The sequence below is a fragment of the Triturus cristatus genome, chromosome 6 (assembly GCF_964204655.1).
Source record: "Triturus cristatus chromosome 6, aTriCri1.1, whole genome shotgun sequence".
Taxonomy (NCBI): Eukaryota; Metazoa; Chordata; class Amphibia; order Caudata; family Salamandridae; genus Triturus; species Triturus cristatus.
The window spans coordinates 948,665,210-948,737,298 of record NC_140589.1 but is presented as its reverse complement, the minus strand read 5'-3'; positions in this window follow the sequence as shown (position 1 = coordinate 948,737,298).

Here is a 72,089-nt window from a genome sequence, read left to right as displayed (position 1 = left end):
ATTACTAGTACAATGGACATAATACACTTGTAATAGGGCGGACAGGACATCTGCCACATTTCGATGTAGTATCCCAGCCACCAGACTCTCAATAAGGCCCTTAGTAATCCTGAGTGCAGGAACAGACTTATTACCCCTCACTTGTAAACACAATGGCAAGAGTGGGAATTTCTAGTGAAGTTGAATAGAATGTAGACGGGTGGGCAAGAGACACAGGGCATGATTTAGATTTCCGCAGACAGGTTACTCCACCACAATGGTGGCGGATATCCCGTCCGCCAAAATATAAACCCCATAGGATATTATGGGATTTATATTTTGGCGGACAGGTTATCTGGCACGAATGTGACAGAGTAACCTGTCCGCTGAAATCTAAATCAGGGCCACAGAAATTGTGAGTTAACCTTGCCATGCCCTATCATTCTTTCCTGCTCACAGATTTACATTTACCACAATACTGGCACAAAAAAGAAAGTATTTTTGCAACCCAGAAGGGATTTTTTTCATTCAGGGACTGATAGAGCTCGATTGAGCTCTTTTATTTGTAGGGTGTATTATAATCATGAGTAGTTTGCACCTGCATTCATTCTTTTTATGTATTAACATGTGGTAGTAGAATGTGTACTATAATAATGTTAAGGGTGACGTGTTGAGGATATTTTCCACATAAAACATGGAGAAATTAATGTTGCAATACATGCATGTTTAAAGGAAAGCATTATCATGTAGAACTCTTGTATGAAGCTTACGATTATTCATGTCTTTGATGTGCTCATGTAACGTGTTGATTGAGAAATGATTAGTAAAATATTCATTTATCTTTGGTTTCATAAGGTCTATGTGCTATTTCCTTATGTTGGCCAATTTCTGCAGGCCTGAAATGCATTTTTCGTGGCAGCTCTAACAATAGACTCAGTAGCTGAATTTCATTTGCATGTTGAATTCGTTCTTTCTCACGTTTCCTTTGCAGGTGGAGAATCATCTTTGTTAGTTAGAATAACACTTTTGCTTTAGGAGTTAGGCTCAGGGAGGAGAAGATACATTTGTACAACGAGTGCTGATAGTGTGAGACGGTGTTCTTTCTCACTGCAGAAGGCCTGGGAATCAAGGTCATCGAGCCAAAGTCAGGGAGTATTGAAAGTGAGCGACAACTCATCTATGAGGAGGTGTCCAGCTGGATTAGGCGATCGGACGATGTGAAATGGGTGTGTTTTATGATCTCGGTGTTGGAATTAGGGACAGTGCCCTGAGGGTTGAGTCAGGAGAGAAGAGGAGATCGATGGGGAGAGAAGGAGCATCTTAGAATGAGCTCTGTAGCTTTAGGTTACTTGACCCATACAACGTGAGTGCACTTCTTAGGACGTCTTCACCCGCAGACATCTTTGCCTGAACTTGCCTGGGGAATGCTAAGTAGGGATGTAACATTAGTAGTAGTGTAGGGACAGACTAATGTTTTTTACCCAAGAACCTCACATGAAGTCTGAGCTTGAAGTGGGAGCACTTATTGCATGCGTTCTGATCTTGGAATTTGTCATTCTATTCATGCTTCAAAGATGTAATGTTGCACCCTGGTTCGGCTTTGTATTAGTTCAGATGTACTTCTATAACCTCGTTTGGAGGTTCCTGTATGTCCAGTTATTTTTGGCTTTGTAACCTGGAGTCTGTGATTCTTCGGAGTCATGCTTCTTTGAACTTGTTAATCTGATCTAATGAGCTATTTCTCCCCTCCACACTTCTAAAGCAGGTATAAACGGTGCATTGACCGGGGGTTCCAGAGAGTACATTGACAAAAGGGAACTGTCGGATGGCTGTCTCTTGGACTAAGAGGAGAATCCAGAAAATTAGGGAAGGTTTAGCCATAGAGCCCCAAGGAGCCCAAAGGATGAGAGGTTAAAGGATTGAGATCGGAAAACGACGATACTTGGAAGAGACCAACGAAGAGTGACGGGGCGGCGGGAACAGCGGTTCACAGTGGAGTGAGTATGAATAGGGATGTGCGTGTGATTTTGCGGTGATGATTTGATTGTGTGATGTCTTGTGGAGTTGGGATGAGAGTCGAGTGATTGTGGTTTCGGGCCGAAGGCCCGCAGTACATGTGATGTAATTTGATTTTGATGTCAGGCTCAAGGAGTAGCCTGAGATCCCGGGATAGATTTGAGGTGTAGAAGACACAGAGTGATGTAAGTGTCTGACCAGTGATTGTGGGCGTCGTGAAGCGCTATCGACGACTTGTTTGGAGAAAGGGTACGTGTGTGAGTGAGCTTGTTAGAATCGTGTGGGAAGCTTGGTGCACAAGGGTGGACCACAGCGATTCGATTGGCCAGCGCAGGTCATGGGTCAGGTTGTGTGAACGGTTTTGAAGGATTGGATCCTATTGATTTTATTTATATGTCTTTCGGGTCGTTTTGCGGACAGACAGTTGCTTGTGGAGGGGTAGACAATTACTCAAGACTGTACGATCGGTTCGTGGACAGACAGTCGAATATGTAACTGTCCGGTCGTTTGGTGGACAGACAGTTACTAGATTCTATGAGTGAAGTGCGTGACTGCGAAAAGTGCGATTATGAACGGGGTTAACTGCTGTGTGAGGAGCAGGAGTGACGCTAGAGTGTGCCGCGCTGCGATAGGTCGGTTGGTGTAAAACCATCCTGAGATTGATGAATTGTCATTAGAAAGTTGAAACAAAAACATCTTGTGGGTAAAAGAATTTGATTAAATCATGCAATGCTTTAGAGTGATTCGAGGTCTTTGTAGGGGATATAGAGAAGTATTGACTCAAGTGGGTGAGGAAGCACCACCAAGGATACCCCAGCACATTATATGGCCACAAATGTAGGACTTCATACCATAGTTTGCTCCAAAAGTGGCATAAGATTACTGAAAAGGAGGGAGATTTGGCTTTTCCATATGATGGTTCATGTAGGTTAGAGGTGCGGTACCAGTTGAGGGGGTTGATGACTTAATTGCGACCTCTGCCTAGAACAACACAGTTTGAGAAATTAGATGCATGGATGAGAGCAGCACATGACGCATGGTATTAAATGTAGTCTATTGCTTAGTATGTTTTACAGTAAGGGTCACTATGAATATTATTTCTTGAACTACGATGTGGTGCTTTCATAAGTTCTTGCTTATAAGCACCTGAATAAGTATGATTATTACAAGCAGGAAGAGAGAACAGGGAGGTATTCGATACCTACTGTTACACTACATACAGCCTATGCTCATCATCATAATTTGACATGAATACTAACTGACGTAAAGTAGAAGATCATGTATGAAGTGGAAGATAGACATAGGCAACTAGAAGTTAAGCTTCATAGTAGGGAACGCAAATTTATGTGTACCCAGGAGGAGTTAGTACATAAGGCGAAAGGGAGTTACGGTTCAATAGCTGCGAGGAAAACAGCGATGAAAACTTTACATGCAACAGCTACAGACCTATTATCATAAGATCTTTGTAGGACAGAGTGTGTGTGATCACATTTTCACAATAGAAGCCACTGCAAAGAAGTTTTTGCAGGAAGCGGTGCAAGTCGTACCCAATGTGCATTTTGTGTGTCGGAAAAATGCGTATGTGTGGTTGCCTCTGAATTGGTATGGCACATGTTATGTGGCAGTAGTGTTTCCTAAGATTTACCATGTTGAAGATCTGGGACCATTGGAAGGCGGACTACACCATATGGAGAAGTGAGGTGCAAGTGCAGGAGAAATTGTTGGAGATGTATTTGGAACAATGATACCAAGTTTGGGAGTGGTTTTGAACAATATAAAGATTAGAAGGTTATCAACTATTGCGGATACGTTTTCAGCGAATATAGCCCAGTCTTTTTTTCTTGTAAATGGAGAGATGGTGCCGATAAGAGCTATGGTGATGCAGAACCGCCTTGCTTTAGATGTACTACTAGCAAAAGAGGGCAGAGGCTGTAAACTTTTGAGGGTCCAACTGCGTTGTACTTATATCCCAGACCATAGCAAGGATCTGAGGGACTATATAAGTAACATACCTGAGATTCATCATGAGATGCATGACTTGGCAACTGAAGGAGTTTGGGACAAGGTCGGGAAAGGATTTGGAAAGATTTGAAGTTGGTTTGCCAACCTTGGTAAGGGAATTATTTGTTATATTCTGAAGCCCATCATCATAGTAGTGGCTTGTGTGATCCACTTGATTGGAATGGTAAGGGCTTACAAATGGCAGGACAGGCTGAGAGATCTGTAAGAGAACGGGAGAAGAAGTTGGAGAGACTGCAGGACAGTCATTATGAGAATCTAAAAAGTCTAGAAAAGTTCTGACAGGGAAAACTGGCTATGACTTCTGTTTAGGTTGGTTCTTTCTACAGTGAATTGTGATTGGTTGTGATGACACTTGTCATCAGAGGGGGGACTGATAGAGCGTGATGATTGTGCTCTTTCATTAGTAGGGGTGCATTATAATCACAAGTAGTTTGCACCTGCATTCATTCTTTTGTTGTATTAACATGTGGTAGTAGAATGTGTCCTGTAATAATGTGAAAGGCGACGTGTTAGTGATATTTTCCACATAGAACGTGGAGAAATTAATGTTGCAATACATGCATGTTTAACTGAAAGCATTAACGTGTAGAATTCTTGTATGAAGCTTACAATTATTCATGTATTTGAAGTGCTCATGTAACATGTTGATTCAGAAATGCTTAGTAAAATTTTCTTTTATATGTGGTTTCAGAAGGCCTGTGTGCTATTTCCTTATGTTGACCTATTTTTGCAGGCCTGAAATGCATTTTCCCTGGAAGCTCTCACATTAGACTATGTAGCTGAATTTCATGTGCTTGTTGGATTCGTTCTCTCTCACATTTTCTTTGCAGGTGAAGAAATTCGTCTTTGTTAGTTAGAATGACGCTTTTGTTTTAGGAGTTAGGCTCAGGAAGGAGATGAAACATTTGTAGAAGGAGTGCTGAGAGTGTGAGACGGTGTTCGTTCTCACTGGAGAAGTACTGGGAACCAAGGTCACCGAACCAGAGGCTGGGAGTATTGAAACTGAGTAGACAATCACCTATGAGGAGGCATCCACCCGGATGATGCGTTTGGACGATGTGAAATGGGCGTGTTTCATGCTCTCGGTGTTGGAATTAGGGACAGTGCCCTGGGGGTTGAGTCAGGAGAGGAGATCGATGGAGAAGGAAGGAGCATCTTAGAATGACACATACACCATGAGTGCACTTCCTAGGAAGTCTTCACATGCTGACACCTTTTCCTGAACTTGCCTGGGGAATGCTAAGTAAGGATGTAACATCAGTAATAGTATAGGGACAGACTAATGCTTTTTACCCACGAACGTCAAATGAAGTTTAATCTTGATGAGGGGGCACTGATTTCCTGATCTTGGAATTTGACATTCTTTTCATGCGTTAAAGATATAATGTTGCACGTAGGTACGGGAAAGGGGTGAAGCCTGTCATCAAGCCTAGAAGGCAAACAACACACTCCGTCACTTTAGAAACTCAGGGCTGCGCCATATTTAGGAGAATATGGTGCAGCCCTGCGTTTCCCCCTGAGCTTGTGCTAAATGTAGCTGCTTAGCCAATGCAGGCCCCTTGCAAGGGTACCTGCATTGAGGGGAGTGATTGTTTATGTGCAGGAAGGTGTCCATTATTGCACAGAAACAATCTTTAAATGATGTTTTGTAACTTTTATGTGTGCTGCTTAATGTAGCACACATAGAAGTTGCAAAACGTCTTTTTAAAAAAAAATATTATTTATGTGGAGGAAGGGACACTATCCTGCACATAAGCAATCATTGGTGGTTTGCTGTTTCCATGTGTGCTGCACATGGCAAGACCAGATGTTCCCTGATCTTAATTTTGGTGCTGCCCCAAACGATCTAGGATGACCCTGCCCATCAGTTTACAAGTGCAATCAATTAATGAAATTGAGCAATAACATCTTGGGTCTGACCTGTCCCCTTTTTTAAAAATGGGAACTATAAGCAAGTGTCCCAAGATTTTGGGGGGCCCTGGGGAGATATGCAGTTTAAGATATTTGTCAGCAGAGGAAGCCAAAGGCCTAGATTGGCCAGAAACAAATTGGCAGGGATACCATCTGGGTCAGGTGCCTTGTTCTTTATAGTGTGATTTTATGCCGTTTCAACTTCATCAAGCATTGGGCGTGTCAGCTCTAAGATTGTATGACCATTTTTTGTGACCCAATGATTTGAAGTGGGACATTGCTCACCATTAATGCTATATAGGCTAGAGAAATGTTGTAACCAAGCATCGGCATAATTGTGGCAACTTGGTATTTCTTTTAATCCCCTAGTAGAATAGATACTGTAAAGCCATGTGAACACAATTTGACATATTTAATGAATCAATTCGAAAATCAATTCATACTAGCTCTAGAGGTAAGACGAGCTCACATGCTTCATAATTGTCTAACAACAAAGGGTTTGGCTCTAATCAGTAAGGCTGATCCAAATATCAAAAAAACAAGATTGCCAATACTGATATCTTTTTAGAAAACCAATTCAAAGGGTACAAGGAATTTACTCAATGTCACCCGAATCCATTTTTATCAAAATTCTTTTTTATTCAATTTCATGAAAGGGTACACATTTATCTTTCATTAAAATGTGAATCTCTTATTAACAACACATGCTTCATAAGGCAACAGAAAAGGAACATGTTTTAAAGAATATGTAGATAAAGGAGGAAGATGAGTACAAAGGAAAGATGGTGTATCAAGGTTGAAATTAGACAGACGACAGAAAGGAAAACAGTGTTTTTATAAGAAAAGGACTCAAATTAGAACTAGGCACATGGTATTAATTGGATGAGAGCAAGCATTTGAGGTTCTCAAAGACCTGTTCAAATATTAGAGGGAGAAGAACCAGTTATCCCTGGAGTGTACTTTGTATACGGACATAATGCCTATTTCCAACTGCCTGCTGATTGGGAAGTTAGTAATTTTACTTAGCTTTAGTATTCTCAAAAATGTATCACATGAATAGTTTAGAAGCATTAAAGATTAATCGATTTCACAGACCTAGATGTAGCACTAACAATGGGACACAATTAGTGTGAGATATATTTGGTGCTAATATTCCCCCAGTGGGAATAATCCTAAATGATGGGAAAATCAGACAGCTTTCTACAGTACTGGACAAATTAACCACTAGTACATAGGGTGCTTTGTTAGCAGTAGATACGGTATTAGTAGCTATTAGACCTATGGTTTTGCAAGTTCAATTAGCTTTAGATAAATTGTTAGCAGAAAAAGACAGAGTCTATAAGATGCTGAATTTGCAACACTGTTGTTCATGAAAACCTGACAAGAGCAAAGAGATAGAAGAATTTTCAAAGAACATTTCTGACTTAAAACCTGAATTAGATTATTTAGAAGCAACTAGTGTTTTAGAAACCTTAGGCACAGGAGTTTCTCTATAGGCAGCTGTCATGGAAGTATTGGTAATGGATTTGTAGGTGCTATACTAAGGCCTATTTTTATTATTGTCATTTGTTTGATTTGCTTTTTTTGCGTTATGTAAGCGATTTAGATGTTTGCTAGCAAGAAAGAGAAGGGAAGAAGGAGAAAGGCAAAGGAAAGAGCGATTAGAAATGGAAGAGAGAAAGAGCAAGGCTTAAAAAGAGATGAAGGAGTTGCAAAGCTTGAAGGGAAAGATGGATGGCTCAGAGGAAAGACAAAATGTTCCTTGGAGATTCATTTGTGTTTATTGTGATAGCTATTTAGCCATAAGGTGGGGAATTTGGGAGATTGCAAATTTACGTTTACATAATTAACACATGTATTAACCAAACATGATCTGCATTATTAAAAAGTATGTGCACATTTATCAGATAATTTGTAGTAGGTGACCACACTTAGCTATTATGAGCAACAAACAAGTTAACGTGTTGTAGTGGATTAGAGTAGCCTAATATTTGAGCAATTTTGGATGTCATATTTACACGTTTTGAGCAAACAGCCCTGTACATTTTCATTGTTGTTGTTTTGCATGTTATGTTTTCTGCCCGCTGAAGATACTGTGTTTCTCCAGAAGCCCTCTACTAGCTAGTGAATATTATGTATTAGACAACTGGTAGTGAGGTTTCCATTGGAAGGAGAAGTATATGCCAGGGTGGGAGATTTAAGGGGAAAGCTGCTTGTACCTGATAGTCTGTTCATTGTAAGAGTTCAAGGAAATAGCCATGCATGAACCATTCTAATGACAGGAGAATGAGGGGAGTTTACCTGCTCCCAGATTCCAAAAGGAGACAATTGGCTCTCGAGAGTGAAAACGAGCCGTAATGTTGCAATTAATGGTTGTGCTGAAATATAATAGTGTGTGTTCCTCAGACTAGAGAGACTCCCTTGCTCATACACTCTTGTGTGTTATTAGAAATACTTGCTGACATTAAGCTGAGAAGACCGTTCTTGCCTCTGCTGATCTCCACTGCCTGAGTGCAAAGGTTTTATGCCGAAGCATTCCGATTCTCTCATCAGAAAGCTTCATTTGGCTTTCTGATGCTGACACCTTACCTTATTTGTCTAAATCAAATGCCCTTTATGACCTATCCTTCTTTAATTTACATTAGAAGTTTCCCTTTGTGAAACACACTCTCTGGATAGTTTATATTCTTTTTGTAATTTTGGTTTCAGTCATGTTCTATCTCAGACTAAAATATCGCCTTTTTGACGATTTAAATTTGTAACGATATGTTTAAGATTCAATGATCAAATTATCAATGACTTTAACCAAATAAAATTGCTAATAAAACCCTATAAACGCACTTTAATTATGTTTTTCATTTGCTGTATTTCCATTGGTCTTCACCTTTAATGGCAATGTATGAAAATTATTGGATCTCTCTCCCTGACGATGAAAAATGGTCCATACGATTAGTGGCGGGGTTTATATGATGATTATACCTAATGTTTGAGATTCAAGAATCCATGCTCCAGCAGGTTATAGACAATAATTCTTCTTGAAGAGATGAATCTTCAGCTCCATCAGAAATGCAAGTGATGTTGCAAGTGTGAGGAGTGAAACCTTGTCTCATGTTCTGTTTACATTTCTTAATTTGAAACCTATACTGTGCTCATATTTACAATTGACCTCTATTAGTGGGATGTTTTACAGTCAAGTAGACTGTGCATGGGTTGTTAGTGTCTTGTGCCCAATGCTGGCTGCCTTGAAGATAATACAGGCTAGGATTGGGCTGGTCTGGGTGCATTTTTTCAGTACCTCTATCCTTTAATGAGTTGGGCAGTGGCACATAAGTTGCTCTTCAGTAGGACCATGGTAGAATTCGGAAAGATGACAAGTAGTATTTTTCAACAATCCTGGTGAATAAGGTCTAAAGCTTATACCATACTTCTGAAATATACTTCCTATCTTTCCTAGTCCCATGCCATTTGGGTTTTATTGGCCATGTAAGTCTTGAAGCAGAGGTACTGTTTATGATGAAGCCACAATCTAGCATATACAGCAAGGTTAAGGATTAAGCCATACAGTTTCATATGAGCAGCCATTTCTAGAGTTGGGAATGAGAAGACATTCTGTTTTCATCTGTTTTAGTTTCAGGTATAGAATTAACCACTAGCTTTGAATGAAACAGAGACATTTGTGATATAAGTTTTAATTGTTTTAATGTTAATTACCTGTAAGTTTTTTTTAGGAAAGTTTATTCATTTTGTTGGGTAATACATGTAATTATTTTTGGGATTTTATTTTAATTTTCGTAAATATCAGTTGCTGGGTTTGTGGGGCAGTAGGTCAGGAAAGTTTTTTAATATGTATTTTTCAATTAGAATAATTAGTTTTTTTATATTGCTATTGTGTAAAATTTACTGTTTTCTAGTATTATGTTGATTAAGGTTCTGTGGGTTGTTAAGTTTGTAGGGGAGTAGGATGGGAAAGTGTTTTGATTATATAATTTGTTTAGCAATAGTTTATTTATTTTATACATTTGTACATCTTAATTAAATGATTATGTTAATTCTCGAATCTGTAAATTAGTAGATTTGTTTTAAAAGTTGCAAATTTATATTTGAACTGTTAATTGGTAAAATAGCCTATTAACTATATGTATTTAAGTAATGTGTATCTGTTTTATTTTAATTTTATATGCATTCAATGTATTACATTTTAGTACTTTCATCTAACAAATACTTTTATATCATTATATACATATATATATATATATCTCTATATATATCTCTCTCTCTATATATAGCACAATCAATCCTGTGAAAATGAGGATTTTAGAACACCAAAGGGCAATAACTAGTGTAGACACTAACTATCCGGTTGCACGACATTTTGCGAAGAAGCACAATAGCAATAGATCTCTGTTGCAATTTTTCTGTCTCGATCATGTCCCGAAGAGCATCAGGGGAGGTGATAGAGAGAGGAGTCTAAGGAGATTGGAATCCCGCTATATTATAGACCTACAAACAAAATATCCGGGTGGTCTTAATAGCGGGGAGGAACTTGCAGTTCATTTGTAAGGTGACTAGAAATTGGTGGCCCACACTCTGTGTAATTTTGCATGCGACTATTGGACGGTAATAGATCTGGTCATATTACATAAGTAATGATGTTAATCAAAACCACTATAGAATGCCCATACAGGGCGATATGTTGACATCAGATGATTAAGAATTATGATTGACACTACATGCGATAGACTGATCACGGGCATTATATGTATATAAACTTATTTAAAGAGGAAGCTTGAACTTTGAATGCAAGCCCATTCAGGGCGTTAATCAGTTCTCTATAGAAAATGATTGAATCATGTATCTTCATTGTACAACTAACTAAAGTATGAGATTGATTCCATGCCATGTGTTAGATCTATCCCAATGGAAATGTTTTTGCCATCCAATTACGTACTGGTGGTTGAGGAAAATAGCGCGATTCCATCTAGGATGTAATTATGTTATTGAATTTACGCGCTATTACTCACGGCTTGTGAAGCGACTTGCTTATTAATCGTGGTTTTAAATGAATTATGATATATTTTGACCAGACCATTACATCAGGCTGTATTATTATTTTGAAGCAGTACATGTGAAGAATAACATGTTACAAGATGGCGCTCGAAACTGAGCAGTAGTCCTTTGTCCATTACATGTATTTGGTTTGAATTTAAGTTGCCACGGCAACGGCGCTCGTCGACACTGACGAAGGCTGACGCCGAAACGCGTTTGTTGTTATTTTTGAGTCTCGTGAATAAACCGTAAAAGTTTATACCCAACGTGAGTGCTGGCCCTAATTTACTGGAAAGTAAGGAGCTTGATATATATATATATATATATATATATATATATATATATATATATATATATATATATATATATATATTTATATTTATATTACCTACTATATTATCGCCAGAAGGTAGTTATATCCATAGGAAATCCGCAACATTCTATTTGGAATAACTTTGGTGGCGGTTGACGAATCTTCGCAAAATTTTCAAAACTGGTGAGGCTCTCCGGTCCGCTCCTATCCTGAAAGTCTCGGGGTGATTCGTCAAGCGGGGGCTGAGAAAAAAGAGGGTTCCAAAAACGTGTTTTGCCCATGCAATTTTACATAGGAACCTTTAATCGCAGCTACAGCCCGAACTGCTGAACGGAATTACATCAAATTTGGCAAAGAGGTAGCCCTTGGTTCACACTCGTGCCTTTTGATTAAATGGTGTAAATTCGTTCAGTAGTTCCTGAGAAAATCAAAAGTAAAATCACATATATATCTGGGCGGAGCCTAACCACACATCTCATCGTGAGATCTGATTGGCTGTCAGCACTTCATCCAAGAAGTGTTGGCAGCCATCTTGGGACCAATATACATGATAGCACCTCATTAAAAAGCATTGCAGTTAATAGAAGGTTTTAAGACTTTAGTTACATTATAAATCATTTGTTGATGGTACCATACTAATTTTAGGAATTGTGGTGTGTTCTAAGGTGATTTTACCATGTGAAAAAGCCTTATGTTGGGATATCATGAATCATGTTTGAGAGAAAACTATTTTCTCATGCTTTCCCACAGAGGTTTGGAAGGTGATCTATAAGCTAAACTGAGAGCATATTTTCTGTAAATTCACATTATCTTTCTCAGTCATGTGAGAATTAAGTTTGACATTCTCAGTAAAACATGTACATCCAACAAGGGCAGAGACTGTCAGTTGATTCCTTTGTGTTCTACTGCAGCTTCCCAGAGTATTCTGAAGACCAACTACAGCGCTAACATTCCTACTTATCACAAACGTATTACACACCTGAAGCCATCTTGATTGGAATAAGGTGGTAACTCTTAAAATATTTAATTTAAAAAGGAACAAAATGAGGGGGTTCATTTTGCCATAGAAAGTATGATTAGTGTTGTAGAAAGAAAAATTAGGGCACATTTTGAGTGACTTCTCAAATCCTCTTCTATTTCATTAAAAAATTCTGATATGCAGACTGAAACATGCACTTTCAATACCAGCAGCAGACTTCCCTGGTGAGCAGTAGCTTTACTACAGTGATCTAATGAGCAACTAGAGTGCTAGCATTCTGAATTTATGACAAATGTGTGACACATCTGAATGCCTTCTTGATGGAATCAGAGTAAAAAACTGAAAGTATTTCCTACTGAGGAGACTGTAGTAAATGAGGAAATTAGGAAACTTCATAACAAATAAGTCTCCCAAGATGACCACCAGAGACAAAAGAGCCCAAATGTAGCACACATATCACCCAGATGTAGCCCAAGTATAGCCCAATGACAGAATGTCCCAGAGTGTTCTAAAGAACAACTAGAGCGCTAACAGTCTTACTTATGACCAAAGTATGGCCCACCTGAAGCCATCTTGATTTTAATAAAGTGGTAACACTTAAAACTTTCAATTTGCAAAGGAACAAAATGAGGGGGTTCATTTTGCCATAGAAATTATGATTAGTGCTGCAGAAAGAAAAATTAGGGCACATTTTGAGTGACTTCTCAAATGCTCTTCTATTTCATGAAAAAATTCTGACATGCAGACTGAAACATGCACTTTCAATACCAGCAGCAGACTTCCCTGATGAGCAGTAGCTTTACTACAGTGATCTAATGAGCAATTAGAGTGCTAACATTCTGAATTTATGGCAAATGTGTGACACATCTGGGCACATTTTGACTTCTCAAATCCTCTTCTATTTCATTAAAAAATTCTGACATGCAGACTGAAACATGCACTTTTAATACCAGCAGCAGACTTCCGTGGTGAGCAGTAGCTTTACTACAGTGATCTAATGAGCAACTAGAGTGCTAACATTCATAATTTATGGCAAATGTGTGACATATCTGAATATCTTCTTGATCGAATCAAAGTAAAAAACTGAAAGTATTTCCTACTGAGGAGACAGCAGCAAAGGAGGAAATTAGGAAACTTCATAACAAATAAATCTCCCACGATGGCCAACCGAGACAAAAGAGCCCAAATGCAGCACAAATATCACCCAGATGTAGCCCACATGTAGCCCAATGACAGAAGTGTGCAAAACGGTCCCCAACGTTGTATATAGGCACCGGGGGATGGGATCCCCGGGGAGAATAGAAATTAGTAATAGGTACAATTTTTTTTTACGGGCAAACTAGGAGTTGCGCACCCAGTGCGGTGCTCAGCGCGGCCCCCTTGGGTGCGCGACTCCTAACGCGTCGAACACATATATGACATCATGCGCAAGCGCGCGAGCGCCGCATAAGGGAATGCGTATGTGTCGCTTATGCGCCTGGAGTCACGTAGCGGTCGTCTGGCAATCGCGCAGAAAAATACGCAACCATCGCACATCCTACGCGAATCCTACACAACAATCCAAAGATGGCAGCTAGTTTCCGCGCAGCGATCGAGAAAGGTACGCTTTGGGTGCGAGACTCCCCAAAAAATTTAGAAAAAAAGAACAATAAAGAAAATAATATAAATATATTTAAAAAAAGATATTAACAAAAAAAAATTAGTTTCAATATTTGAAAAAAAAATCAATTTATATTAAAAATATATAATGTAATTTAAAAAATAAAATATGTAAAAATAAATATTTAAAAAAATGTAGAAAATCTGTATCAAAAAATAAATATAACAATTATTACATTTAAAAATTGTCATTTAAGAAATCTTTGAAATTCACTGAAAAAACCATGGGTTTCAGACATGTTATAGTTAGGAATTAGCAATTAAAAAACCTTAGAAATTCACTGAAAAAACCATAGGTTTCAGACATTTTATAGTTAGGAATTAGCATTTTAAAAACCTTAGAAATTCACAGGAAAAAACATAGGTTTCAGGGGTGTTATAGTTAGCTGGACATTTCACTCGTACAAAACCATTGAAATTCCTCCATTATAGTTAGTTCTACTAACTGTAACTCGCGCGCTGGCAATCCACTTCTGATGACGTCATATATTGCATCTACTAGATGATGTCATCAGTGATGTCATCAGTGATATCACTGACCATGTCATGAATGATTTAATATGTGACATCATCAGCAGGGGATTGTGGGCGCACGAGTTACACTTAGTTGAAATGTCCAGCTAACTATAACACCCCTGAAACCTATGGTTTTTTTCTGTGAATTTCTAAGGTTTTTAAAATGCTAATTCCTAACTATAACATGTCTGAAACCTATGGTTTTTTCAGTGAATTTCTAAGGTTTTTTAAATGCTAATTCCTAACTATAACATGTCTGAAACCTATGGTTTTTTCAGTGAATTTCAAAGGTTTTTGAAATGCTAATTCCTAACTATAACATGTCTGAAACCTATGGTTTTTTTCAGTGAATTGCAAAGGTTTTTTAAATGCTAATTCCTAACTATAACATGTCTGAAACCTATGGTTTATTCAGTGAATATATATATATATATATATATAGCATACTGGCGGTCACCAGTAGGTAGTTATAGTTAGGACCAAGTTTCAACAGAAAAGCATTTTTTGACCTGCCTATATCTTTGGTGTTGTTTGATTAATCTTTACAAAAAAAAGGTGAACAGCTGATTCTTGGTGCACATGGAAAGTTCTGGGGCAATCCGTAATACGGGTCCGAGAAAAAGGGGGGTAAAAAATGGTTTTCCAATGTTAATTTCCATAGGGCTTTTGAACACGACTGCTGGTAGAACCGCTGGATGGAATTGCACCAAATTTGGCGGAAAGCTAGTTCTTGGTCCTGAAAGAGTGCTTTTTGTTATTTGGGGTAAATCCATTCAGTAGTTTTACAGTTATTAAAATAAATTCAAATTTGTATATCTCAGGGCGCAAATTCTTTGTAAATCCTCACAATCTCGTGCAGAGATGTGATTTGTTGCCAACACTTCAACCAGGAAGTATTGACAGCCATCTTGGGACTCAGCTTCAGCCGTGTTCCACCCAAAAAAAAAAAAAAGAAAAAGGGGAAGTGTAGGAATAAGCTGACCTCTTAGCTCTGGTCATAGGGTCACAGAGGGAACCAGACAGGGCCAAATAGCCCTTTTTTCCAAACAAAATGTGACGAAGCTGCAAATCCGTGGCTAAAATTTTTAAAAAGCAAGCAAGGTCTCCTGCGCTTGTTTTGAATACAGCACCCGGGTGGGTCAGGTCCAGGGAAATGTTTTCATAAAAGGAGGGAGGCACACGGGGCTTCGTTCCTGCGGCACATAGAGTCCCCTGGGACTACTACCCTTCCCGGGGCTTTATTTGTTAAAAAGGAGAGGGGTGTACAAAGCCCCCTTCCCGGGCTCACTAAGCCCTGGGGACCACCAACTCCCTGGGCTAATTAAACATTATTGGGGGGCTGCATGGGCCCCCTAGGCCCTGGGGACCACCACCTCCCCGGGGCTCAAAACCACCAAATGGGGGTGGGGGTCTGTGGACCCCCTGGCCCCTGGGAACACCACCTTCCTAGGGCCAAATGTGTATTAAACAAATGGAAGAGGTGCCACTCAGTTCCCCTACTCCAGCCACATAGGGCCCAGCGGACCACCACCTCCACGGGGCCGGTCCTAAAAAGTAAAGGATGGAGGGCGATGTGGCCCCCCCTCCTGGAGCCATACATGGCCCTGGGGACCACCAACCCCAGGCATAGCTCCTTCTATGTCAGAGGGTGCCCACCCTGAGACATAGCTGTTTTCTTTAGATTGGCCAGAGCTGTGACAGCTCATGCCAAGCCAAAGCAAAAACTGTGGTTCCAGTGGGTGGGAACAGTCAAAGTGCTCCCACCTGCTGGAAGAGGAGGTTTCATCTCTTTCTCTGTCCACAGACATGAAACAGGGAACGAGATGAAACGATTGCTCCTGCATGTGACTGATCTGCATTTCCTGCAGATCCCTCCATGCAGCAGCAATGCCAGCTCCTGCAGGAGGCGGGGAACTAGCTGAGACTGCGTGGGCCATGAGGCTCCCCCCTCAGTCCCAGGGAAAGCAACGAGAAGAAAGAGGTAGAATAAAAGTCACCAACAAGCAGTACGGGGTAAGATAAAGGTGAGAAATGAGCAGAAACAGGCAAAATAAAGGTCAGAAATGAGTTGAAAGAGACAGACTAAAGGTCAGAAACAAGCAGAAAGAGGCAAGATATTGCTGAGAAACAAGCATAAAGAGGCTAACTAGAGGTCAGCAATGAGCATAAAGAGGCAAGATAAAGGTGAGAAATGAGCAAAAAGAGGCAGACTAAAGGTTAGAAGTGAGCAGAAAGAGGCAAAATAAAGGTCAGAAACAAGCAGAAATGCAAAATAGAGATTAGAAACAGCCAGAAAGAGGCAAAATAATGGTCAGCAAAGAGCAAAAAGATGCAAAATTAAGGTGTGAAGCGAGCAGAAACAGTAAAACTAAAGGTTAGCAACGAGCAGAAAGAGGCAAAATAAAGGTCAGAAACAAGAAGAAAGGCAAAATAGAGATCAAAAATGTTTGAAGCAAGCAAAAATAGTAAAAGTAAAGGTCAGCAACAAGCAGAAAGAGGCAAAATTAATGTGTGAAGCAAGCAGAAACAGTACAACTAAAGGTCAGCAACGAGCAGAAAGAGGCAAAATAAAGGTCAGAAACAAGTAGAAAGGCAAAATAGAGATCAAAAATGTATGAAGCAAGCAGAAATAGTAAAACTAAAGGTCAGCAACATGCAGAAAGAGGCAAAATAGAGGTCAGAAACTAGCAGAAACAAATCAAATAAAAGTCAAATGAGCAGATATGCAGATTTGAGGTCAGAAACAGGCATAACGAGGCAAAATAAAGGTCAGCAATGAGCAGAAAGAGGCAAAATAGAGATCAGAAACTAGCAGAAAAGGCAAAAGAAAGGTCAGAAATTAGCAGAAAGGCACATTTGAGGTAAGAAATTAGAAGAAAGAGGCAAAAGAAAGGTTAACAATGAGCAGAAAGAGACAAAATAGAGATCGGAAATTGGCTGAAAGTGGCAAAATAGGGATCAGAAATGAGCAGAATGTGGCCCCAAATGACCCTCAGCAGCCAAGGGTACTTCATCCCCCAATCAGTAGTGCGCTAGGAGGTGGGTTTGCAGAGTGGTTGAGCAAGGGGGAGAGGCCTCCGACAAGGAAACAGAAATCCCCCTGTGGGGGACATACAGGTGGCAACAATAGGGGTTCTTGGCCCCCAAGGACCCTCACCAGCAAAGGGGACTTTATCTCCCAACCAGTAGAGCCCCAGAAGGCCCATTTGCAGAGGGGTTGAGAAAGGGGGTGGGTTATCCAACAAGGTCACAGCAATCCCACTGTGGGAGACTCACTGGTGGCAACAATAGGGGTGCATGGACCTCAAGGACCCTCAGCAGCCACAGGGACTTCATCCCCTTTCAACTAGTGTACCAGGAGGTACATTTGCAGAGTGGTTGAGAAAGGGTAAGGGACCTCCTACGAGGTCTCAGCAATCCCAGTGTGAGAGATTTACTAGTGGCAATAATTGGGGTTCTCGGTCACCAACAACCCTCTGCAGCCAAGGGGACTTCATCCTCCAGTAAGTAGTGCACAAGGAGGAACGTTTGTAGAGTGGTTGAGAAAGAGGGCAGGGCTTCTGACGAGGTCTTAGCAGTCCAGCTGTGTGGGACTTACTAGTGGCAGCAATAAGGGTTCTTGGCCCAAGGGGCACTCAGCAGCCAGGGGACTTTATCCCCCAACCAGTGATGCACCTGGAGGTACATTTGCATAGTGGTTGACAAAGGGATGGGCCTCCGACGAGATCTCAACAGTCGTACTGTGGGGGATTTACTGATGGTAACAGGAGGGGTTCCTGGCCCCTAACTACTCTCAGCATCCAAGGGGACTTAATTAGGGATGGTGGAGCAATAGTCTGCCCGCTCACAGAACTTCACGGAATTTGGAGATTTTCGGTTTCACACAGCGAGCTTCGACCAGGGCTAGCAGACAAAGGGAAAAATAAAGGTCAGCAGCATGCAGAAAGGGGCCAAATAAAAGTCTTAAGTGAGCGGAAAAAAACAGAAAATAAGCACAACCCACTCAGGCACTCATACACTCCCTTACAGAACAACAAAGATACTCACACACCCACTCAAACACCTACTCAGACACTAAAGCACCCACTCAAAGACCCACTGAGACACTCATGCACAAACTCACATACCCAGTGAGACACTCATGCACTCACTCACACACTCACTGAGACACCCATACACTCACTCACACACTCACTCTCAAAGGTTACAAGTTACTGGTTACTGTTAGGAAATGACATTAATAAACATAGAAATTCACTGAAAAAACCCCAAATTTACAGGGATGTTGGAGTTAGGAAACAGAATTTTTAAAAACCTAAAATTCACTCAAAAAACCAAAGGTCACAGGGATTTTATAGTTAGGAAATATAATTGAAAATCCTCAGAAAGGTTTGAGTGATGTAATAGTTAGGTTCAGATTTCATTTGTACAAAACCAGTTACATTCAGCAGTTATAGTTACCTGAGCTAGCTATAGCTTATGCCCCACGATGCACTGCTTATGACCTCACATATTACATCACTTAGGACATGGTCAGTGATATCACTGATGACATCTCAAATGACATCACTTATGATATCATCCACAGAACCATTCACATCTCCTTACATATCATACACCCACTCACACACCCACACAACCACTCACATACCCATTCACAAACCCATACAAATACTCATATACCAACTCACTCATGCATAGAGCCTCTCACATACCCACTCACTCACTCATACAGACACTCACACAACCAGTCACTCACCCATGCAGATACTCAAATCAAATCACTTACTCATACAGATAATAACACATGTACTCAGTCACCTAAACAGTCACTGAGACAACCACATAGCCTCCCATAGAGCCTCTCTCACATTCACTTACTCACCCATACAGGTACTCACACACTCACTCACTCACCCATACAGCCACTCACTCACTCACACACCCACTCACTCACTCACCCATACACCCACTTAATGCACCCATTCACGCACTCATACAGCCACTCATGTACCCTCACACTCACCTATTCAGACACTCACTCTCCTGCTCACTTACCCATTCATCCACTCATGCACCATCTCATTAATCCTTTACAGCCGCTCACACACCCGCTCGCTCACCAATATAGTCACACATGCACCCTCTCATTCACCATTTACAGCCACCATCTCATGGGTGATGTAATATGTGTGGTCATAAGCAGTGCATTGCGGAGGAGTAAGTTATAGTTAGTGCAGGGAACTATAACTGCTAAATTTCTCCGATTTTGCATGAGTGAAATCTGAGCGTAACTATAATATCTCTGTAACTTTTGTTTTTTAGTGAATATATATAAGTATATTTATTTATTTATATATAGGATGATGCTGGTGTTATCTTTCACATGTGCTACTGTGTTTCAAGTGTGTTTATTCAATGGTGAAACCAGCAACATGCAATACTTTTTGGGCTTCCTGGCCTTGATCACACATCAAGTTCGTAAAACAAAACAACACACAACTATAAGTCCATAGATGCATTGTGAGAAGTTGGCCTGGTATATGATGCTCACTAGTTAAAGTGATCACCTTGTACCATGCCAAGCAACCCTTATGGTGTGGTTGTAAGTCAACCTTTTCGGACTAGCTGCCCTAGTGGTAGTGTAGGCTAAGCAGTCTTTGAGGCTAAACTCGTGAAGCGTGTTAAGCCAGCTGTTTTACCAAATGCAACCCCCTTTTATACCAATGAAAGGACACCACACAGATATATATTCAAAATATATATGTATTTATTTCTCAGAGTAACCCCTAGTCTCTTTATGAGCACAGGAGCACAAATCGTCAAACAAGATTACAGTAGAATACACAGAAGTTGCACTTTATATGGATAGGCCCTGGTGGCCGCTCAAACCATATACTAAAATAGTGGTATAAGTACCACGAACAGAAAAGGGAAAAGGCCTAGGGCCTCTAGAATCGCTGGGCCTACAAGGAGCTAACTTCAGTTAGTGACCAGGAGGTCCACGGGTGGCGTGTGCAGAGCAAATAGTCACACGCGTGCTCCCATAGGTTTCAATGGGTGCGTAAAAAGTACAAAGTTACTGCAAAGAGGATCTTCCGGATGGACTAGGAACTCAAGATTTGGAACACAGGCACTAGAGATGTAATACTACACTTGGGCACAGGAGTGCCAGCTTTACCTCACCCACAGGAAGCGGGTGCATAGGCCTCGAAGTGCGTCGGGTTTCTTCTATCTGTTCCGTGGAGCCTGAAGACAAAGGTGCTGCAGGCGGTCGGTCCGGAAGAGTTGCAGTGGATCCAAGAGTGGATCGGAGATGTTGAAGACCTGTAAGCAGAGGGGACAGTGTTCACAGTCACTAGCCAGTGACCAGCGTGGCACCAGGTGGGTACCAGGCAATGTCGGGTGCAAACAGGAAGAAAGGTGTAGCTTGTCTCTGCAGCCACGTGGTCCCTGGAGGTCGACGACGTCCAGGAGTCGGTTCACAAGCTGTCCTACGCAGGTTCTCGCTGTCGGCGGTGTTGGTGACTTGATTGAAGCAAACAAGCCTTGGCAAGAGCAATTGTTGTAGGAGATGAAATAAGCTGATGGTTCTGACCAGCAAGGTCAGAAGGACTGCTCCTTTGGAGGGGAGCGAGGGCCAGTCTGGAGCAACCAGAACAGTGGTGTATTTTGTAAAGTTCGTCGCCAAGATGGCTACTAGCCAGCGGGCCAGCAACTGGTTAGGCGCGTCGAGTGGCAAAATGCAGAAGGGCCCCACGCAGATCGTGGAGATGCTGGAGGGCTCACCTTTGGTGCAGATGCTGCTCGAGGGTTGGGCTTCTCAGATCCCAAAGCACAACTTGGAGGGAGCCTCGGTTGTTGCACTTGTCAGCTTGTCGTGGTCGTTTCAAGATGGCTGGCTCCACGTGTCTCGGTGCCTCCACGGGTCTCCTCTTTTCAGGGACTGTGGATCGGGCGGTGAGAGGTCTGGAGGTCCAGGTCTTGTCAGTCTCTGGGCTCGGGCTCCGGCGGGAGGCGGCAGCAAAGCAGATGTTGATTCGCTGGATGGTGCTTGCGTTAGCAAGGTGGTCACTCCCTGACCACAGGGGAGATTTCCTTCAGTCTTCTGTGCAGCAGAATGTCGAAGTTCCCGTCTTCTTCTTAGTTTCAAGTTGATTCCAGGATGTCTGAAGTCTTAGGACACAGCTCCTACCTTTAAGCGGATTCTAGGGGCCGGACTACCTGCTAGGTCCCTCCCTATGGGTGGGACCAGGAAGGGGGGTGGTTACACCCCCAATCCTTTGTCCAGCTCGCCCCAGGCCCGGGACTGGTGTGCCCCAGGACCGGTTTGAACTGGCATATGCACCGAGGCTCCTTGTGAGCCACAGGCATGTCTGGTTTCTTTCAAGCCCTACCTGACCAATACACAAAATCCTGTCTGGGGTGGTGCACGCACCTCCCCTGGCAGGAAACCCTTTGTCCACACCTCCCAAGCTGGAAGGACTCCCAGCAGCAGGAGGGCAGACTTGTGTCTGTGGTGGCAGCATCCATTTTGTGGAGCTGAGGCTATGTCTGATTTTACCCGGGTTTCAGGTACTGTACATGTCGTGTCCCTCTAGAAGGGTGGAATGCTAACCCCGTCGCCAGAATTGGCGATGGGTTAGTATTCCAATTCGTATGACACCTTACTCGACATGTTTTGATAAAGCCAAACCAAAGATAGCATTTAACCGCGAGGTTCATAATGCACTTAAGAGTATATGGTATGACGATATCTGGAAACAGTAGAAGGAAGTTGTTCCGACCCCTGCAGACAGGCTCAGCTCATGCCAGAGCACCATCTCACATGGAACCAAGCACTCTGCCTTCAGGATTGTTAAGGCCTGCCATAGGAGTGACTTATAGGTTACCAGGTGTCCCATTTAAGGTTAGGTATAGGTATACTACACCTAAGTAAGAGGTGATTACACCAACTTACCCCAGCTGAGTGATCAGCCAGTTGTGTCAGATTGTTAGGCCAAGCCTGTGGTGGCATAATACATGCTGCAGCCCCTGGCAGGCCTTGGGTACACCAGTGCCCTGGGTACCTAGTGTACACTGGTACAGGGGCTGACAGGGTGATCCACTTCCAATTGGTTATGCACCTAGGGTGCATAGTTTTAATTTAGTAGAGAGAACAGCAGGCTGGGGGTCTGATTGGCAGGCCCACAGCCTCAATATGTCAAAAACCAGTGAAGCAAAAAGCAAAAATTTGGGGTGACCATAGGATAGCAGACCCTACTCTCCTACACAACCCCCCCCCAAACGCTGGGACATTAAACTAGCCTTGACCAGTCTCGTCTTCATGTCCTAAGTGGAAGTACCTGGAGAGACCATCTGCATTCCCATGGTCAGTACCTGGCCGGTGCTCCACTGTAAAGTCCATCCCCTGTAGGGAAATGGACCACCTAAGCAGTTTGGGGTTTTCACCCTTCATCTGATTTAGCCACAAGAGGGGCTTATGGTCGGTCTGCATCTTGAAGTGAGTGCCAAACAAGTATGGCCTCAGCTTCTTCAGGGCCCACACCACAGCAAAGGCCTCCCTCTCAATAGCTGACCAATTCTTCTCTCTGGGGGTCAACCTTCTGCTAATAAAAGCAATGGGTTGGTCTTGACCATCTACATTAAGTTGTGACAGCACAGCTCCCACACCCAACTCAGAAGCATCTGTTTGGACAATAAACTCTTTGGAGTAGTCAGGACTTTTCAGGATAGGTGCAGAGCACATGGCCTCCTTCAGGTCATCAAATGCCTTTTGGCAGCTTACTGTCCACTGAACCTTTTTGGGCATCTTCTTGGATGTCAGATCATTAAGAGGAGTCACAATGGACCCATAGTTCTTAACAAACTTCCTGTAGTACCCAGTCAAGCCCAAGAAAGCTCGAACTTGAGTCTGGGTGGTTGGAGGAGACCAGTCCTTGATGGATTGTATCTTACTCTCCAGTGGTTGAACTTGGCCTCCACCTACAAGGTGGCCCAAATATACAACCTTATTCTGCCCTATCTGGCACTTAGTAGCCTTGATAGTGAGGCCTGCCCTTTGCAGAGCCTCAAGAGCCTTCTTCAGGTGGATCAGGTGATCCTCCCAGGTGGAGCTAAAGACAGCAATGTCATCAAGATATGCTGCGCAAAAGTCATCCAACCCAGTAAGGACTTGGTTCACCAGCCTTTGGAAGGTGGCAGGTGCATTCTTCAGACCAAAGGGCATCACCACAAACTGGTAGTGCCCACCTGGGGTTGAGAATGCTGTTTTGGCCTTAGACTCCTCAGCTAATCTGATTTGCCAATAGCCAGCTGTCAAGTCAAATGTGCTCAAAAACTTTGCAGAAGCTAGTTTGTCTATGAGCTCATCTGCCCTTGGAATAGGGTGTGCATCTGTCCTGGTGACAGCATTGAGACCTCTGTAATCCACACAGAACCTCATCTCTCTCTTGCCATCTTTGGTGTGAGGTTTGGGGACCAGAACCACTGGGCTAGCCCAGGGGCTCTCTGAGGGTTCAATGACACCTAATTCCAGCATTTTATGTACCTCAGCCTTTATACAGTCCCTGACGTGGTCAGGTTGTCTGTAAAGCTTTTGTGGATGTCATCCCCACTTTTGTAGGGGGGCACAACCTTAGACAGGTTCCTATTATCAAAGACCCTATCTTTGTCCTTAGGGACAATGCTGCCACCAGTGGGTATAGACCCACTCTCTCTAGGTTGCCTAGCCTTGTTCAGTTTTTCTTCCATCAGGGCTACTTCTAGCACCTGCTTCCTGATCCTCAGCTGGGCTTCCTGCATTCTGGCCTCATGTTCCCTCCTCTGAGGGGTGGTCATCCTTTTCCTGTAGTGACCTTGAGAGCCTCTAGAGCCATGAGAAGCATTGGAGTCACCTGAGCGATTCCTTTGCCTCCCAAGCCCTGTGTTAAGTCCACTGGGGAGATCCAATGGGGTAAACCCACTGTCAGTCCCCAATAGCCTTAGTTTAGCTGGGCCAAGTATAACACTTGGCACTGGGCTAGTTCTCCCTTCATCATCACTACTTTCTGTATCAGCACCTTTATCACTCTCATCCTCTGTGATATTATTGCCATCTAAGGGGTGACTATTGGAACTGGGTACCTCTGTAGCATCTTCAGAAGGGGGGCCTCCTGTTCCTGACCCTAAGGGGGCTAACTGGGAAGCTTTCTTGAGCTCTCTCTGATTCTCATCATTTTGCAAGAGTTCTCTGATCTCAGCAGAGGTAGGGTTCTTGGGCTGTTTAAGGCCTCTAAGAGTTGCCAAATTCCTGAGCTCATTCTGATTAAGGGTCGCAAAGCTGGATGGTGCCCTCTGGGGGTCACTCTCAACAGAGATGGGTACAGTGGACCCCTCTGCCCCAGCCATTGCTCTTAAGTGTGGGTGGATGTGTTGCAATCTACCTACACTTGGGTTTACCTACTAAACCTATCTAGTAGTTGTAGTCAGGGTGTGCTACTCCCTTTGCTCTACAACAACTAAGTTCAGTAGAACTTATGTATATCTAATCTTGTTTTATATGTACCTACAGGTACCTATGTGATCTTTCAATTGGTAACCAAGAGATTACAATGGTAAAACACAGCAAGCTCAAATCCAACCGCTGCTCACCAATGTGAGAAGTTGGCCTGGTATATGATGCTCACTAGTTAAAGTGATCACCTTGTACCATGCCAAGCAACCCTTATGGTGTGGTTGTAAGTCAACCTTTTCGGACTAGCTGCCCTAGTGGTAGCGTAGGCTAAGCAGTCTTTGAGGCTAAACTCGTGAAGCGTGTTAAGCCAGCTGTTTTACCAAATGCAACCCCCTTTTATACCAATGAAAGGACACCACACAGATATATATTCAAAATATATATGTATTTATTTCTCGGAGTAACCCCTAGTCTCTTTATGAGCACAGGAGCACAAATCGTCAAACAAGATTACAGTAGAATACACAGAAGTTGCACTTTATATGGATAGGCCCTGGTGGCCGCTCAAACCATATACTTAAATAGTGGTATAAGTACCACGAACATAAAAGGGAAAAGGCCTAGGGCCTCTAGAATCGCTGGGCCTACAAGGAGCTAACTTCAGTTAGTGACCAGGAGGTCCACGGGTGGCGTGTGCAGAGCAAATAGTCACACGCGTGCTCCCATAGGTTTCAATGGGTGCGTAAAAAGTACAAAGTTACTGCAAAGAGGATCTTCCGGATGGACTAGGAACTCAAGATTTGGAACACAGGCACTAGAGATGTAATACTACACTTGGGCACAGGAGTGCCAGCTTTACCTCACCCACAGGAAGCGGGTGCATAGGCCTCGAAGTGCGTCGGGTTTCTTCTATCTGTTCCGTGGAGCCTGAAGACAAAGGTGCTGCAGGCGGTCGGTCCGGAAGAGTTGCAGTGGATCCAAGAGTGGATCAGAGATGTTGAAGACCTGTAAGCAGAGGGGACAGTGTTCACAGTCACTAGCCAGTGACCAGCGTGGCACCAGGTGGGTACCAGGCAATGTCGGGTGCAAACAGGAAGAAAGGTGTAGCTTGTCTCTGCAGCCACGTGGTCCCTGGAGGCCGACGACGTCCAGGAGTCGGTTCACGAGCTGTCCCATGCAGGCTCTCGCTGTCGGCGGTGTCGGCGACTTGATCGAAGCAAACAAGCCTTGGCAAAAGCAATTGTTGTAGGATATGAAATAAGCTGATGGTTCTGACCAGCAAGGTCAGAAGGACTGCTCCTTTGGAGGGGAGCGAGGGCCAGTCTGGAGCAACCAGACCAGTGGTGTATTTTGTAAAGTTCGTCGCCAAGATGGCTACTAGCCAGCGGGCCAGCAACCGGTTAGGTGCGTCAAGTGGCAAAATGCAGAAGGGCCCCACGCAGATCGTAGAGATGCTGGAGGGCTCACCTTTGGTGCAGATGCTGCTCGAGGGTTGGGCTTCTCAGATCCCAAAGCACAACTTGGAGGGAGCCTCGGTTGTTGCACTTGTCAGCTTGTCATGGTCGTTTCAAGATGGCTGGCTCCACGTGTCTCGGTGCCTCCACGGGTCTCCTCTTTTCAGGGACTGTGGATCGGGCGGTGAGAGGTCTGGAGGTCCAGGTCTTGTCAGTCTCTGGGCTCGGGCTCCGGCGGGAGGCGGCGGCAAAGCAGATGTTGATTCGCTGGATGGTGCTTGCGTTAGCAAGGTGGTCACTCCCTGACCACAGGGGAGATTTCCTTCAGTCTTCTGTGCAGCAGAATGTCGAAGTTCCCGTCTTCTTCTTAGTTTCAAGTTGATTCCAGGATGTCTGAAGTCTTAGGACACAGCTCCTACCTTTAAGCGGATTCTAGGGGCCGGACTACCTGCTAGGTCCCTCCCTATGGGTGGGACCAGGAAGGGGGGTGGTTACACCCCCAATCCTTTGTCCAGCTCGCCCCAGGCCCGGGACTGGTGTGCCCCAGGACCGGTTTGAACTGGCATATGCACCGAGGCTCCTTGTGAGCCACAGGCATGTCTGGTTTCTTTCAAGCCCTACCTGACCAATACACAAAATCCTGTCTGGGGTGGTGCATGCACCTCCCCTGGCAGGAAACCCTTTGTCCACACCTCCCAAGCTGGAAGGACTCCCAGCAGCAGGATGGCAGACTTGTGTCTGTGGTGGCAGCATCCATTTTGTGGAGCTGAGGCTATGTCTGATTTTACCCGGGTTTCAGGTACTGTACATGTCACGTCCCTCTAGAAGGGTGGAATGCTAACCCCGTCGCCAGAATTGGCGAGGGGTTAGTATTCCAATTCGTATGACACCTTACTCGACATGTTTTGATAAAGCCAAACCAAAGATAGCATTTAACCGCGAGGTTCATAATGCACTTAAGAGTATATGGTATGACGATATCTGGAAACAGTAGAAGGAAGTTGTTCCGACCCCTGCAGACAGGCTCAGCTCATGCCAGAGCACCATCTCACATGGAACCAAGCACTCTGCCTTCAGGATTGTTAAGGCCTGCCATAGGAGTGACTTATAGGTTACCAGGTGTCCCATTTAAGGTTAGGTATAGGTATACTACACCTAAGTAAGAGGTGATTACACCAACTTACCCCAGCTGAGTGATCAGCCAGTTGTGTCAGATTGTTAGGCCAAGCCTGGGGTGGCATAATACATGCTGCAGCCCCTGGCAGGCCTTGGGTACACCAATTCCCTGGGTACCTAGTGTACACTGGTACAGGGGCTGACAGGGTGATCCACTTCCAATTGGTTATGCACCTAGGGTGCATAGTTTTAATTTAGTAGAGAGAACAGCAGGCTGGGGGTCTGATTGGCAGGCCCACAGCCTCAATATGTCAAAAACCAGTGAAGCAAAAAGCAAAAATTTGGGGTGACTATAGGATAGCAGACCCTACTCTCCTACATGCATGGACATAGATGACGGACTACAGGCATAAATAATTCCGAATTCAGTTGCTTTGTGGCGGCCATCTCAATATGTAAACATAGTAAATCAACGAATTATGTTCACAATGCCACCAACAAATCCAAAATTTTGTTTAATCTTGTAAGAGAATTAGCGGGCTCAAATACTTCAGCCAAACCCCCTCCATTGAATAATGCCCAATGTGAAGAATTGGCGCGTTTCTTCACAGACAAGATTGATACATTTCACCAGGACATAGAAAAACAACATCAGACACAAGTAGTGATAGATCGGGACCTTGACCCGCAGATGGATGCCATCTCTCCTGCGCCTTACTTATCTTATGAGCCACTCCCAGTCTGCCCTGAGATGAACAATCAGGGTCTCCAAGACATTTTAGGGAAAGTTAAATCTGGTTCTCCTAACGACCCCCTCCCAATCTCTGTACTTCGACTTTTAGACGCCCCACAACTTTCCATCATCTGCCAAGCACTAAATCTATCCCTCTCCACAGCAAAGGTTCCAGCCATGGGGAAACATGCCATGGTGTCATCCCTCCTTAAGAAACCATCGACAGATCCGAAAATCCTGGCCAACTTCCGCCCAATATCCCTCTTACCCGCCTTCTCCAAAATTATGGAGAGACATGTCCACGTACACCTCGCTAGTTTCTCGGAGGCTAATAACATACTACATCCCTCCCAATCGGGTTTCCGCCCTGGCTTTTCAACGGAGACAACTCTGCTTGGTGTGATGGAAAATCTTCGCCTCCTAGTTGACAGAGGTGACTCCGCTGCGTTGATCCTACTTGACCTCAGCGCAGCGTTTGATACCATCTCCCATGACATTTTGTTAAACTCACTTTCCACCATGGGCATTAGGGGCAAAGCACTAGAATGGATATCATCTTTCCTAACTCTTAGGACGTTTCAAATCACCTCCAGCACTGCGACCTCGAATGTCCACCCATCCCCTCACGGTGTCCCTCAGGGCTCGGTGTTAAGCCCTCTGCTTTTTAACTTATATGTTACTCCGCTTGCCCAGATCGCTGAAGTAGCTGGTCTAAACATGTTTACCTATGCTGATGATTCACAGATCATATTTTCACTCTCAAATGGAGATCACGACTCTGCCTACCTTCTGCAGTCTGGCCTTAGGAACATCTCCACCTGGATGAGTAAAAACATGCTCAAACTTAATGGTAGGAAAACGGAAGTTCTGATTCTGGGCCCAAATCAAAACCTCTGGAACCTAAGACACTGGCCATCTGAACTGGGCTCCCTACCCACTCCGTCACAAAAAGTTCGCAATCTAGGCATTATCATTGACAACGGCCTAACCATGGAGCCCCAAGTTATTAACCTGACATCCACCTGTTCCACCATCTTGAGGTGGCTCAGGAAAATCATTTGGATGCTACCTGACGACACTAAAAAGTCTGTGGTCAATGCACTAATCACCTCCCGTTTAGACTACGGAAATGTTCTTTACCTGGGGTCTCCAAAGGCAATCATGCGTCGCCTTCAATTGGTGCAGAACGCTGCAGCAAGACTGCTCTGCAAGTGCAATAGAAGGGAACATATGTCCGGTCACCTCAAGGCTCTCCATTGGCTACCAATCGCTAATAGGGTCAAATTTAAAACACTTAGCCTTATGCACAGAATCAAATGGGGCAATGCCCCCAGTTATCTGCAAGCCCTTGTGCGTGCTTATACTCCGGCTCGCTGTTTGAGATCTTCATATCAAGGTCTTTTCTGTGTACCCAAAGTTCGCCTAGCGAGGATGGGGGGCAGATCTTTTTCCCTACTGGGTCCTAAGCTCTGGAACTCCCTTCCTCAGCATTTACGTCTGGAAAGCAGCCATATCCGCTTCCGCAAAGCCATCAAGACCTGGCTCTTTTGCCAGTAACTTGCTCCAGCCCCTTCTTTGAGTTTTTTAGTTCTACTCAAGTGGTTAATATCTCTTAGCGCCGGGAAACCCTGTTTGGGTAGCTGTCGCGCTTTAAAAACCTAATAAATAAATAAATAAGATATGAATGTGTGAGACTACCACACCTGGCGTTGGATGTATCCATGCAAACATTAGTGCAAGGAACAACTCTGAAGTGTGAACTTAGAAAACAAAGATTTGTTACAAAATATGCGCTATACATAGGCCACTGTAATCAAAATACAAATAGCAAAAACATAAATGTTCAGTACATTTGACAATCAAGTAAAGGTATATAGGTGGTGAATAAAAGGGCCCTCAGATTCAGGATTCACCCATGTGGGCATGTGGTTGGGAGTGCTAAGGGAGAACAGGATCTTCCACATTAATTGTCTGTGCAAGATGTATCATAACAAAGTCCAAGTGGGCTGTCAGAACCAAATGTTAGAAACACTATGTTATTTAGACCAATGCATTTGAGGGCCACCGGGCCCGATTCACAGAACTAACTTAAGACAAAATCCTAAACTTACTACCATTTACTCATTTTGGTATTCACAAAAGGCACTTACTCATTGTGGTATTCACAGAAAGCACTTACTCATTGATGAGTAAGTGCATTCTGTGAATACCAAAATGAGTGAGTGCACTTACTCATTTTGGTATTCACAGAAGGCACTTACTCATCAATGAGTCAGTGCCTTTTATGAACACCAAAATGAGTAAGTTTTTTCTCTGAATACCAAAATAAGTAAGTGCCTTCTGTGAATACCAAAATGATAGAAAGTTTAGGATTTTGTCTTAAGTTAGTTCTGTGAATCGGGCCCATCGCCACCACCCAGATAGCAGGCTGTCCTAATTTCATGTCTCACAAATCAAGCCCAAGTGGGTAAAACACATGATTAGGTCATCATTTTTTACCATAGTTGTCCACAAATGCTGTTTCATGCTAAAAACGGTGGCTATGTGCATAAGAACCAAAACAGAAGTGAAAGTGAAATCAAACCCTCTATGTTTCAATCCCCGGTTATCCTCTGGAAGAATTGAGAAGGGAGCCCACACTTGGGCAACCTCTCAAAACCCGAGTATGCCCAGTATCAAAAATCTCTTCCTCTCCTCCTGCAATAGAAAATAATGAAGATAATGTTAAAATCCAGAAATCAATGAAGTTAAAACCAGTTTCTTAGAAACACAAGGGATAGCACTATGACAATCACTCTAGTACTCAGACAAGGTGAACATACAGTTCCTTATCTGAGTTCAGACCAAAAATAATTTTGATGTTAAGTTCAATAATATGACATGATTCATACTTTCTTAGTTTGAGAATCCTGTTATCCACTCAATACGTACCTTCTCTATGCCAAAAAGCTGAGTTGGTTGCGATCATTAAAATGAAGTTGATCAAAATTTCTAGTGACAGGATAATGTTTGTCATGATTAGTGATAGCTCGGGCATGCTCCAGTATTCTTTTACATACTGCATGTACCATGATCCTAACATATCTGAGGCCACACGGACACAGCAGCGTGTAAATGATATAGGTAGTGCAGCAGGTTAAGAACTGTGTGATCTTTCTCCATGTTTTAGTGTATGGCAGCTCATAATCATTCTCATTTTGGAAATTGAAACAGGCTTTACGGTTGCCACAGGTATAAAACCCTGTCAGATTGGGATTGTGTTCTTCCCTGTCTCTGGTGGTGATGTAGCTATGGATCAGAGCGTCCCTTAATGACCTGCTTCTACAATATGTAATAGAAGACCCGTCACCTACTAAATTGCCAATGGTAGGGTCACAATTTAGGAGATTCCACATTTTTGTGAGTACTCTATTCACTATGTTGGATTCATTGTTGAATGTGGTAATCAGCCTAATAGGTCCTCCCTGCTCCTTAAGGGATTTAGCTGTGGTACCAAATAATATTCTTTCTTGAGATTTTTTTTTCTGCTTTGGTTGTAGCCTGATTGAGCACCCATGAAGAGTATCCAGGTTCTTTAAATCTTTCGATCATGACCCTCTATTCTACCACAAAATCTTCCTCACTTCTGCAGTTACGTTTCGCTCGAATGAACTCTCAGTAGGGTATGCTCAATTTGAGTTGAGATTGATGTTGACTCATGGCATGAAGCAAGCTATTCCCAGACGTTGGTGTTCTGTACAGTTTGGATTCGAGCATACCTCCAATAACCATTTCTTCTACACGAAGGAAGGTTATATCGTTTCTGCTCATGCTACATATACAGCTGTTTCATGCATGTGTGCGGATGCGCTTCTGAACGCCGCTTGTGCTTGGCAACAAATGCGCCTGTCTGCATGCTTACTATTTTCAATTTCTCTTGCAATACAAAGGAAATAGCCAGCACTCCAAAAGCTGCTTTTCTGTGTCTTTATTTGCCTGAGGCACAATTAATGTGCTTCAGCTGTACACACCACCCTTATTCACAATACAGACGCCACAGTCAGTGATTCTTTTACATTCCAACCCCCTTCCAATGTACGATGCAGTAAACATTAATGAAGGGCCACCTCCCATAAACATGGGTGCCATCTACTATTGTACAAAGTGGCCAGTGGGCCAATAAATCAGCAGTTCAATATTTTATAGATTGATGTGATGAAATAATGTGGCTGTGTGTCCTCATTTGGATTCAGGCTCTTCAAGATTTCTTTTAGTTCAATTTGTTTATCAAGCTTCTCAACCAATTTCCTTGGTATCCTCCCCATTTGCAGGTATTCGAGATACTTCATCTATCGCCCTTCTCTCTTTTGTATAGTGTCTGATAAAACTTCACAAATAAGTTTCTCTTTACCTGTTTGTGCTTTACCACCTCTCCCTCAGTAGTCCTTAGTTGTTTCATATATACTCTCTCCTTTTGTTCTAGTCCCATGGCCAACAATCTTCCAGCCTTGTTGCTGTTCCTATAAAAGATTTGGTTCAGTCAGAAGAGTAACCGTTCTGCTCTATTAGTCTCCAATACCTGCAGCTGGCCCTGTTGTTGAGCTACCTTCCCATGCTCTTAAGTGTGTTGTTGTACCTAAGTGCCTGTTCAATCTCTTTAAGGTCTTATATGAGGTGCTGTTCTATGTGTCTCCTTTCCCTGTTCATTCTAGCCATTATCACCATTGCCACCCCCCTAGCTGTTAGCCTAAAGGCATCCAATGGTTGTTTAACATGGTGTAGATAGGGTGATTTTCCTCAGAGTAATTCTGAATTATTTGGGTCAATTCTTCTGCATTTGACAGGTCTTCCATAATGTCTTGTCGCATTTGCCATGTGAAGTGGTGGATGGTAAGGCCTCCATATTCCATGATTATGTGTCATCTGATATGAGTATTTCACTCAAACTCTAGTTCTTCTGTGCAACAAAGCCTAGGCAACAAACACATACCCTATCGCATTCTATGATCTGTGCATCTGGGAGTAATAAATGTAATCCCTATCTGCATGGTGAAAATCTCTTCAACCATCCACACGTCCCTGTTCTCTTAGCAGCTGACTCAGGCATCGGATATTGGCCCTGAACCGTGAGTGTAATAGTGTGACCTATCCAGAGCTGGAAGCAAAACTGAATTGTTCTCCCAGAATCACTGTACCCTCAACTCCGGCCACTAGATCCATAATCACTTTGTCCATAAAGCTCTCCTGAGCCACATTTGCCGCTGTGATGTCGCGACCTCCATCGAGGCCGGGGAATCCGCTCGTGAAGTGACGATGCTGCGCCCGACCTGCTCCACAGCTCCGACGCCCTACGATGCCCACCGGCAGCGATCGGCCGTGACTCATGCCAGTGCTCGCATCGACTCCATGTCTTTGCCAAGTGCCGGCCTCCTGTTATCGCGGCGCCGATAACCGCTGAGGGTGACTCGCAAGAACCACCGATGTCGCATCATCACCAGAGACGACATCATTCTCCTTCGACGCCATGCATCGTCACCAACATAAATTTTCAAGATACTGTTGTTCAGGGGTCTGTGTGACTCCGCAGCCGATGCCGCGATCCTCGCGGGCGGCACCATACTTTGGATTTTGCCCTGTCCTGACGTCGTGATTGCCCCAGTTGGTGCTATTTGATTTCTACAAGTTTATTTTTGCACCAACCTTCCTAAAGACATTTTACTGAGTTTTGTATGTTGGATTTTTGTTGTTTTGGTCTTGTTCAAGTTTAGTAAAGATACTTTATTTTTCTAAACTGGTGCGGTATCCATTTCAGTTGTTTTCACTATGTTACTGTAAGTGTTGGTACAAATACTTTACACATTGTCTTTGGGATAAGCCTGTCTGCTCGTGCCAAGCTACCAAGGGGGCGAGCAGGGGTTATCTAAAGTGTGTATCCCCCTTACCCTGACTAGAAGCAAGGGTTCCTATTTGGACAAAGGTACCTACCTCTGCCAACTAGAGACCCCCAGATCTAACAGAGAGCAAAGTTCTCCCCTTGTTTGTCAAGTATCACCATAATGCACTTCCAGGTCCTATCTCCAGGATCCCTTGACAAGTCACTGTGAGGACCCGCACAATATAGCGTGTCTGAGGAATGGCCAGAACTGAAGAATGAAACCTATGCTTTATCCTGAATAGGTCTCCTTGGGTCAAATGTGTCTTCTGGAAGAAAACAACAACTGGGGGGCCTTTTTATGAAAAAGTCATGCAGTGCAGTGCAGTGCAGCAAGTCACCATGCTGCACTGTGTGACAGGGAAAGAGCAGGAATGCACTGTATTGAAGGTAATCCTGTGCATTCCTGTCTTTTCTTCTGCACTGGTGCTCTTCTAGCAGCCTAGCGCCAACGCAGGCATCCTTGCACCATGGTGCAAAGGTACCTGCGTTGCATGCAAGATTGTTCCTGTGCAGAAACAAACCTGAGAGACGTTTTCCTCTTTCTATGTGTGCTGCAGAAGGCAGCACACATAGAAAGAGGAAGTAACAACGAGAAATAAAGATATTTCTGCTTGCTAATCCTCACCTGGGAAGGCAAATCTGTTTGGCGCATTCCCAGGTTCACCAGGTTCGGTAAATCTGGGAATGCATCAATAATCATTGGAGTTGCATGGGAACATCCACACAACGCCCATGGAAAGCCTTCTCAGCAATATGGTTGATGCGTTGCCTTACCTAAGATTTATGGAGCCACTCAGGGTCCCGCAAAGTGGCCTTGTGCGGCTTCATAAATCCGTCTTAAGATTTGTGTCGCTCTTGCACCACATTGTGTGATGCAAGAGTGACACAAAGCAGCTCGTAATTAGGCGCCTGGGTACTTTACCCCATACTGAGATCCTATTTCTTTTATTGGGGAAATTCGAGCCCCTCACATTAAGAGAGACTAAAGTAAATGCCATTGTAAGTGGTTATGGCCCCAAGTTATCCCTTAGGGAAGTGTGAGATGAGATCACACCCATGAACCCATTAAAACCCCTCTTTAACATGTCAATAAACAATAACCCAACATTCAGACCAGTCCGTCCAAGTCCTTTTCATTGACCTCTGATCTCCACAAAGTAATCTGCGTTCATTCAGAATGTAAAGAGTTTATTATCCCATGCATACATCTTTCAGAGGTTGTATCACCCTTTGCTCATGTAAGCCCCACAGCCCCTCAAATGGAATCCACCATATATTGGCCTGGACTGCCCAGTTTGACACCATGCAGCTCCACTCATTTGTGCCCCCGCCGAAGATTCCCAGTGAAATCGGCTATAACAATTCAATCTGGATGTTGGTCTGTGGAGTCCCTCTACACAGGCCCACTCTCGACTCAGAGGTAATTTCCTCCCACCCAGACTTGTACCACTGTAAATCAGCAGGTAAATCTGAGCGGGCCTTGCCGGTCATGAAACCTGGTTTGCTGTCTTTCGCAGGTCCCCTCATTCCTCTTTTTCTGATGGTCCTGTCCAGTTGACCCTCCGCCATCTTTGGGGGGGTCTTCTATCTCTGGGATGTCTGACGGTCTACCTTTTTGAGGTGACGCTTCTGTCTCATCAAGACTCATAGTCTTTGATGCTTAGAAGTTCCTTGTCCTCTAGAATTGCCAATATTTTCACGGTGTCTTTCCATATAACTACATCCCTCTGGGAAAGGTCACAAGTATCTGATTGTAAGCTTATTCATCTGTCTCACCTCTGGGCCAAATTCTCTTCTCTTTGCCAAAGAGACTGCAAGTATGTCCTGGAAGAGGAGGACATCACAGTCCCTGAACAATATCACTTTCATTGACCTGACCTGGCGCATGATATTTTTTCTATGTGGGTAGCTAAACAATTTAATCTCTGTGTCTTTAGCTCTCTCAAGTTCATCTACTTGCCTGAAGGGAGTATGATGTACTCTTTAAATTCTTATCGGGATATCTGGGATCTCATTAGGGATCTTTCTAAACCATTCCATTACGCATCCCACAATGTCCTCACACCAGGTGTCTCCAGCAAGACCAAGGGTATGGGACCTCAGTCCTGGCCCCGGTGCATTCCTCTCTTTCCTATGGCTCAACACTGGTGTCACCAATCAGCGGCAGCTCATCTAAGTGTTATGTGATGGTATGCTATGTAACATTATGTTATGTTATGTTATTTTATTTTACGTTATGTTGTGTTATGTTTTGTTAAGCTGTGCATATTTGGGGGACCAACTAGAAGATATAGATATTCAGCTTCTTGCTAAATTCAAGAAGAGAGGAGGACATTCTACTGTGGTGTGGGAGGTTGTTTCCTTGCTGTGGGAGTGATGTATGGGAAGGCTTTACGTTCTGACCTGCCTTTGTGTATGGGTGAGACGTGCTAGTACGAGTTTGGCTGAGTGGAGTTGACTGGGGAGTTGGTGGAACTGTAGATAGCTGTTCAGGTAGGCTAGGTCTGTGTTGTGTAGTGCTTTGTTTGTTTGTGTGAGATGCTTGCATGTCCAGAGCCAGTGGACTTCCCACAGCTGATATGTAATGCAAGCTCAGCATGAGAGGTTGAGAACAAGTGTGGCAGCTGTGTTTTGAATGGTCTGTATACTTTTGCGAATTGCTTGATGATTCCTGCGTAGAGGGTGTTCCTGTAGCATAGTCCACTGGTGATGAGGGCTTGGCTGACAGTCTTCCTGATGTTGCTTGGTAGCCATTTGTATATGTTTCTCAACAGCCTCAGGATGTGGAAGTAGGTTGTGGCGATGGTGCTGATCTGGACAGACATGTCAAGATTGCTGTTGATGATGTTCCCAAGGTTTCTTGCTTGTGGGATGGCAGTGGGAGTGTGGATGAGCTCCCTAAGCCACCAGGCTGAGTCCCATGGTGAGGCATCCTTTCCAAAGATCACCACTCTGGCCTTGTCTATGTATAGCTTGAGGCAGTTGGACTTCAGCCAGTTGCCCACTTCAGTCATGCAGTTGCTGAAGTTGTTTCTTGTGCTGGTATTTTTTCCTAGAGGGACAGTATCAGTTGCGTATTGTTGGTGAGGTGAATATGTTGATGTTGAGTGCTCAGATGACATCTGTCAGTGGAGTCATGTAGATTTTGAAGAGCATCAGTCTGAGTGAGAAGCCCTGTAGTAATCCATTGGAGGGTAGGTCCTTGGATGTCAGTCTTGCCTGATCAGGATGGGATGGATGACTGTGTCAAAGGCTGCAGAGAAATCAAGAAGGATAAGGGACAAAGTTTCTCCTCTGTCGAAGATCATTCAGATTACTTCTACCACTGCAATGAGAGCTGTCTCTGTTCTATGATTTGGTCAGAATCCTTCTTGTGTGACATTGAGGTACTGGTAGTTGGCAAGGTGGTCGTCGAGGTGGTTGGTGAGGTGTCTGTTGATGGCTTTTTCCAGGACCTTTGCTGGGTATGGTATGAGGGAGATTAGTTGGTAGTTCAGAAGCTTGGCTGGGTCAGCAGAGGGCTTCTTCAAAGAGGGTGTTGGTGGCTGTGTGTTTTCAAGCTTCCAGGAAGGTGGCTGTGTTGATGGAATTGATGAGGAGTAAGGTGAGAGGCTTGCTGATTGGGGTGGAACTCTTGTTGAAGGCATGGTGGGGGCATGGTTCTGAATGGGGCCCTGGGGAGGATGGTCTTCAAGATTGTTGCAGTTTCCTCTGTGGTGATAGTGTTCCGTGTGGTGAGGGTGTTTCCTTTGTCTGATATTGGTAGACTTTTCCTAGGCCGTTAGGGTCCAGTTGCCAGTTAAAGTTGCGTATATGGCTGTGAATTTGCTGTTGAAAAAGTCCAAGGGGTTGTTGCACAATTCTTTAGTCAGGGTAATGTTGTTGGCGGTTGCTGCAGGTGTGGTGATTACAAAAATACCTTTACTGCTGTTGGAGCTGGCGTGATATGTTTGGCTATGGCCTTCCTCTTGGTTTCCTACATTTGCTTATGGTAGTACGCCAGGGTGATTTTGAATGTGCTCTTGTACGATTCTTCTTGCCTTGCTCGCCACCTCCATTCTAGTTGTTTGCAGTGATATTTGGTCATAATAAGTTCTTCCTTGTATCAGCTGGCCTACGGAAGAAGTGTCGCCTCCACCTCCTCCATGCCGGGAGCTGCCTGCCCGGCTCCCTTTTTAATCTGTTACGCTTTCTGCTAGTGATCAAAGGGCCATTGGATGCATTTAAAGGCCTGTTAGAGTCCACGCTACACAACTTTGTTCAGCACGGATGCTCTGCATGGGCTCAAACCACCAATCCCATGTGACCGGCTTGGTGTCAGAAACTCTGTTGCCTTCTACTCGGTTCTTCCAGGGCTCCTAGTCATTCCCTGCAGCTCCACAATGGTGAGTATCAGCTTTTACCATGTTGCAGGGTTGTTACTGTGAAGGGTGAGTGATGGAGCTTAGCTGGTTTTGACCTTTGGCTCCGCCATCTTTCCAGACGTCGTGGACTACACCTTTTGTATTGCATAAGAAATTTTGATAACCCCAGAATTACATCTTCCTGAAACATACATTGTTTTAAATCCGTTGCTATAAATATCACACATTCTTAAAGTAAAACTGAAATATGTAACTCTGGTTTTGACCTCTCCTTTGTTCAGAGTTTAAGCCCTATTTCCTTCTGGTATCTTTCTTTAACATCAGAAGCTTGCCTTGATGTCCTATTTTCTTTTCGTTTCATGAATAGGATAAATCTGTAGACTGAGCAGGGAGCTCTAAACCGAGGGACAGATTTACAAGCCCCTTGCGCTGTCAGTGCGCCTCTGCCCCATATTTACAAGGACAAGAAAAGCCATCCTGCGTGGCTTTTCCTGTCCTTGTAAATATGGCCCCTTTACACACAGCACTTTGCGTGAAAGGAGAGTTCCATGGGTGTTGCTGTGGGTGTTCCCACGCAACACCCATGGAACCAGACACATTTCCAGATTTACAAGAAATCATAAATCTGGAAATGCGTATGAATGCTATGCCTCCCCAGGGGAGCCGTAAGGAGGCGCAACGAGGAGAAATGTATTCATTTTGCCTAGTTTTTTTCCTCTTTTGATGCGTGCTGCATTCTTTTTTTTAATTTATTTTTTTATTACATTTTCACAATACAGCACAGCATGTCTTAATAACTTATAGTTACAATTGAGGAAAAGAAACCAAACTACATTATACTAAACGATATTGCATTTTGGGAATAAACATCAGAGGAGAGACAAAACAAAAAATAATAATAAGATTTGAATTTCCATACTATATCCAGTAACAAAATTCAATTAGACACATTTGACTCAAAATACCCCAAGGGTACAAATAGCTAACTTCCATACACATAAAGCTATGGCCCACTATGAATCAGCGTTTCCTTCTAATTGTAAATAGGAGCCCACATCTGTCTACCGAGTATTTTCGCTTTCTTACCATTCTTTTCGTAAATACCCCTCTCAAGATTGAATACTGAGAGGAGCCGAGCGAGCCAAAGCTGGAATGTTGGGGCAGCTTGGTCAAGCCAGGCCGAAGCTACACAAATTCGTAACATTGCCATGGCAAGAAAGAGAAAGCGATAAGAGAAGGTTTGTGTCTGGGTTTTTTCGACCCCAAGAAGTATCAAGACTGGTGTTAACTTGACTTTAAGGCCCAAGGTGGACTCAAAGAATGTAGAGATGGAAATTTTCAACATATCAAAGCGAGGGCAATTAGAAAACATATGGGCTAGGTCGGCGTTTAAAGAATTACACCATGGGCATCAAATGCCCTCCTGGCCCCCCCCCCAATGTGAGATCTTAGCCGGGCTATAATATAAGGAAAAGAGTGTTTTGTAATGCTGGGTCTGAAGCCCCACAGAGCAGAAAACAGTCTGACCCATATCTAAGCACTGGAAAAAATTGTCTAAATCAATACCCAGCCTGACTTCCCATTTTTTGCCATGTTTATCTAAGTCATTCAATTTGGTTGCTATTAATTCACTGTAAATTCCCTTAATAGTACAGCCATCCCCGCTACTTATGACATCCATGGTTTTTACATTTCCAAATCCATTAGAGCCACCCAACTTTTTACTTAAGAAACTTCTAATTTGGAGATATTTGACGAAATTCCTAGTATCAATGCTAAATTTATCCTGAATTTCCTTAAATTGGTCAAATCCGTCTGACCTTGTTAAATCCCCGACTTTCGTAAGACCACGTTCAGCCCAGCCCGCCATAATTTGGTCCAAAAAAAATTCTGGCAACGAGGGGTTGCTGAACAGCTGAGTATAGAAATTCATTTGGCCCAAACCAGTCTTCTTCTTAAAAGCAGCCCAGATTTTAAAAGCTGCCTGCAAAGTTTTGAATTTAGTTCTCTTAAAATAGCTAGGCTCGCTAAATTTCAGAAAGCAATTTTCTGCGTCTACCCTCACAAGCAGCCTATATACATCTGGAATCATAAATTCAGTAACAGGGCCTTCATGTTTACCACCAAGCATCTTACACATATATTGAAAGGCTGCGGCCCAGTAGTAACATTTAAAGTCTGGGACTGCCCAGCCCCCTCTATCTAGAGGTAGAGTCATAAAACATAGGGCCCTCCTTGTTTTACCATGTGCCCAGATGAATCGGTTGACCATGTTATCTAAAATAGTAAACCATTTTTTCTCGAATTCTAAGGGTATTGCCCTAAATAAATACAATACTTTTGGTAAAAATACCATTTTGATCACATTACAGAGGCCAACCAATGACAAGTGCAGATTATGAAATCTGTTGAGGTCTGTTTTAGCCTTCTAAATCACAGGGTCAATGCTTACATTCACTAAGTTATTCAAATCTGGGGTTATAGTGATCCCCAGATATACCGCCGAGTCTATCATAAGCGGATCAGAACGGCTAATCGCCCCATTCACTACCATCTGAGTCTTTTGTTCATTTAAGGCATATCCAGAAATTTTGCCAAAAGCCGAGGCGATCTCCTCGACTGCAGTTATTGCAGCTAAAGGATTAGGAGTAACCAAGGCTACGTCATCCGCATATGCAAGGACCTTTGTAGCTACCCTGTGATAGATCATAGGCAAGATTTCCGAGCAGGACTCGAATTGCCGGATTAGGGGATCTATATATATCGCAAATAAGAGGGGTGAGCAAGGGCACCCCTGCCTGGTGCCCGGTTTAATCCCAAAAGATGCTGTGTATTTCCCGTTAATTCTGAGACGGGCAGTCGGTGCTTTATATAAACTACTGATGGCTTTAATAAACCCTTGCCCAAGACCGAACCATCTCATTGCCTCCCATAGATAATCCCTGGAGACCCTATCAAAAGCTTTCTCTGCGTCCAAAAGCAGCATAACCATAGGGTCTCCTGAGACTTCTGCTGCGTCAAATAATGTTATTACCCTGCGGATATGCTGGGTGGTCCCTCTCCCTGGAATAAAACCATGTTGAAACGGATGGATTACTCTTCCAATAATGGTATTTAGTCTGGTTGCGAGAGCTTTAGACAGGAACTTTACATCAGCGTTTATGAGAGTGATTGGCCGATACGAGCCGGGATCCTGGGATGGTTTGCTCTTTTTAAAAATTATTATAATCTCTGCACCTGACCAAGAGTCAGGGACCGAAGCCCCAGATTGTGCGAGTTGTAATATTTCGACCAGATATGGTCCGATTTCTTCCAAACATTTTTATAAAATTCCAGAGGAATCTGGTCCGGTTCCACCGCTTTACCCGAAGGAAGATTTTTCAAGGCGCAATAAATATCATCTTGAGTCAAGAGAGCCTCGAATTTCATACTATCCTCATACTCAATGCCTTACAATGGTACACTATTAAGATAATCATGGATTAACTTCGTCTGTCCCTGGGGTCCAGCATCTTTTAGCCGTTGATAGAAATTTCAAAATACTTCCTGAATCTCACAGGGGTCTGTTACTGTCTTTCCGTGTTCATCTCTGATTTCATTTATCTCGCTCGCTGCACATTTTTGCCTGAGTCTGACTGCAAACATGTGGCCCGCCCATTCGTTAAATTCATGACAGTGTTCCCTTTTAGCTAAGAAAAGCTTGGCGGCTTTTTCGGCAGCACGATCTCCAATTCCAGCCTTAGCCCAGGCGAACCTGAGCAGGACATCTTCCGTTGCTAAACCTGAATTTACAGCTGCTGCCAACTCCGTCTCATACTAGCTACATTTGTATATAGTGCTTTCACCCTATGCGCCTCCTTCGTCTGTCGGGACAGGCTAAAACTGATTGTCTCCCCTCTAAGCCCAGCTTTAAAAGCGTCCCAAACGACCCCGGCGCTAGCGCTGTATCTATTTATATCCCAATAGGTCTTTATCCAGCCTTTCATATGGGAGACATAGTCCGGATCTAGTAAAAGCCCTCTTTCAAAAGTCCTGGTCCACTCAGTCCGCCCACCTTTTGTAAAAACCAGAGTGAGGACAAGGGGGTTATGATCAGATATTACCCTAGGGTACTTCTCTATTTTAGCACGATACACCAAAGATTGTGCCCAAAAAATAATCAAGTCTATAAACTGACTGGTGTGGAGCAGAAAAAAAAGTACTACCAGGGTCCTGGCCATTTAACAGTTGCCATAAATCTACAAGTCCATGGTTTCTTACTATATTTGTTAGAGCCTTAAAAACCTTCTTTTTTTTACGACCGACATATAAATCTCCAGTATTACCTCACAACCCACCAACTCCATTAATATTAAAATCACCACACAATAACAGTGGGGTAGGCCAATTGGCTAACTCATCATCTAAATGCTCCGAAACCTCTGAGTCATCAGAAGTGGAGCCATACAAAGAACACAGAGTAAAATGCTCCCCAGCAGATACGCAGTGCACTACCACCCACCTACCCCACCTATCTGAGATCTTTTATTTTTACAATTATATCCTTCCTGCGGGTAAGAATAGCAACCCTTGTTTAGTGGCCCTCAATAGACAAAATCCAAGTTGTTCTAGGACCCCTTCTCTACTGCCCTCTATATGGGTCTCTTTCAAAATAACGGACGCCCTTTGTCGCTTAGCCTGGTCGTTAAGCCCACAAATGTTTATTGTTACAATTCTAAGATTAATAGAATTCATAAACTAATTTTAAGTAACTTTCCTTAGTCATGAATTTTCCTGTGTTTCCACTCCCTTGAAGCCACCCTGAACTCCTTTTTCGTACAAAATAGAACTTTCCTATATATTTCCTGCATCCTGTAATGCCAAGTATTCTCATCTGAAGAACAATGTTGTACTGTATCCATTTCCCTCCCCAACCCCAAGGCCCCACCTGAACTAGACCCACCTCCGCCCCCTCCCCCCCGACATCCCGCATAGGCAAACAGGTCAACCATGACCTATATGTGAAAGCTGATCGCACAACTCGAGCTGCTGTGTGCTCCCCACCCCCGTGCTGATATATACCACCACAACCAATAAAGAACCCCCGTAACAGCCCCCCCACAATGTGAAACAAATAGCAATATACAACAAATGAATATCAATTAGGGATCAATTGCTCTACCGCTGCCCCACCCAAGCCTCTTACATTGACATTTAGGATTGATCCGGCAACCACAGGCGGCATCTGGCTATGCCAAAGATCGACATCCGACAACCCTCTCCCTTTAGGACCCTTTCAGCTCTGACATAAATTCTTGGGCTTTGATCTCCGAATGGAATATGTGGACCCGACCCTTAACTATAACCTTAAGGTGAGCGGGAAAAAGTAGGTAGGCTTCGCAACCCAACCCCTGAAAAGCAGAAATCAGTTGTCGGAGCCTCCACCTTCGCTCCATAGTGGCATTAAAAAAATCCGGCCTTGCGAAAAAACTGTGACCTTCAAAAGATCGTTTGGCGTCTCGTCTAGCCATATCTATTATGGCCTGACGAAGTAGGAAGTTCCCAATACAAATCAGAATTGCCGTAGGGCGCTCTTCTTGTCTATCTAAATAATTCCTCTTCTTCTGTACCATTGGGAAACGATGGGCCCGTTGAACCTCCATGTCCCAGTTCCAGTGTTCAAGTTCCGGAAAAGAGCCTTTCAGCAAGGATACAATGAAGGACATCATATTTCCCCCCTCTGCATTTTCCGCAATCCCAAGCAAGCAAACGTTATTCCTCCTTTGGCGATTCTCGAAATCCTCGAGTTTCCAGCAGATATCCATTGCCTGCTTTTCCTGCTGCGCTTTAGACTCTTGTAGTTTGTCTACCGCCTCCTCCAAGGCAACTGTCCTGTCCTCCACTTGGGTGACCCTTTCGGCCATTTCAGTGCAACGCTTGTTTGTTTTACGAATGGAGGCTTGAAGCTTCTTTGTTGCTTGAAGTGACTTCCTGCTTTCTGATCTGGCCTCACTCTGCATTTGTTTTAAGGTTTGATATACCAAGTCCAGTGAGGGAGAGATGGGGTTACCGGATAGTGCAGTTAGTCCCCCTGCTGCCGCTTGCCCACCGTTCTCTTGTACCAAACTTGTGGTGGAATAGTCCCATTCCAAATTACGCAGTGTGGCACAGTTGGTTTTAGTTGGACTAGTCTTAGATCTTATTCTGTGTCTCTGTGTAGTAAGCTTACTGTGAAGACCTTTTTGCACGGTAGAGGATTCTCCTGAATACGTATCATCTGATATACTGGGGTCACTAAAAACTGGTGAGTCGGAATCACCATTAAGTGAAAAAAATGTATCTGCCTCGAGAGATCCGTCTGTTATCAATGCCGAGAACTGCGGCGTACAGCTAGAATCGCTGTCAGGAGTGTTATCAATGAATGGGGGATGATGATGATGTTCGTCTTCAGACATGACAAGGTTAATTTCCCCATTATTATATGTTCCTACAGCCTCAGTCTCTCCACAGATCTTGTCTTGGCCCCCCTTTGATTGTTCACTGGCGATTAACCCTTCGTTTCTGGATATGACCCCAATATCTGGCAACACATAATTTTGCGCTAACGAGGGGTCCAGTTGCAATACAACTGGTAGCTCTGGCACATCTGCTGTCTCTTTTATACCTTTTGGGGCTGCTGAGTCTGCCGGGTGTGTTTCACTCTGGCGACCCGGGAGCAGGTCCGGATCCACCTGTGAACCCTGTTCCGGTCCAGGATGTATCGGCAACCGTGCTCTCAAACCAGGAATTCCTCCTCTCACAGTAGCTTCTGCACCCACAGAGCCGGCCAGGTTTTCTTTCTCTTTTATTACTTTTTTACCCAACGCGGCAGGGGTGGCTGATGAAAATATGGAGAAAGCCTCTGCCACTGTGGACTGCCGCAGGGATCCCAACGTGACCGCCACCGCCATCTGGAGCTGAGTCCCTCCTGCTGCGCCCATCTCCTTTGGAGCGCCATCCGTCTTTCTCGCTACGCCGCCCCTTCGACCTGGATTCTGAACGTGCGCAGACATAGAGGTGATTTCGGGCGCTTTGGAGTCGGGAGCTCCACGGGCCCCCCCCCCCCCAGAGACGTTCAAAGCGTCCTTTTGCGCACCTTTCACCCCTTTTTCCGACTTCGGCGCCATAATCCGCTTTCCGCAGTGGCACTGTATCGAAGACAAGCCGAGGGGAGACCAGAAGCAGCGGGGGAGTAAATGTATCACTTGTGAAAGAAAACTATGTTTAAATGAGGCTCGGACTCCAATCAGCCTCATATCGCATTGTGGGGGGATTTCGCTACCGCTACCAAATCAGCAGCATTACGGATGGTTCTTCAGCGTACTGCTATAGCGCCGACTGAGAGAAAGCACTGAGAGTGAGGAGCCACAGCAACCCTTGCCCAAGTCAGTCCGCCATCTTGCCTAAAACACCGCGTGCTGCATTCTTCAGCACACATAGAAGGAGGAAATAACCTCTAATTATTGTTTATGTACAGGAAGGTGTCTCTTCCTGTACATAAACAATCCTTTAAATCAATGACATTTTACAAGTTCTATGTGAATTAATGCAGCACACATGGAAGTTGTAAAACGGTCTTTCTGATTGTTTATGTGCAGGAAGGGAACCCTTCCTGCACAGAAACAATCATCGCAGTGACGCAGGCATTCTTGCACCATGGTGCAAGGGTGCCTGCGTCAGCGCATGGCAGGAGTTTGTGCATCACCGAAATGCACATATTGTTGTAAATATGTCGCATCCTTGTGCTTCCAAACTAACGCAGCGCGGCGTAGCAAAATGACTTGCAGCACCGCGCTGCTTTAGTTCATTGTAAATCTGCCCCCGAGTGCGAGCCTAAAATTGAGTGAATGCCCAGATTCAAGTACGCCTACATTTGTAACATATTTCACGTGCATTAACAACCCAATAAACTGTCAGCTACCATTCCCTTTATATATGTCTTGTATATAATAATTCTATTAAGAATAAATAACGTTACCAGCGGTATTTCAGGTTTCTGTTTTCACCATATGGGTTTGCAATTCTTTCCCCTTCTTAAAATAAAACAGGACAGGGGCTGGCAGACACGCTGCTGGTGCTCCTGTCTGTGGTGCGGGCGAGATGCTACTCGGGAAGATGAATTTTGAAAAAGCAACGCTGGCGTCACTTAATACGCACATTCGTGACAGCCTTGGCATTTTTGTAGGAGAAAATGATCACCTTCCTTTGCCCTCTACACCGTCGGTTTAAACTCAGCAGACCGGATCAGTACCTGAGATGGGATGAAACAATACAGAAGTGACATTTTCCCCACTTACAATTTAGTAAAGCGTGCAACATGCCAAAGACAAGAATATTTTGACAAGTGCAATAAACATTTCTTTCGCGCAGACATGAAATGTGCCCTCCGACGATAGCAGTTTACCAGACATATGCTCAGTGAAAACCTAATACTACTTCTGCAATGTTGTTTGGACTATAGAAAATAGTGTGGGGCCTGTTCATGAAAATAAGTCAAAATAAGGGTCGAGGTTTACAAAATTCCTTCCTCTTATGTTCCTTGGACTAGAGAAAACTCGGTGGGCCCTATACTTGGAAGAAAAAAAAACTCGAAAATACGGATGGAGATTTTAATCACCGCCTGAATGTGCTGTAAAGCTTTTTCTGGTCACCAACACTGCCAGTAGCACTTATGGAAAGTTGCACCAAACTCATGTTTCTAACTGTACTACTGGGAATGTCACGTAACTACACTGTGAAACATTGGGGGGTATGTACAAGGAAGTGGCTAAGAGAGGAGTTTAGCCTTCCTGGCTTAACACAGGGCTCCGCCACTTCTGAAATGCAAAGCTGCACCATATTTACAAAAATGTGGTGCAGCCTTGCGTTTCCCCCTGCGATGGCGCTAAATTTAGCAACTTAGCGCCAACTCTGGCACCCTTGCACTGTAGTGCAAGGGTGTCTGCGTGCAGGGGAGGATTGTTGATGTGTAGGAAGGTGTCCCTCCCTGCATATAAACAATCCTAAAATGCCATTCTGTCACTTTCATGTGTGCTGCTTCATGAAGGGGGACTTTCCTGTACATAAACAATCCATGGCATTTTGTGTTTTTTCATGCGTGCTGCACAAGGCAGCACACATGGAAAAAGCAAAAACGAGAAAAATAATGCATTTCTCCTCGTTTCACCAACTTAAGACCAGGAGTTACCTGGTCTTAATTTTGGTGCTGCCTCCTATGTACGCCACCCTTTTACATAGGGGGCAGCGTCAAAATGAATGGGTGTTGCGGTGGAACGCCCATCACAACACCCACTGCCCACCCCTTTCAAGCTAACCGTAGCATCAAAGGGGGCCTTATGTACAAGGCAGCATTAAGCCACATTAAGTGGCTTAACGCTGCCTTGTACACAAGGCGCAGCCCCTATCTCCACCACAACGTCGGTAAAACTGACGTTGTGGTGGCGATAGGGGCTTGTACATATGCCCCATTGTTCGCAGTTAAGGATTACACACAGGTGGAATAGAGACATTCTGCAGACATGCACTTTTTTTTCATGCACAGCCAAATCAAATGTTCCTGTTGAGAAAGCTCTTTCCCTACACCACCATCAAATTTGGGAATTATTTGCTTTTCTTCCCATCTTGGAAGGGTGGTTGCTCCAGTTTGAGTTGGAGTAAACCTTTGCTCTTTCCAGGGTTGAAAGGGTCTAGAGAGAAAATTGGGGTAGGGACATCTTAAGGATTTCGAGGACCTTGGGCCAAACATTATTTGGGGGACCCTGTTTGTCACAGCTTTGAATTTATAATCCAATTTCAGTTCTTTCATGCCCTCTCTGGCCAGGTCACTAACAGTGCATAGGCATGCTGGTCTAAATTCTAAATTAATTAACATCTAATACTCAGGGATAGTGATATGGGTTTTCAACATTATATTTCAGTAGCGGCTCACTAATATTATTGCTAATAATCGTTGTGACCACCTGCATTTTTCATGTGTGAGGTCCTATTGTGATCTAAAAGAAACTGTTTTTAAGGATGTTGCATGGTGTTGAAAAACAAACATTTCTCTGCCCAGTGTCTGTAATAGACCCCAACACATTATCCACACAAAAAATAATTAAATGAAAACGGTATTTTAAAAAATCTGTGAAGAATTATATCATCAGGGCAAGAACAGGGCTGGCTAGGATTTGAATTTGTAAGTACCGTCATATTAATATACAAGTTGTTTCCTAAATATCTTTGCTGGTCACAAAAATACTGGTTGCATCTTGAGGAAGTATTTTGCGACCAAATATTCTTGTATTTTGCCCTTTATTTCTCATTGTAAAGAAAACTGGAGTGAAATCAAGTAGAGGAGAATCATAACTTACATTTGTGCCTTGCAATTCCCAGAAATGCTATCCATAATGCATCATATTTAATTGACAACTACTAATCGATCTCCTAATAGAAACATTTTCCATGCGACTGACTAATGTTTCCAAAGAATATGCCTCTTTCAATGAGTTATTCTTTCTAAAGTAAGTTTGTAGTGGTGGCACTGTAACAGAATTTGCTACATTTCATATTAAGGGTGTCTAAAAAGGTGGGAAACAAAATGAGATGAGATCCTTGAGAAAAAACTAAATAAACCGAATTTAAAAAAAAATACATACTTTTATTAGAATTTTTAGGTTTACCAACTCTCTCCTCCCAGTGCCACATGGCACAAACAAGGTACTGCAACAGGAAACACAAAGTAAAATACACAACGTCAAAGTATAGTGTTTATGTCTGAAATGTTGCTCTCACTGACAAGGGAAGGTTGTGTAGTAATTCTGAGATTCACGGTTTTTCTGGAGAGTGGTTACTGCTTACAACATCTCTAAATATTGCAGCCTAAAATGGTATCAATCAACTTCCTCATTAAAGAGGTTTTTGCTTGCAAAGTTGCAGCGAGTGCAGCACCAAACCACACCACGTCGCACAAAGGGGCATATCATCAAGGCCGTGCGATAATTATCGCTCAGCGCTCTTAGCGCGAGGATAATTATCGTCGGCCAACTCTGAATTTTATTGCGGAGATAGCGTGCTACCAGCAACGCTTATCTCCAAAGCGATAAAATTCAGAGCGCAAGCTGCCAATTGTGCGATTGGCGTTGGGGGAAAGGGCGATAATGCAAGGATTCACGCAATAGCGTGACCTTGCTGATTAGGCGATAAAATTATCGCCGCTTTCTGTCTGAAAACAGACGCTAAAGCGGCGATAATTTTATCTCCGGGGCTTGATGATATGCCTCAAAATACCTTGTAATACCTGCGAAAAGCAGGTGTAGTGGAGCAGGGATGGCACAAACATCCATTGACATTAATGCCAAACCGTTAACTACTAAAATCGTGCAAAGTACCTAGTGGCAGCATGCAATGCGTAGAAACCTAGCCCCAAATAAACAATAGTACAGAACCTTGGTCAAAAGTAGAGGCTGGGGGCGTGGCCAAGATGGCGGGGTGAGCGGACGCTTCCTCCCGTAGCTCCTCCGGCCCGGCCAAGCTAGAGCCCTTTTCTTATGCTTTTCTCCCCCCGCTGAGGCTCAGCGCGGGAGAGGAGCGTGGCGGAGCATCAGGGGTGCACATTGGTGCTGTTTTGGTTCGGATCGCCTCGGGGGAACCCCCCCAAAAGTTCGATCGAGACCACGGAACGACGACGGCGAGCCCGAGGGGCGGAGCGCATTGGAGAGCTGTCCGGGCGCCTCGGCTGGGCCTGGTGCTGAAAGTTGCGATCTGGAGGGGATCTGGCCCGCCGTTCGACGTTGACTGAAGGAGCCTTGCGGGAAGGGACCCGACGGTGTGGAAGGCTTGGGACGGGTGCCCCGGCACTCAGACTGGTGACGGCGACACCCCGCACTGCGGAGTCCCTAACCCCTAGCCGAGGTACAGCGGACTCCCTGATGGGGTTGGACCATCTAGGCCCCTGTGCGTGACAGACGGGGGCCGGTGGTGGAACTTATTTTACTGTGGGGTGCCTCGGGGGGCCCGGTGGTGTCGTCGGGCCTGGTCGTTTTGGCCTGCTCCGCCCGGCCGCCATTTTGTCCCCGAAGGAGCACTGGTGGCAGCCTTCGCCGGAGTCCTGGCTGCTGGATGCAAGCAACCCCCGCTGCTGCTGGGCTGATTACCGGAGGGATGTGCTGATGAGACCCCTCTGCTGCGGCCCCCTTGGTTGTCTCACACAAGCTCTTGCGGCTGACGGTGACCGGACTGGGCCGCCATTTTGTCACCTGTGACGCAGCGACCTCACTCGTGGGGGATACCCAGGTCGAGTGCTAGCCGGCGGTTGAGCATCCCTGGAGTGCCTGGATCGGTGCCCGACTGCGGAGCTAGCGATGTCTGGAAGAGGAGGCCCGAAGAAAGGGGACCGTACCCTGCCGGACATGCTTGGCAGGGCCCAGCACTTGCGGGACAGGACGCAGCCCTCACCGGGGCCCTCCCGGGCTCCGGCGGATGTGACTGGAGGGGAGCCACCCGTCACGAGGGCCTTTATGGAGGAACTGTTCAGCTCCCTCAGGGAGGACTTCCAGACACTGAAGCAGGAGGTGGCCAGCGAGGTCCGAGAAGTGCGCAGGGAGGTGGAGGGCCTTGGCGAGCGTGTCGAAGCGGCGGAGACGGAGGGCCAACAGCGAGCGGAGGAGATAGTCCACCTCCAGCAGGACGTTCTCCGCCTCCGGGAACAGTGTGTGGAGCTCCAGGCCCACTCCGAGGACCTTGAGAATAGATCTCGGAGGAACAACATCCGAGTGCGTGGCGTGCCGACTGCGGACGAGGGGTCCGATCTGGGGAGCTACCTGCGGGCCCTGTTCCGAGAGATCCTGGGGGAAGCTACGGACTTCCCCATCAGCATTGACAGGGCGCACAGGGTTGGCCGGCAGCGCCAGTCATCGGCACCTCCACCGGACATTCTGGCCTTCCTGCCCGACTTTCCACTAAAGGAACGCATCATGGCTGAAGCCCGCAGGAAACAGCCCCTGACTTTCCGGGATCGGCCGGTGGCACTTTACCAGGACCTCTCCGCCATCACTCTGCAGAAACGCAGGTCCTTTAGGATTGCCACTGACTTTTTGCGCGAGCATGAGACGCCGTACTCTTGGGGTCACCCCTTCCGCCTGATTTTTCGGTGGAACGGAGTGCTACACCAGCTACGCTCCTTGCAAGACATTTGTGGTGTCCTGGGGCTCACGGCGGCGGAGGAGGAGGGAGCTACGCCGTCGTGGAGGTCCTCGGAGAGACGGAACCGGCGGAGGTCAACGAGGCGGCGCTCAGCGACCAGTGTGGGGTGCCCGGACTCCCCTACCATCAGAGCGGACATGGCCGACGCCCTGAGGGTGGCGGCCGGGGACTCGACCGGCTCCTCTAGCGTGGCCTTGACGGCCTAACACACACTCCGGGGGGAGATGTCTTTAGCTTCTTTATATGCTTGGTACGGGGCGGGGGGGTTGGGGGGGAACGGTTGGAGGTGAGTGGCTGGACGTCCACTTTGCTCTTTTCTACGGACTTGCCCGTTTTGGGGCTTGACTGAGACTATGGGGTGTTTGAGTTTGTGGGTGGCTAGTTGCCAGGGTTGGGTTTTGGGTGGGGGAGGGGGTTGTTTTGGGGTTGGGAAGGTCCCGTCCGATGTTGTCTATGCCCGCTTTGTTTTGGCTTGTCCTGCGCTGTGGCCCCGCGCGCCCCACCCGCTGATTCCCTGCCCATTGCATGGCGCTCCCGACCCCCGCGAGGAATGCCGGGCCTAAAGGTAGTGACCCTTAATGTTCAGGGTCTGAACAACCCGGTGAAGCGTAGAGCGATCCTGTCGTTGCTGGAGGGGACGCAGGCGGACATTTGCCTTTTGCAGGAGACACACTTATTGCCCCGAGATTGCCATAGGATGCGCTCTGCTAAGTTCCCTACCCAGTTCTTCTCCTCGGCAGCGAACAAGACGGCGGGGGTAGCCATTCTCCTAGCGAGCTCCTTTCGGGGGGAGGTGTTGCATAAGTGTGCTGAACAGAAGGGGAGGCTCCTTGCGTATCGCATGCGCCTGGGAGGCATAGCATTTACGGTCGGTTCCGTTTATAGCCCAAACGATCACCAAGAGCGCTTCCTGGATTCCGCGCTGGTGGATGTCACTGCTTCCCCCGACCGCCACATTATCTTGGGGGGAGACCTCAACATTGTCTTTGACTCTGCGATGGACAGATCGGCGCAGCGCTTCCCGCAGACGGGGGAACTGTCCCAGGCTGGGAGGGCCCGGATTGCGGAAATGGATCTGCACGACCTCTGGCGCTGCATGCACCCCACGGATAGGGACTACTCTTACTTCTCGCACGCACACCGAACCTACTCACGGCTGGACTACCTCCTGGTGAGTGGACCGATGCGTGCCGCTGCCACGGCGGCGGACATCGGGCTCCTGACCCTGTCTGACCACTCCCCAGTCACCGGCGTTTTCCAGTGGCCGGCGCCCCCCCCCCTCTCGGGGGGTGTGGCGCCTCCGGGATACACTTCTACACAAAAAGTCGGTGGTGCAACGCATCGGGGAGGTCATACAGGACTATCTCACCCACAATAGCAACACTGACACCTCGCTGGCGACACAGTGGGCGGCATTGAAGGCCGTCCTCCGGGGGGAATTCATCTCTATCTCTGCAGCTGAGAATAGGGAGCGGCAACTGAAGAGGGATGAGCTGACAGCTCAAGTCCGGGAGCTTGAGCAGGTCCACCGCCGTACGGGGGCGCCGAGGGTGTGGAGGCAGTTGAAGGCAGCGAGGAAGCTCCTGTCGGCTCTGGATCTTGACAGGGCGGAGTATGCCGCCCTACGCTTGAAACATGCCTACTACACTGGGGGGGACAGATGTGGCAAGCTCCTAGCACACCGGCTCCGGGTCGCGCAACAGCGCAGCGTTGTGAAAGAATTGGTGGGCGCGGATGGGGGGGTTGTCTCCGGGGACGCGGAGGTAGCGGAGTCTTTCCGCGGCTTCTACGAGGCGCTGTATGCTGAGGAGCCCTCCTCGCCACGGGATGCCGACGGCTATTTGGAGTCGGTGACCCTCCCGGTACTGGATCCGGCTCAGGCTGACCACCTGGAGCGGGACATCCATGTTGAGGAAGTGATTTCAGCTATCGCGCGGCTGAAACATGGCAAGGCCCCGGGCCCGGACGGGTACACGTCGCTATTTTACAAGACTTTTTGCACGGCCGTGGCCCCTGTCCTTACTCGGCTATTTAACTCTTTCTCCGAACCCGGAGCCATCCCTCCGGATCTCCTGAGGGCGACGGTCGCGGTAATCCCGAAACCTGGGAAGGACCGGGCCCTCTGCGGCTCGTACCGACCCATCTCGCTTTTAAATGTCGACCTCAAGCTGTACACGGGGATTCTCGCGTCCAGGCTGAGTCCACACCTCCCCGACCTGGTGGAGGCGGACCAGGCTGGTTTTGTGCCCGGCAGACAGACGGTTGACAACACCAAGAGGGTGACGCATGTTCTGGAGAAGGCCTCAAGGATCTCGGGGGAGCGGATGTTGCTGTCCGTTGATGCGGAGAAGGCCTTCGACAGGGTTCACTGGCCGTATCTTGAGCTGGTCCTCAAGAAACTGGGAATCGGCGATAAGTTCCGCACCATGGTCTTTAACTGCTACAAGCATCCTTCAGCGTCGGTGCGGGTCAACGGGTGCAGCTCCGGTGGCTTTGCCATCGAGCGCGGCACGCGGCAGGGCTGCCCTCTTTCGCCGCTCTTGTTTGCCCTCTACATGGAGCCGTTTGCTCAGAGGATTCGTAATAATCCGGATGCTGTCGGGGTCCGGATGGGCCAGTACGTCCACACCGTCAGTCTCTACGCGGATGATGTCCTGCTGACTTTGGACGACCCTAGGAGGTCGCTGCCTGCTTGCCTCCGAGAGCTGGACGCCTTTGCGGGGGTGGCCGGCTTCAAAATGAATATGAGCAAGTCGATGGCATTAGACGTGTCCCTGGCTGCGGAAACCAGGAGGGATCTTCAGCGGCTCTTCCCCATGCAGTGGTCCTCGTCCACGGTGCCGTATCTGGGGATTCTGCTGGCGCCTACATTATCGGGGATGGTTACGGCCAATTATGCCTCCCTCAGCAGGAAGATCAAGGACGAGCTTGGCCGCTGGAACAAAGGCCTGCTGTCCTGGCTGGGGCGAATCGCGGCGGTCAAGATGACGGTGTTGCCCCAGATACTATATCTTTTCCGGGCCCTTCCGCTCCAACCCCCGGCGGGCTGGATACGACAAATGCAGGCTGACATCTCCCGCTTTGTCTGGCAGGGCCGCAGGCCACGCATGAAGAGGGTCCTCTCCACGCTTGCTCCGGAGGCGGGGGGTCTCGGTATTCCAGACCTCCGTAAGTACTTTCAGGCGGCACAGCTACGCTATCTGGTGGAGTGGAGCAGGTGGGAGTCCGACAAACATTGGCTCTTCCAAGACCAGGCAGTGGCGGGCCGCACCTTACAAGAGGTTCCATTCCTGCGCCGCGCGCATCGCCCCCCTAATCTTTACGCTTCCTTTGTTACGCGGGTCCCCCTGCGTGTGTGGGACGCGGTCTGTGAGGCCCGGGGCCTTACCACCTTCCCTTCGCCGCTCACGCCCATTGTGGGCAACCCGGACTTCTCCCCAGGGATGGAGCCGGGGGTTTTCTCCCACTGGGTGCAGGCGGGCTGCAGGGCACTCTTCCAGATCTATGGCCCGGAAGGAGTGGTTCCTTTTCAGCAACTCCGCCAGGAGTTCGGCCTGACGGAGCTGGACAGATTGCGCTACATGCAGGTTCGGCATTGGGCCCTCCAGCCCCAGGTGCGTGCCACCGCCGCCCGTCCAATTACACCGTATGAGAGGTGGTTGGCTACTCGGACCTCCGACGCTAAGCTAATTACCGATTTGTACAAATACCTACAACCCCCGCCGTTTCACTATTACAACCCGGGGAGGGAGCGCTGGCACAGGGAATTGGGCAGGACACTCAGCCACAAGGAATGGGACAAAATTGCGTATCGGGCGCGGCACTCTGCATATCACACGGGCCTTACGGAGACCTTTACTAAGGTATCCACATACTGGTACTACACCCCGGAGAGACTGTATGAAATGCATAAACACACTGACAGGGGGTGCTGGCGGAGCTGCGGGCAGGAAGGTACCCTTACACACATTCTTTGGGATTGCCCAGTGCTGACCGCCTACTGGAAGGAAGTCTTGGACGAGGTGGATAAGCACTTTGGGATAGAGCTACCGCGACTCCCGGCGAATGTCCTGTTGGGCCTCCCCAATGACCTAATGTACCCACTGAAGTCCCGTAGGGGTAGGCAGATCGCAATCGCGCTGGGGTCTGCGGTTCAGAACATTCTAATCCACTGGCGCACAACCACCGTCCCCTCCATCACCGGTTGGTTGCATAGGCTCTGGCATGTGCTGGGGATGGAGAAGCTGTCGCTTACGGTTGCGGGGGAGATAGACCAATTTGAAGAGCTGTGGCAACCCTTTCTAGCGCTGCTGTCCACTGAATTCCGGGAGCTCACCTGCCCGAGGTATCTTAGGCTGCTCAGGCTGACGCCGCCGGTGACCCCGGCGGACTAGCCTACATGTGAAACGGGGACCCCCCGGGGAGGGGGGGGGTGCGGGGCTTCCTGGTTAGGATTACTCTGATGCGGGACCATAGGACGGGGGGGGGGGAAGTGTTGTTGTTTCGTTACTGGGAGGATGGGGGATGGGAGGGGGGGGATTGTGTTCTATTGAGGTGTTGATGGGGGGGGTTTTTTATTGTTTAGATTTGGGGTGTCGGATACGCGTGCGGGGATTCCACAGCTTGTATTTCTAGCCTTCATTTACTGTGTTTTTTCCCCTGACCCGCCGCGCTACCTATTGCCCACCCTCTGGAGTTGCACCCTTTTTCTTTGACTGTATTCCATGTATCCTGCCCTCCTATCCCCCTCCCCCATGGTTTGTTTTGTCTCAATAAAAACGTTTTAAACATAAAAGTAGAGGCTGGAGACTTTGCTTGACTTTTCTATTCATAATAAATGTAAATTTCACCTAAAAGTGATCTACCTCTATATAGTATGCTTCAAGTTCAAAGCTCAAACAAGATACTACAACAATGGCTTTTTTCCATTGGTTTGACGCTAACTCATGTAGATTTTAGTGTCACAGAAATGCAAAGTCATCGCCGCGAGCAGTATCTCTCCATCCACTTTTCACACCATGCTAACAGCTTTAGCCCTATGAGAAAAAATAAATTTGATTATATAAAAAAAACTGCTGGCTTTACCCTATCTCTTTCACAAACGTGGTTAAGCGTTTTCCTGAATCGGTTTAAACTGTCCCTCAAATTGTGGGACTACTTGTTTATGGGGACACTTTAATCTACTTTTGCATCCTTCAACAATAATTAAAGAATGCTATAAGAGCCTCACAATGGGCTAATCAGGCCTCTGGCTTCATACTCTTGGGTGACTGAATATGTCTAGTTGGTTCACTTATATGTACATTGGTGAATATGTACTCGCCTCATTTCTTTTTTCAATCCCTCAATTCATGTTGTTAAAACATCTTTGATTGACTGGCTGTTTCTATGCAAAGACTATAGTAAACAGAGAATGCATAAAGCTTATTGAGAGCAGATTAACCATTTTCAAGCAGATAACATTGGCTGTAAATTGCACTATTAATGTAGTATATTGTTTTACCGTGATAATTCCAAGGACAAAGGAACTTTACACAATGAGGCGGAAACTGCCCATCTCAGAAATATTGGTGCAAATACGAGCAACATTGCAGCTTATAACTAAATTGTAGAGAATGCTGAGGTGGAGGCATGTGTTGACCGCAGACCTCCATCCCAGCAGGTATGTAACGCAGGTCCCTGCAGCCCCTGCAATGCAGTGGGACTCCCACTCTTCAGGAAGACCCCAATCAGCCTAAGGCCTTGCATTTCTGTGAGATGTTGTAGTATCAGAGGCCCATCACTAAGTCTTGCAAGGGGCCCATCAATTAGCATTATGCATTCATTCTCCATTTGCTTGTTTTTCATATACTTACTCTAAAAGCGACAGGAGTCATATTGCTACATGAAGTGCCACATTGTGATGTTGACATCAGGGAGAGCATGCAGTGGTCCTTTGGAAAAATATTTGCTGCCATTGACTGCAGCCAGAAATTGAAAGCTTGCATTTTGTGAATGGCCTCGCCTGTACTTGGCAGTCAATATCCATTCCATGCTTTGAGATTTGATAAGCAGTTGCAAAGCATTTGCATATTCAATTGTAAAAAGGAATATTGATTCTCAAATATTGATGGATCACAATATTGTGACCACAAAATTGAGGGCAAATGTCGAAAAGGTAAGTGCACAGAGGGAGGTAACGATTTACTATGCTTAATTCCACATCTGCATACCTTGAAGATATATATTTCACAAGCTATGTATGCGTGAATTTACGTAGAGAATGTAAAAAAACCTATTTTTCGATATTTTGTCCTTAAGTACTTGGTTACAATATTATGACCCATCAATATTTGGGATTCGATATTCTCCGCCTACACCATATACTCCTTTGCGAATGTCAAGTGTGGCAGAAACCCTATTTCACCCCTTTTCTCCTTCCAACTCGCAATGGTTTGCAATGCGCACACTGTGGTAGTTAATGGGATTTACGAATTGCAGTGCAAGTGTATTGCAAATTTGGACTTTGCATTCAAATGCAAAATCAAAGTCTTGGTCTTTTTCCGAGATGTATATTGGACAGAACATTGATCTTACTGAATGTAATTCCATTTGACAATTTTTATTCAATTTCCAAGGCATCAACTATTTTAAGGAGTCAGTCTTGAATACCTGAATTTCTATCCTTCTAGAGTGGAGTTTACAAATGGAGTAAACTGACTATCCAGACCAATTGGAGTGCAGTTGGACCTGAGACACCAGCGAGCAACTAAATTACCCACCGTAGACACTGGCTAGTATTCCACGTTGCCCCAGGACAACAAAATATCTCAGAGCAGCAATTCAAGAAATGTAATACTCAGTAGAAAACTCTGAAGTAGCAGCAGCTGATTATCTGGATTATCAGGAGAAACAGTGCCAGACAGATACAGTGTTCCCATTGAACATCCTACAACAGGAGAAATAACACGACAAACAATACATAAAATGCATATATTAACCAGTACTGTTAATTTGCCAGTTAATAGCTCATGAACACAAATGTGTCTCTAATAATATCCATTCAGAATTGATGGTATAATGAGCTAGAGTGCTACAAGTTATTGCACATCCAAAATGTATCTATTTGTTGGAGAGCTATCCCAGGTCACTGCCTATTATATCAGAGTGCTTTCCAAATAATCTAAGTTACTGTTATGACACAATACTCAATATTCCTGAGTGCCAGAGTTAATGCTCAATGAAGCCAGAGATCTGCTTAGAGTGTCAGCCACTCAGAGTATAACACCAATAGTTACGCAAGCTGAGCCTCACAATGTGCGATATGTCTGCTCAGATATTCCAGAGTAGTTCAATATGAGACCAATATCTCTCAAATAGACCAGGGCTGTACAAGTGCCTAGTGCCACCCTCTATGCAAGGGGTGTGTTGAGTGTCCCAGGAGCTTCACAGGTGAATTGGACTGGTGCATGTTGCTGCCCCAGCGGATAAGGGACACTCTGAAATGCCACTTTCCACATTGACAAACTATGTGAAGCACAGATTGCCTTATCAGTTTCCGCATCGTTGCCAAAAGAAAAACTCATTACCCAGCTAATATTGAAAATGGCCCATTATGTATAACATACATAGCAATGTCTCAATATGTAAAGTACACATTGCTATACTAGGTTTGGTATGCCAAACATGTGTTGCCAAATGAGCTTCCACATTGCAACAATATGCCAGCCACACATTGCCTCAACTCTCCTTAGATTGCCAGAGGATGTAAAGAATGACAAACCATTATAATTTCCAGTTCATCTGAATGTGCAGATTGCACCAATTTAATATGCTTAGGTTAGCGTCCTCGGCAGCCCGGGTACTAGCCAGTGTCTACGTCACATACAGAGCTTATTATAACATGTTTTATTCTTCTGCGTGTAACCGCAAACCCATCATTTTAAACCTGCATTCAATTCCCTACGCTCTAATGCTTACGCCACAGTTCTACAGCGTCCATCAGGAGCCACAAAGGTTCCGTCATTACATCCTCACTCAACACTACATCTCCCCCTTTGTTAAATAATACATTACAAGTTTTTACAAATATATACAATAAGAGTTATTCAATGAGTCTTCGTTGCGTGTGGATCACATGTCTCGACTCTGTCTTCGGAAACTGGGGCTCAGCAGTAGAAATGTCCAAGACTGGCATTGATGATGGACAGGCAGCAACAGTCAGGGGTTCTTCACTTGTCTTTTCAGCCCCAGTCTCTACTAAGACATCAGTGCATGAAGAGCGATGAGCCACATGTTGTATATATGAGAAATCGCGTGTAATTGACTTCCTACTGGACAGTTACTATGTGTCCTTTGCTGGTCAATACATTAAATAGTTCAGCATCAAAAGGAGCATCAGTCTTGTGTTTCTCTGCAGACAAACAAGAACTCTATCTCCTCTAGTGAAGGTGACATCTTTTGCATGTTGACACTTGTCTGCATAGGCTTTCCTTTCCCTCTTACAACCCAAGTATTTCATGCAAGTTTCTTCCACTGTATTTGCTCTTCTGTTGGTCCATTGAGGTAAATTGGTCATCATGGCTCTCCCAGACATCAAGGTTGCAGGGCTGTCACCTGTGTTCGAGTCAGATGTCGAGTGGTTAGCTTGAAGAGTGGAGTTTAGGACAGCTTTAAGGTTGAGCTTTTGTAGCACAGCACACTGGACAGCTTTCTTTGCCTGTGGCCAGAGAGGGGTGCTCTTCTGATGTTTCACATTAAGATGACTGAGAAAGTCTTTGAATCCTTGACTGTTGAAAGGTGGGTTGTTGTCAGACTTTAAAATTGCAGGAAAGCCCCAGCTCGCAAAGATGCTGCTGAATCTCTCAATTACATGTTCTGGAGTGATAGATGAGATATCTTCGATCAATGGAAAACTGGAATATTCATCAACGATCACCATCAGGTGATGTAAATTGTCAATAGGACTCAAGAAATCCACTACAATTCTTTCCCATGCATGCATTGGCAACTCTGATATGTTTAACGGGTGTTGAGTGGTTTTCAAAGACAGGCAGTTGCATAGATGACAGACCTGTAATTATTTTTCAACCTTCTCGTTGAGATTTAGAAACCAGACTTGGTCTTTGAGAGCTCGTTTGGTGACAACAATTTCACAATGTCTTTAATTATTTGTTGTCGTAGACTCTTTCAGATGACAATTTTCTACCCTCATAGAAGAATAGCTTGCTGAGTAACGGACAGTTCATATTTTAAAATCTCAAACTTTTGATATTCACTGTCACTGGTAAAAGGTCAAGGGTGCTGGTACCATGACTGATGTGAAATATTGTCTTTCAGTTTCAGCATGTCACTATCTTGACTTACGGCAGTGACAATTTCTTCTAACGAAATGGCAGCTGGTGTGCTGGATTTCACTCTGAACTTTATGTAAGCTTCAGCCATCTTAGGGTGCCAGGGCATTGTAGAGGCACCGGTGAGAATTAGTCTGCAGGGTTCTGATCTTCCTCTGGGCAATGCATAATGGTGTAGTTGTGCTCTTGCAATCGCAGACCCCAATGTTCAATGCGAGGAGGCCTTTTTGCTTTTGGATTTCCAAAGATAGTCAATAATGCTTGATGATCAGTGTCAAGCGTGAAGGTACATACAAATCTCATGAACCCCCCAGGACAGCCCATAGTCTCTGGTTGTGGTTCTATACTCGAACCTCTTAGCCAATACATTGACTATTTTATTGAAGATTTCGTACCTGTAACTGAATGCTATGTAAGGGACAGTATGGCCATGATAAATTTAGTTGAACACCACCCATTCTATCCCACCAGTGATATACTGCGCACAATGGATGTAGAATCCTTGTACATGAACATCCCACAGGTCCTGGCAATGAACGTGATCCAAGGGGTGCTTGATTCTAGGCCCCGTCCTCACACTGTCTCTACTTTGTTCATACTCCAATTACTGGAACTCTCCCTTACAAGGAATTTGTTCTACTTTGAGAATGAATACTACCAGCAGGTTAAGGGAACATCTATGGGGGCCGTTATTTCCCCCAACTTAGCCATATTGTTCATGGACCATCTGGAGATGACAACAATCCTTTCTCCCTCTAACCCTTTCATTGCCGGTGTCACATTGTGGCGTCTGTATATAGATGTCATTTTCCTGGTTTGGCACCACAATGAGGAAATACTCAACCAATTCCTACACTGGCTTAATAATAATTACCTAGGTCTCAATTTCACCTTGACACATGACAAATCCCTGATCCCCTTTCTAGATCTCACCATTTACCATTCTAATGGTGAACTACTAACAAGGCTATACAGAAAAACCACAGAGCAAAACACCTTACTCGGATATGAAAGCAATCACCCGCGAGCACTACGAGACTCTTTACCGTATTCTCAATTCTTACGGATCAGACGTAACTGCTTTTCCAGAGAAGAGTACTTTCACGAGGCTTCAAACCTGTCCACTAAGTTAAAAGCACTTGGCTATCCAAAGCGACTAGTACGCAATGCCCAAAAACGAGCTTGGTACTGCCCAAGAGAGATCCTGCTTTCCCCCAAAATTAAATCCAACACAAATCGCATAGTATGCGTGACCACGTTTTCACCAGTATCGAATCCCATCCGCAAATCAATCATAAAACACTGGGCCACTGTGAACGCAGGTAATTTGAGTATTGAGCGCCCTCTCTTTGCATTTCGAAAAAGCCGCACCCTCAAAGACCACCTAGTAAGGGCAGCTCTACCAAACCCTAAAAAAACCACTACTCTTGATGCACACTGGGGTCTTGGACCATTAGTTAGGCACGCCCAATGCGGCAATTGTAATGTTAGTGATTTCACCATTGAAGGAAAAGAGTTTACGTTTAACAATGTCACAATTAAACTAAGGTCATTTTCCAACTGCAATACTTGCAATGTCATTTACCTGATCCAATGACCTTGTCTTAAAATCTACATTGGCCAAACCACCCAAAAAGTGAAGACTCGAATCGGACAACACCGGAGCAGAGTGCACTGCAAAACTCCAAACGCACCTCTGGTAGATCATTTCACAGAGGCTGGCCACAATGAGGACGACATGAAATGGACAGTAATTAACGTTGTAAAGCAACACCCAAGGGGTGGAGACATTGCGCAGCTACTGAACAAAGAGGAGTTGAGACTGATTATCCGCACAAATAGCATCAATAATGGATTAAACAGAAATGAGGACTGGACCACCCTGATCTAGACTCCTCCTGTGCCTCAAAATGCCAATTGTGGGTTTTTCAAAAAAAGTTGTTTTTGTCTGCAGTACTTCTTGTATTGTAATTGTTGCCTCTTTAATTGTTTTCCTTTTGGTATACAAGTGCCATATATCTCTCTTGTGACTCATTGCCTCTGAATGCTCACTTTCATTTACAATTGTGCGGTTGATGCATCTTTCCTGTACAGATAACAGCCTCTTCCATTTTAATCGTCCATTCAGTACATATGCCTCACAAGATTCTGATGCGGTTCTAAGCTTGCCCTTAATAACAACTTACTCGCAAAATGTTTATGCGGTATATGGCTTTTACTCACCAGTCACAGCACAAAAAAGTTTATCATGACCCCAATGTGCTCATAAGCATTACTATGATAACAACTTGCTTCCACTTTAATTGTGTTGCATGCAGCTTTTTCCAGCTTCCTGTAATCACCTGTAGCATTATTACAATTTCCAGATTGTTTATTTTGTGTTCGCTGAGGGGTTAATGCAGACCCCGCTAGCCACATGCTTCTACTTTTATTATTAATATTTTTATTATTACCATGACTGTTCAATGTATATTATGTCTTATTAGCAGTTAGCCAACACCACTATACCTCCTTTTTACTATACTTGGCATTCTAGCCTTTTCCAGCCATGAATTAGTCTGACGGTTATGTCTATGTGCCAGAACTCCACACCCAACATGGCCACGGTGACGCCCACTTACGCTCAAGCTGGTCTGCTATAAACGCAGGGTTCAGGTTGTCCGCCGATTATCCCAGATATCCAGTCCCGGATCCAACTACACATCATTCTACTCACTTCACCTCCAGCACGCCTCGTCCTTACGGTCTCTCACTCCTGTAATTTTTCCTCCCAGTATAGTGCATAGCCACTTTGCTGTGAGACATTTCATTCCTTATGCAAATCGTCTACTTTGTATCGCCATTCGTTAAGGTGAGCAGTTGATTGTGGCTGCGACCGGCGCAGTAATTTATCTTAAAAGATGTCACCCACTCACCCCGGTACCCTTTCCTTACAGATCCCGCACCTGTGCGACCTTCCAGCCTTATTGAAACAACCATTTGCTTCGTTTGAGTGCAATTGGCTCTCCGAGGTTAGCTAATCCTCTATTTAGCTTCACGGTTTTAATCGTAAGCTCTTCCTTGTTGCCACTCGGTTCATTGTCATATACTTTATTAGGGGAACGCAGGTTTGTGCAATCAGTTCCTTTGTAATTCATGCTATCCGGTCATTGCACGCTTCACAACCGTCTGGGCACCTTCACAACATGCCGCGGGTTCACCGGCTCTTGGACAAGACTCCGCATTACCTCCTCGTTAGTCATCCTCGCCACATGACCAACGAAGTGAGCTTCAGCTCTATCACAGAACCCTCCAAAGCAAATTTAGCCTCCCGTGCCTCCCATCCCTTCCCAATATGGCCGACCCTTACCCCTATGACGCTATAAGAGAAGGGCCGGCCCAACCACAAAGCCTGTTTTTTTTGTTCTGCACTCTCTCCAGAGCGCATCAGGTGAGTGGTGCCTGCTGTAGCAGGTGCTTGGGTCCTGGGTTGGAGGTCCTGCTCTAGCGGACCCTAGGAGCCTGGACCTGGTTTGTACCCCTGCTTGTTGCCCCTGGGGTGTCTGGCGATGTTGCTGTGCTGATACCGGTGAGGCTCTGCCTTAGCGAGCCCTGGGTTTTCAGGTAAGGGGGGGGAGTTTGCGCTGGGGACAGTCTATCCTTTGTTTCTGTCTTTTCCCTTCGCCGCCCGTCGTTTTCAACTACGGGCGGCTGCTGTGCGACTCCGGTTTCCCTGCAGGAGACCTCCTTTCATTGGGACTGTGTCCCGAGGGTTGCGAACGGGTGCCTTTTTAATTATGCCCTGTTGTCATCTCCCTTCCCCGAGCCGCGTATTCGCCTGCCCGCCTGCCCTTCGTGGCGTTGGGGGAGGCGGCGGCTCTACGGGGCTCGGTCCGTCCAGGGCCGCTGTGCGACTCCGGCGCTGGGATTTTCTCATCGATGTCGGCGTTGTGGGTCGCATGCATACCTGCGTCCATGGGTCTCCCTCCGTCTTGCTTCGCTCCGGGGTCGCCGGCGTTGCTGTGTGCGCGCTGTTGTTCCTCGCGGCTGTGGGCCGGCTCGGGGTCCCGGGGGCGGGGCTTCGTTGTGGGCGGGTGTTTCTCCCGCCTTCCTTACCTTTTTAGGCGCCAAGGGGTTTTCTTTACATTGTATCGCTATACCTGGTGTGTCTTTACTGCTGGTGTGTTGTGTTTCTTGCGCTTCCTGCATTATGGAGGATATGAATGTCCATGATAGGGATGTCCTGCCCTCCCAGGCTCCTCCTGCTGCGATAACCCTGCAGTCCATTCAGGACATGATTCAGACCGCTGTTTCTGCGGCTTTTGCACAGCGCTCGTTGCCTGGTCCATCCTCCCCAAAACGTCCCCGCATGGATCCCTCAATGGTCTCTGACACTGAGGGGGAGGAGGAGGATCTCCGGGGGCACTATGTGCAGGGTCAGGTGTTGCGGGAGGTGCTGCTTCACATCAAGCAGAATATGTCGTTTCCGGCTCCGGAGGCTTCTGACCTTTCTGAAGATTTCTTCTTGCAATATCAGCGTAAGGAGCCGGAGTCTCTGCCTCTTCATTCCTCCGTCAAGAAGGTGTTAGATGGCGAGTGGTTGGAAATCGACAAACAGGCCTTCCCGAGATACCTGGCGAAGCGCTATGCCATCCAGGACTTTGCCAAGGATTACCCTTCTACTGTCAAGGTTGACTCTCTGATGGCGGGGTTGGCCTCGCAGGGTTCCGTCATTTCCGAGGACGCCGCTCCCTCGGACCCTGTTGACAGGTGGGTGGAGGCTGCGGCCAAACGTGTTTACTCAGCGGCCAACTTCTCCATTCGCGCCTCTGCCTACTTGTCCTACACAGTCCAGTCCTTGTTGAAGGATTTCCAGTCCTTGGCTGAGTGGCTGGATCAGGGGGCGGATGTGGTTCCTACCCTGGCGCTTACGGAGCAGCAGACCCGGCTTCTGTCTGACATCTCCTTTGACACATTGGGGGCTTCGGCGGCGGCTGGGGGCGCTGCCATTCAGGCCAGGAGACAGATTTGGTTACGCAATTGGAAGGCGGAGGCGGCCCAGAAGGCCTTGTTGATGAGGATTCCCTTCTCCGGCCCGAAGCTCTTTGGTTCTTCTCTGGAAGAGATGGTCAAGAAGTCAGCTGAAGACAGGAAGCTGCTGGCGCCCCTTCGTTCGTCCAGGGCCCGCTTTCCGGGTCCTAAGAGGGCATTTTCCACCTTATCCACTCCCAGGGGGAGTGCGCCCTTTCGTGGTCGGGGTCGCGGCCGGGGCGCCCCCTTCTTCTCCAAGTCCCGGTCTCAGCCTGCTGCCTCCGTCTCCGCTCCCAAGTCCTGACTATCTTCTGGCTCCGCCGGGTGGCCCGCCGGTGGGCGGCCGTCTTCGGCTCTTCATTCGGGCTTGGGAGTCCTCTGTCACGGATCTTTGGGTTCTTCGGATCGTGAGGGAGGGTCTCACCATTTCCTTCAGTTCCCCTCCTCCGGACGCTTTCCACGCTACCCCTCTGCCTTCCTCTCCGGTCAAGAGGGAGGCATTACTCGCTGGCATTCGGGACCTGATCGTGAAAGGGGCAATCCGGCCTGTTCCGCCTTCTCAGCGGGGACTCGGCGTTTACTCCATTCTTTTCCTGGTAAGGAAGGCGTCTGGGGATTTTCGGCCTGTTCTGGACTTGAAGCTGGTGAATTCCTTCATTCCCCACACTACATTCAAAATGATTTCCCTGCAGGAGATTCTTCCGCTGCTGGTCCAGGGGGAAGTGGTGGCTTCGCTGGATCTTCTGGATACATACCTCCATGTGCCGGTGCACCTATCTTCCCAGCCCTTCCTCAGATTCTGTGTGGGTTCTTGCCACTTTCAGTTCCAGGTACTTCCTTTTGGTTTGTCTTCTGCCCCGAGGGTTTTCACCAAGGTCCTGGCTCCATTGGTGGGCGTTCTTCACCGGGAGGGGATCAGGGTCTTTCCATACCTGGATGACTGGTTAATCTCTGCTTCTTCTTTTTCAAAGTGGAGGCTTCACGTCCAGAGGGTCTGCGAGGTCCTGTCTACCCACGGCTTCCTGATCAACCAACGGAAATCCCACCTCGATCCTACCCAGGACTTGATCTTCATTGGGGGCCGGTTGGACATGCTTCAGGGGAAGGTGTTCTTGCCCCTGGCTCGCCGCAGTGTCTTGTGGCGGGATCTGGGAGCTCTTCTGGGGCGGGATTGTGCTCCTGTGAGTCTGTGGTTGCGGGTTATGGGGTTGATGTCTGCTACCATCAATGTCCTCCCCTGGGCTCGCCTTCACCTGTACCCCTTGGTCAATCACCTCCTTTCGCACTGGGATCCCCGCTCCGAGGACTACGAGGCTCTGGTTCCGGTGTCTCCCCTGATCAGGTCCGACCTGGGCTGGTGGCTTGTGGTGTCCCATCTCTCGGAAGGTCTTCCCTTTCTGGTCTCCCCGTCCCGGGTTGTCACGACCGATGCCAGCCACCTGGGCTGGGGGGCGACTTTGGGGTCCCGGTCGGTTCAGGGTCAGTGGGGTCCTCTTCTGTCTCGCTGCTCCTCCAACTACCGCGAGCTGATGGCGGTCCGGCTGGCTTGCCAGGACTTTTCTCCCTCCCTCCTTGGTCATCATGTTTTGATACGGACAGACAACCAGGTGGTACGGTGTTACATCAACCACCAGGGAGGTTGCCGGGTGCGCTCCCTTTGGTTGCTGTCCAAGGAACTGTTGTCTTGGGCGGAGGGTGCGGTCTTGTCGATCAGGGCGGTCTATCTCCCGGGGTCGGAGAATGTGGTGGCGGACCATCTCAGTCGGGTGTTCACTCCTTTGAGTGCCCTCTCCCTGTCGCCGTCGGTCTTTCGCCTTCTGGTGGCTCAGTTTGGTCTTCCCCGGGTGGACTTGTTCGCGGAGTCGGGGAATGCCCTCCTGCCCTGCTTCTGCGCTCTCCATCCGTGTCCGGGGGTATGGAGGGTGGATGCCCTGTCCTTCCCGTGGCCTCGGGGTCTCCTTTATGCCTTCCCTCCGTTTCCTTTGATACCTCGGGTCCTTTGCAAGGTCCGTTTACCGGGCTCTGGTCCTTTTGGTGGTTCCCGGTTGGGTGCGCCGCTCCTGGTATCCCCTCCTGGGCGAGCTGGCGTTGCGACCTTGCTGGCCGATTCCGGGTCACCCTTTCCCCTTGCGGGGACCTCCTCTTCCCGGGGTGGTGTTGCGCCGGCTCCATCTGCAGGCTTGGCTGTTGAAAGGGTGACCTTGTTGGCTCGGGGGTGCTCGCCGGGGGTGGTTGAATTCTTGCAGGGGTCCAGACGATCTTCGACCTTGTTGTTTTATTCCAGGCACTGGTCTTCTTTTTCCCGTTGGTGCGGGTTGCTGGGAACTGACCCGGTGTCTGTGGATCCGATGAGGGTTCTGGATTTTTTGGCGGAGGGTTTTTCCCTGGGGTTGGCTACCTCCACTCTTAGAGCTCAGTGGGCCGCGTTGCGGGTCTTCCGCAGTCTGGACCTGGACATCATGGATTCCTTGGTGACACGCTTGCTACGCAGCTTTTCTCTGAGGCGGCCTAGGTCTGTTTGCCTCTCTCCTCCCTGGGATCTTCCCTTGGTCCTGCGGGCTCTGCAGGGTCCGCCATTTGAGCCGCTGTTGTCGGTGGATCCGAAGTTCCTCACCTTCAAGGTGGTTTTCTTGGTCGCCATTGTCTCGGCCGACCGCATGGGCGAACTGGGGTCTTTTCTTCGGTCTCCCCCCTTCTTGAGGATCCTACCGGACCGGCTGGTCCTGCGTCATGATCCCCGGTTTCTGCCTAAAATTCCTTCCTTGGCTAACCGCTCTCGTGAGGTTTCCTTACCTTCCTTTTCCCCCTCGGTGGGCGCTCCTCTGTCCTTGTTGGATGTCCGTCGGGCGGTGGAGATCTACTTGGATCGCACCGCGTCCGTTTGTCAGTGTGATAGCTTGTTTGTGACCTTTGGCCCGGTTCGGTCGGGGCACAAGCCTTCTGTTGCCACTCTCAGTCGCTGGCTGAAGCAGGCTATCATGCTGGCTTACGGGGCTCAGGGGTCTGACCTCCCGGGGACGATCCAGGGGCGTTCCACCCGGGGTGTCTCGGTGTCTTGGGCCTCGTTCAAGGGTGTGTCCACTGAAGAGATTTGCCGGGCGGCTACGTGGTCCTCCCCCCACATGTTCATGGAGCATTATCGGGTGGTCCTGGGGGGCTCGGTTCCTGGGGATTTTGCGGGGGCGGTCCTGAGTGCTGGTTCTGCCTTCCCTTGATTGTCCTTTGTCGGACTGTTTTTATTATGTGGTTTCATTACACGTTTTATTAAAGTTGTTTTGTTACCTTTCATCGCCTTGGTGGTGTTTTGTGTGTGCCATGAAGCCGTTAGGCTTGGGTATGTGCTCACTTCGTTAGTCATGTGGCGAGGATGACTAACGAGGAGGTAATGCCCCGATTACTTACCGGTAATCTTCATTACTCCGAGTTAGTCTTCCTCGCCACATGAGTTCCCGTCCCTCCCTCCCTGTCTGGCTATCGGCTTCATGTTTTGCTTGTTAGTTTCAGGCTTTGGGGTTGGGCCGGCCCTTCTCTTATAGCGTCATAGGGGTAAGGGTCGGCCATATTGGGAAGGGATGGGAGGCATGGGAGGCTAAATTTGCTTTGGAGAGTTCTGTGATAGAGCTGAAGCTCACTTCGTTAGTCATGTGGCGAGGAAGACTAACTCGGAGTAATGAAGATTACCGGTAAGTAATCGGGGCATCACCCCTGTTGTGGCTTTCTGACGAGCGATAATCGACACCTTGTTCTTTACTCATCACGTTCACTTGACACTAAAATTGGTTCATTAGACACTCATAGTTAGTCATAGTTATTCAGTCTGCCGCTACTCTTTAGCCACAATTAATGGATTGACTGGTTCAGTACTGTTCCACCCACTAGCGTAATGCACTTGAATGTCACTAGGGACCTCACCAGCATGTCCTATAGTCTTATTCCTTCGCTGGAATTAATTAGCCGGCTACCACTCATAAATCACTAGTATATTCATCGTCTGGCTCACATTTGCTCAACCCACTTGAGCAGTGCACTTGGTCGACACACAGTATGTACTAGGCAGTACACTCAGTATTAGATGCCTTCTAAACTCCTTTTCCTTCTCTCTATTTTTCACAGGCACGTTATAATTCAGGCTTGTAACTTAACTGTCCTGATGATGATCCTACTATTGTTTTGAATGGATCGAATCATGGTCGACCAATGTAAACAGAATGCACATTAATCCATTGTGTTAAAAGAAGTGCCTTAACTGTTTCTACTAAGCCTGCTACAATTCAAATTTTACAAGCTACTCTTGTCTTGCCTGAAATGTCTTTGTCTTATGTACCTGTCAGGTGTTCATGTAGGATGCAGGACTGCGTCCCACTATATTGATGTGCTCCTCTTACTTTGACTTCATTGTTTCATTAAATTGAATGTCCGGCTGGACACTCTCAAAATAGCACTGATTCTAGTCTATATTTACCTTATTTATTTTTCTTCGTTTAAGGACCATCGTTTCAATACAAAGCTCTGTGGAGAGCCTGCGTCTTCCTGGTTTGCTATGATCCGTGGTCCTTCCTCTGCACCAAGTTGCCCACCTTATTACAGAAGGTCAGCATGCAAATATGGCTTTGTGTAGCTGAGGTACTGGCTAGCAGAGTGCTTGCCACCCAATAGCAGACAGCAGGAATGGTGCAAGAATTGTCCACGTTCCATGCAAAAACAAGCATTGGCATAGCCAATAGGTCCCGCCTTTGGGACCTTAGAAGTGTTTAGCCATGCAACAGTTGCATAACTAAATACTTATAAGGTCCCAAAAGCGAGACCTATTGACTATGCCAAGCGGTCGTGCGGCCGTGAAAGTGATCGGGATCAAACATCAAAGCGGCCTTTCAACCGCAAAAGTGAAAGTAACCTCGGTCAAGCACGGCGCGCGTGCCCGCGCATATGCACTGTAGCTCTAGGCTGGCCTGGTAGCACTTTTTGGAGCCCTCACAAAATGTCTCGCCAGACCAGCGCATGCGCTGGGTCAGGCGAGACCTAAAAAAAACTATTGACGATGGGGTGCTCCTTATCTTATCATTCAAGTGCTATTCTTATGTTCTTTTCTTAAAAGATGTTGCCACTTAATGATAGCGCCCTAAGGTTTTACCTCACTTTATGGAGTAACAGTTCCTGTAAATGACAGAATTCTAGCTTATTTAATGTAATGTTTGAGGGATGCTAATATATGCAGTCACATTGAAATTGAAGTTCGAAATTAGGAGTAAATCCACTGCCATAAGTAAAAATGTCTATGCAATGGAAACAAAATCAAAGTAAGACACAAACTCAAAAGTACATTTGGGAAATTTTCCATTCATGAGGTTGCAATTTTAGTTACAGTACATATAATAAACGGATTCTTGGTAGGTAACGCGAAAAACACGAGATTTAACAGTCTTACACTGGAAAAAAGAATGATTTAGATAGAGCGAAGCAAACATAGCCCGTGTGCTATTGCCAAGGTCAGAATGACCTAGACAGGCTCAGCATAGGAGCCAATGAACGCTCATGTAAGCACAAAATGCTATCACCAAGAAGAACATCATACTGTTTTGTGTAATCATTATCTTTAAACAAGCAATCTTATTTTACAAAAAATGGGCGCAGTACAAGGACAAAGGTGAACACCTCCTTTTGTTGTTAGGAAGATTCAACATGTATAATGTACCTTCCTCGAGCCTCGGTGCTTCGATATTAGTCATTGATAGCAGCATTGTCACTCAAATTGGAAAATTATTTAATGAATTCCTCATGTTTCATTTATACTATTTTGGCCATTTTTAGGTACCATATCTTCTTTAATGTAAACCACACCGCTGTGAAATACCACAATTCCTCAATGTAGCTGGTGCATATGAAAGACTATGATACTTATTACCACCAGGCATCAAACACATAGTGCCCTATCACAGCAAAGGATGGGTTTGTGCAACTTGTGTTATTACAGAAGAGGTCTTGAGCGTGCTGTACTTATGATGTCCCCCCCCATGCAAAGCCGCACTGTAGAAATGCATGCGGCGCTGCACAATGTATAGTAAATATGGATTATAGAGATTTGGTCATGGA